Below are 70,114 nucleotides of genomic sequence, written 5' to 3'. Positions count from 1 at the left end.
TAATGAAATTTCGGGGACGGGGGGGTGAGGAAAGAAGAAGAAGAAGGGGGAAAAATGGGTTTCCACTGATGTGAATTGGGGAAGGGTTTATGTATGTATTTATTTCCACTCCAGCAATCCTTTTGCAAGTCCACCACATGCTCTTTCATGTTTTCCATGCCATCCTTGAGAGGAAAAGAAATGAAATCAAAGGGAGAAGCTGTCGTGACGGCCAATACTACCATCTTATGATCTGCCTTTTTTCCCTCTCATCCTTGATGGTCCCAGGGTCACAAATTAGGATCGGAGACCAGCGAAGGGGGGAAGTGAACTGGGTATAGCAATTTTAAAAAGGGATAAATTTCAAGTTTGCTTTGGTTGTTGTAAAGAAGATCAGAGCTCATTTCATTGTTCCTTTCCCTATTTATCCCTTCCCTTCTTTCTTCATCTCTTCCCTTCCCTTCTTCATCCCTTCCCTTGTCCCAAAGGTGCTTTTTCAAGAAGCCAACTGGACTCTCTGGAAACAAAAATCTAGTGGCCTCTTGAAAAAGCACCTTTGGGACAACCATGACCTGGATGACTGAGGATCTCCAAAGCCACTTCCCTCTCTCCTTCCCCTTCCTTTCCCCTCCTTCCTTCTCCCGCTCCTCCTCCTTCCCCTTCCCCTCCCCATCCATCCATCCATCCATCCAAGGAAGGAAGGAAGGAAGGAAGGAAGAGAGGGAGGAAAGGAAGGAAAGAAAGATGGAAGGGAGGAGGGAAGGAAGAGAAGAAGGGAAGGAAGAAAGGAGGAGAGAGGGGACGGAGGTACGGAAGGAAGGAAGGCAGTTAGTTCTAATGATTGTGCTGGAAATAGCTTTCTTCCACCCAGCAACCAACTTTGGGGTCTGAGCCCTTCTTCCCACTCCCCCCCCCTCTTCTTGTCACAGGAAGATACGATGGAGGTGGAAGAATTCCTGAAAGAGGCGGCCGTCATGAAAGAAGTCAAGCATCCAAATTTGGTGCAATTACTGGGTAAGTGACAGGAAGGGCCATGGAGCCCCTTGCCTGGCGACCGGGGTGCGAAAGAGGCACGAAGCTGCTCACCACACCATAGCAGCTCCACATGGAGGTGCCCCCTTTCCCTCTCAGGGGCTAGCAATTGATTCCTGAAAAGGGGAGGGGGGGAAAGGGAGCCCAAAAGAGGGTCTTTAATTAATTCGGGAGGCCAAAGCTTCTTCGGCGTCTACCTGGGGAGCCTCCCTTTGGGCCACCCTTCGGCTTGGGAAGCTTTGAGCTCCTGCCTTGGCTTACTCTCCACGTTGCTCGGCAGGGGTCTGCACGAGGGAGCCCCCCTTCTACATCATCACGGAGTTCATGACCTTCGGGAATCTGCTGGATTTCTTGAGGGATTGCAACCGGCAAGAGGTGAACGCGGTGGTCCTCCTCTACATGGCCACCCAGATTTCCTCCGCCATGGAGTACCTGGAGAGGAAGAATTTCATCCACAGGTAGGCAGGGCAGAGAATGCCAGCTCCGTTCCCAGACTGACCGACCAACCAACTTCCTTCCTTCCCATAGCATATTGTCTCCTTCCTTCCTTCCTTCCTTCTTTCCTTCTCATGGCATATTATTTGATCCCTCCCTCCCTTCCTTCATCTCCTCTCCCTCTCCCCTCCAACAGCAGATTGTGCTAGGGGCCACGGCAGAAAAGGCCCTTCTCCTCAGCCCTGGCAGCCAAAATTCAGCAGGCCCCTTCCTCTGGACCAACTGCGACCTGCTAAACCCGTGTGTGTGTCTCTGTGTGTGTGTGTGTGTGTGTTTGTGTGTGTGTGTAGAGATAAATGGAAATACCCCAACTGAGGGGTGCCCTCTCCTTTTTGACCCAAGACGAGCCCAATATTTGCGTGCGCACACCCCGTGCAGCAGCCTCTTGCCGTATCTCCGCACCCCCTCCTAAGCCCCCTTGCTCTCCTTCCAGAGGCAACCGGCTGAGCTGCTCGGGCCGAGAGGCACCGCGAAGGCCGGCCTTGCGTCTTGTAAGGGGTTCGTAGCCCCCAAAAGTCTCCCCTGACTCATTTGTCCCCCTCCCCCTCCGCCTCTTGCACAGCGGAGGCCTTTGTGCTTTTGTAATGAAGGCTGGTGATGGAACCACCTTCCTCATTCTTCGCAGCTCTTTTGTGTGGCCAAAGGGCGCAAGGACGTCCTCCAGGAACGGCCCCCAAATTGCCCATAATGGCAGCTTCTCCCTATGAAGTTCTCCCTTTTCTTTTTCCGTCTCTCTCTCTTTCTCTCTCTCTCTCTCTCTCTCCCTCCTTCTCTTATTCTTCCTTGGGTGCCTCTACTTCCTCCAAAGCCCCTTTGTCCATCCTTCACTCACCTTGTCATCCGCTCGGCTTTCACGGTTCTTTATTGTGCGCGCTTTATCTCTCTCTCTCTCTCTCGATTAGCCATCTTTGCCAGCCAGGGCCCGTCTGGAGGATTTTGACCTTTAAGTGAGCTGCAATTACAGTCCAGGCTTTGCATTCTTTGTCTGGGGAAATGGTCTCTGATCGGCCTAATAGCAAAGCCTGGCGGGAGACTCGGTCCACTCTTCCATCAGTGGGGAAGGAGTGGCGGGGGGGGGGGAGGTAAAAGGCTCCTTCTTGTGCCATTTTTCCTCCCGCGAGATAAATGTGGGACTCTGTTCCACAGGAGGTAGACGCTGCCCAGATGCTTCCCAGGGACTTTGGCACAGGGCATTTGTGAGTCTGATGTTCTGGGGAGCGTCCCCACAGCTCTGGAGCCTACAGAATGCAGAGAGCTGAAAGGGACCTTGGAGGTCTTCTAGTCCAACCCCTTCCTCCGGCAGGAGACCTGACACCACTCAGAATAACAAATAACAGTGTTGGAAGGGACCTTTGGAGGTTCTAGTCTAAACCCTTGCTCAAGCAGGATAAGGGACCTTACACCACTCAGAATACCAGAGATGGAAGGGACCTTTGGAGGTCTTCCTCAAGCAGGAGACCCTGTACAAACCGTTTCAGACAAATGGTTGTCCAGTCTCTTCTTGGAAGATCTCCATTGATGGAGCACCCACAACCTCTGGAGGGAAGCCGTTCCATTGATAATTGTTCTTCTATCAGGGAATTCCTCCTTAGTTCTAGGTTGCTTCTCTCCTTGATTCGTTTCCACCCATTGCTTCTTCTCCTGCAAAGGAGGACAAAGAAGAGGGAGTCAGCTTATTCTCCAAAGCACCCGAGGGCAGGAGAAGACGCAATGGGTGGAAGCCAATCAAGGAGAGAAGCAACCTAGAACTAAGGAGGAATTTCCTGACAATTAATCAGTGGAACAACTTGACACCAGAAGTTGTGAATGCTCCAACACTGGAAGTTTTTAAGAAGAGACTGGACAACCATTTGTCTGAAGTGGTGTAGGGTTTTCCTGCCTAGGCAGGGGGTTGGACTAGAGGACCTCCAAGGTCCCTTCCAATTCCCTTATTCTATATATTTTCGGAGGCAACCTTCTGAATCCATGCGGTCCTTTGAGAACTTGGAGCAGGAAGATCTGGAGATTCTAGGAGGCTTTTGGAGGGGAGAGTGGCCTTTCCTGTGTATTTTGTGTGTCTTGGGAGCTGTGGTGCTTTTCAGGCCTTCGTGGAGGAGCTCAAGTGACAGAGGCTTTAGTCTTTTCAAGAGCAGCCTGTTTCCCCTGGATGGTGCTCCTTCTGAAGAACCAGAAGCTGCTCTTGAACAATGCAGGACAGATTGAAGTGCCCTCTGGGACCTATCCCTCACGTTGAATGACAGAACGGCCGCTTGTTCTGCTGGCGCTTAAGGCAAAGAGAAGGTCTCTGAGGGGGCTTGCTCCAGTGGGAGAAAAAGCAGAAGCCCTGAATCGGTGTCCCGATTTAATGTGACACAGGCTGGAGGAATTCTCCCCCACTCCCGCCCTCCCTCTCCCTCTCTCTCATATCCTAGGGGTTTTTAGCCATTTGTCAGGAATCTATCCGTATCTGTCTGTCTTCCACCCTAATCTCCTCCTCCTCCTCCTCTTGTTCTGCTTCTGCTGCTTCTCCTCCTCATTTTCTTTGTCTTCCTCTTTCTCCTCGTCTTCCTTTTCTCTTCCTCCTCTTCTGCTTCTCCTCCTCCTCCTCTTCTTTGTCTTCCTCTTTCGCCTTGTCTTCCTCTTCTCCTCCTCCTCTTCCTCTCCTCCTCCTCCTCCTCCTCCTCCTTTTCCACCTTCTTTTCCTCCTCCTATGAACCATATCTATTTTTCTTCCTGTTTAGCCTAGCACCTCTTTAAACTGCAAATCGTATCTATCTGTGTTCTCTTCCTCTCTACATCTTTCTGCGCTTGAATCTGCCTCCTCTCGGCACATTCTTCACCTTACTTCTGCTTTCCCCTTGAAGCTTTTTTTAAGCCGTTTCCCTCACCGTCGTCTTAACAGCAATCTCCTCCTCCCCCTGCAGGGACCTGGCTGCCCGAAACTGCCTGGTGGGGGAGAACCACCTGGTGAAGGTAGCTGATTTTGGCTTAAGCAGATTGATGACTGGGGATACTTATACCGCTCATGCTGGAGCCAAGTTCCCTATCAAGTGGACCGCGCCGGAAAGCCTCGCTTACAACAAATTCTCCATCAAATCGGATGTCTGGGGTAAGAATACAGAGCAAGAGAGTAGGAAGGGGCCTTGAAGGTCATCTAGTCCTTCCTTAGGCAGGAGATCCTATATCGGGGTCAGCAACCTGCAGCTCTGGAGCCGCATGTGGCTCTTTCATCCCTCTGCTGCGGCTCCAAGTCGCTGGTCAGCATCACAATTGATAAGGCTTTTGGTTAGGACAAGGTAGAGGGAAAAGGATGCCACGCTAGGAGGAGACTCTATGGTGGGCGGGGGAACCAGACTCCCGCTCAGCTCCAGAATTGAACGGTGGGCTTCCGGTTAGGACTTTTGCGTCTCTTTTTGAGAGGTTGCCGACCTCTCTCCTATACCGTCCTGGTCCAGTGGTTGTCCGGCATCTTCTTGAAAAGCTCCAGTGAAGGAGCACCCACATCTTCTGGAGAGGAAAGCCCTCCTAAAGTTGCCGGATGAAGGATGCACAGACATTTTTAGGCTGAAGCTTTTTTCAGGTGTTTCCTAAGCTTGTTCAGCTAAGATTATTGCTCCTGGTGGTATTTAGCAGTTTCTTCCTTTTGACCCCTTGAGAAATACAATTCTGAGCCAAATTGGGGGGGGGGGGGGAGAAGGAGGAAATCACCCCAAAGCGGGGATTGGGGGTCAGAGTGGTTGAGGCTGAAGGTAGGAAATCCAGCCAAGGGACTGGATCGGTTATTCAACCAGCAAATGAGTGGATGGGAGAATGAATCTCTGTAACGAAAGATATATTAAATATTTGTAGCTCAGGATTGAACTGTGGGATCCCTGGTGCTCTCTGAACTTGGTGGCTTTCTTGCAGACGTTTCATGACCCAACTAGGTAGCATCATCAGGGCTAGAAGGGGGGTTAGACTAGAAGACCTCCAAGGTCCCTTCCAACTCTGTTATTCTACTCTATTCTAAGTTTATATATAAAGCAGCTTTCTTCTAGCAGGAAAAGGTGCTTTTTCATCTTAGGTGTCCTTCTCCTTTCCGACTCAGCACCATATTTCTTTCCCTTCCTTCGCTGCCCAAGGAGGCTCCTAATAAAGAAAGATCTCAAAAATAGCCTCATTATTCACCTCATAATGCAAGTTGAGGATTTCTGTTTTCAAGCCCAGGAGCTGCTTTCTCTTCCGTTACTGTCGCTGGGCCAAAGCAAAGAGATTTTGATCTTTCTTTATCAAATATGCCTCCGTGCCTTCGGGGAGCCGAGGGGTCCTTTCCCCCCCAACCGCTCTGTTTTAGCAAAGTCCTCTTCAGAAGCATCCTTCCCCGGCTTCTGCAGAAAACAGTCTGTGTTAAAAAATGTTGGCTTGAGTCATCCTTTTTATTAATTTTAATTTTTTTAATTTTTTTTAAATTCAGACATCCTCTTCCATTAAACAGTGTGTCGTCTGGATACCTGTCACTATCTTCCTTCTCCCCCCCCCCCCAACCCCCACTCCTTTCCAGCTCTGATGATGCTACCTAGTTGGGTCATGAAACGCCTGCAAGAAAAGCGTTGCTGGCTGATCTGGTCTGCCTGCAGACTGAGATTGCGGTGGGCCCAATTGCCACCTCTGCTGATTCTCCCTTTCCTCCCTCGCAGCTTTTGGGGTCTTGCTCTGGGAAATTGCCACCTACGGCATGTCCCCTTACCCTGGGATCGACCTCTCGCAGGTCTATGAACTTTTGGAGAAGGACTATCGCATGGAGCGTCCCGAGGGCTGCCCGGAAAAAGTCTACGAGCTCATGCGAGAGTGTGAGTTTGCGCTCGGCTGCGGCCTGGCATTCATTTTCTTTCGGGTTGGGGAAGCCACAAGGCAAACCTGAGCCTGGGGGTGGGGGGGGGGGGCATTGAGCTTTGCTTTCCTGAGCCACCACTTAAGGGAAGAGGGAGGGGGGGTGCCGATATTCAGTGCAAAATTGCATTTTATTTTATTCACTGAACGTTATCCCCATGGAACGGAGGGGGATGGGTTTCCTCTTCGCCTCCTGCCTTTTCAGAGCTCCAGGCTAGCAGACCAGGGAAACCCACAGATTCACTCTCATCCTGGATTGGAAAGATATCATAGTTCTGGAGTTGAGCCCTTTCGGCTTTTCACCCCTTGCTCCCTCGGTCCCCTTTTTAGGCTGGCAGTGGAGTGCGTCAGAGAGGCCGTCCTTTGCCGAAATCCACCAAGCATTTGAGACGATGTTTCAAGAATCCAGCATTTCAGACGGTGGGTGCCTCCTGATCTTTCTTTCTTTCTTTCTTTCTTTCTTTCTTTCTTTCTTTCTTTCTTTCTTTCTTTCTTTCTTTCTCTCTCTCTCTCTCTCTCTCTCTCTCCCTCCCTCCCTCCCTCCCTCCCTCCCTCCCTCCCTTATAAGTAAATTAATTCCTTCCTCCTTCCTTCCTTCCTTCCTTCATTCCAGATTCCTTCCACTCACCCATCCTTTTTCTAGTCTAGTCTGTTCTGTTCTGTTCTATGACATTCTAAAAGAGTTAAGAAAAAAGTTTTGTGAACTAGTTGATGCTATTCTTATGGTCAGTGACCAAAACCGAGATTAGTTTTAAGAGAGTTTGAATTTCATATATGATTTTCTGGTCTTTCATCTGATTTCCCCTTTTGCCTCTTCCTTTCCAGAGGTGGAAAAGGAGCTGGGGAAGAAAACGGTGAAATGTACGGTCAACCCATTTTTGCAAGCACCAGAGCTCCCCACGAAAACCAGATCATCTCGAAAAATGGCGGAATGGAAGGAGGTCGAGAGTTTAGAGGGGGGGCCTGCCAAAGCCCTGGCAGAAACTGGTAAGTTTAATTCTTCTTTACCATAAACTGGACACTGCCATAAGGGTGGGCAACCCATGGACGACCATGATGGCTGGGGAATTCTGGGAGTTGAAGTCCACACAGGTTAAAATAAGCCAACGTTGAGACATAATGGTTTAAGAGTATTGCCTTAGGTGCAAGCGATCGGATCCACAGCTGTAGGGTTCAAGTCAGGGGTGAAATGCTACCGGTTCAGACCCGTTCGCCTGAAGCAGTAGTATAAAAAAATGCTCCTGGTTCGGGTGAACCATTAGCTCTGATGATCAGCAGCGCGACAATCAGCTGTGCCGTGTGAAATCGCACAAAAACTCCTACCGGTTCAGCCAAACCGAGCCGAGCCTTGTCATCTCAAAATATTAGTTGCACTGTGCACAATCTGACATAGATAATTTTCCATGGAACTTAGAGGGGGTCGGTTCTGGATCTTTTGTGACTATGCCACAATTCAAGGCTAATGCTCCACTTGATACCCCCCCTCCCTGTGGGTTTCACATCTTGGGTCAAAATCTATCTGTTTTTATTTTGCAGACTCTACAGAGCACGAGCCGGCTGTGTCCCCTGTCCTGCCGCGGAAGGAACGGACTGCAGCCGATGGGAGTTTAAACGAAGACGACCGTTTGTTCCCCAAAGACAAAAAGACCAATCTTTTTAGCGCTCTGATCAAGAAGAAAAAGAAAACGGCGCCCACCCCTCCGAAGCGGAGTAGTTCCTTCCGGGAAGCGGAGGTGCATCTGGAGCATAGAGGAGGAGGGGAGGACGAGACCAAAGATAGCAACAACGGCGGTTTGCTCACACACCCTGCTGATCTAGAGGACCGTTCCAGGTTCCCCAACCCCAGCAGTGAGGCTGCCGGCGTTGCCAATGGGACTGGGAACTCCAGTCTTTTGACGCCAAATGTTTGGAAAAAATCGTGGTCCTCGGCCAATAATCGCCCAGGTCCCAACGAAGAGGATGGCGGCTCGATCTCCAGCAAGCGTTTCTTGCGTTCCTGCTCTGCCTCTTGCGTTCCCCATGGGGCCAGGGACGCCGAGTGGAAGTCGGTCACCCTCCCTCGGAACCCGCAGTCCATGGGGCACCAGTTTGACTCCTCCACGTTTGGGGGCCACAAGAGCGAAAAGCCCGCCCTGCCTCGGAAGCGAGCCAGTGAGGTAAAGGCTGACCTGGTCAGCAGGGGAATGATCACCTCGGGTCCTCGGCTGCTGAAGAAGAATGAGGAGACACTGGAAGAGAGTTCCAGAGAGGCCAAGTGTACCCTGGGCTCCAGCCCGCCCAGCCTTACCCCTAAACTCACCCGGAGGCAGCCTTTGCTTCCTTCTGCTCCTGGAGGCCCATTGGTTGAGCAGACCACGGTAGGCAAAGCTCCCCCGGGCATCTTTGCTGGCAAAGCCCTGGCCGAGGAGTCCCGTCTACGAAAGATGAAGCCAGACAAGGAAAAAGGGAAGCCGTCGAAGCTCAAACTTGCCCCACCTCCTCCGGTCTTGAACTTGGGTAAAAATAGCAAGGGGGTTCCTGGGCCAAGCCACGAAGTACCAGAAGGGTCCCTGTCCAAGAGCAAGCTGACAGTCGTGGCCGCGGAGCCCATCAACGCTGAGACCCCCAAGTCCGTGTTGTCCACCGAGGGAAGCAAAAAGCCACTGATGTCCTCCGTACCAAAGTCTCCTTCTGCCAAACCGCTCTTCGGTTCCCCTTCTCCCTCGCCCCCCATCGTCCCGTCCTCTCTGGCTGGGGACCAACCTCTCTCCACGGCCTTCATCCCCCTCATTTCCACCCGCGTGTCCCTGAGGAAGACCCGCCAACCTCCCGAGAAGATAGCGAGCGGCACCGTCACAAAGGGGACGGTCCTGGAGAGCTCCGATGCCCTGCGGACTGCCATCAACAAGAACTCAGAGCAGATGGTCAGCCACAGCGCCGTCCTGGAAGCGGGCAAGAACCTGTACACCTTCTGCGCCAGCTACGTGGACTCGATCCAACAGATGCGGAATAAGTTTGCGTTCCGAGAGGCCATCAACAAACTGGAGAACAGCCTCCGGGAGCTTCAGATCTGCCCTGCCACGGTTGGCGGAGGTCCGGCCGCCACTCCAGATTTTAGCAAATTGCTCGGCTCGGTCAAAGAAATCAGCAATATCGTCCAGAGGTAGCAGAAGTGGGGAGATCATCAGTGGCCCACGTTAGATGGAGCCGACCCAAGACATGGGTTGATTTCTGGGACAAAACAATGGGACCTCACACCTCAGAGAGACAACACACAAACTTAGCCACGTGGACTGTATCTTAGTTGTCCTCTGGGGTTGTCCAAGACCGTCAACTTTGAGCCTTCCGTTGCTTGGATGGCTCTCACCCTCAGGATACGCTCATCCATTGCTCCTCACGACCCCCTTGTAAAACAAGAACCACCTCCCCACCCTCCCCTAATCCATCTGTCTCATCTGCAATTTCCCTCAGGTTTCCTTCTTAACTCGGGGACCTCCAAATCTTGTGAAGCTTAACTGGTCTTAATGTCACGTCCTTTGGGACGCTCTAAGAAATGCTTCGCTTGCTTTCAGTGTGAGCTTTACGTTGAAAAGGGTGTGTGTGTGCTGCGGGACACCCCTTCGTCTCGGCCAAATGGATGGCAGGTTGCTTCCCTTGGCCCTCTTGGCATCTTGTCCGGTGCGGAAGAGCAGGCTCACGTATGAAGGTTCAATTAAGCTACTCTGTTGCCAAAAGCCCCCCCCCCCCCACAGGAATCTTCTCGGCTTGGCGCCTGCTAGGCGTTCAATAAGGGTCAACGGAATCCAAGGAGGTTGGACTTAGTGCGTAGGGATTCTAGGCTTCTGCCTCTTTTCACGCCACCCCCCCACTCCTTCTACACACACAGGGGTGCGTTCACACACCCCATTTTCTCTCTTAACCTTCCTGCCTCCCTCCTGTCCAGTGCAGACTTCGGTCTGAAACTAGGCAGGGCTCTTATGAGGTGCAATCAAAGCAACGGCCCTCTCCATCTGACACCACCCACCCACCCCCACTCCCCGGATAAAGGAATGACTACATAAACCATTTCGAGCCCATCCTTCACTCCCCGTTCGTTCAAGAGGTAGACCTCAGTTGCTTTGGGAAGGAGGCGAGGTGATTACGGCTCCCACCCAAAGCCAAGCTTGCTTCAATTTGGGTCGTTTGGGATTGCGCATCTCTTTTCCTTCCTTCTCTTCTTTTTCTTTCGGAAGGGAGGTTGCCCCGCGTCACTCTGCCTGAGTCCGCGCAGAGCCAGGAGGTCACCCGCTGCTTCTCTGCATGATTCACTCCGTGGGCCCGACAGGGAATCGATCCTTCTGCACTCCCTAACCTCCCCGCCTGGCGAAACCCTAAAAATGTGGGAGCAGGGAAACCTTGGGGGGGGAGGGTTGGAGGGGGAGCGTTGTCCTTCGAAACAAATTTGGGACGTTCGGTTCGCTGCCTCCCTTTTACGCTAAGCATTTCCACCCAGAAACCCTTTTTTTAAAAAAAAAATCTTCTTTCCCTCCGCCAGCGTGGATGCCGTCTTTGCTGGCAAACCCAGTTTAGCGGGCTGCCCTTGTGCGCCGTGGCCAGCCTAAACGGGGCGTTGGGGGGGGGACGACACACTGAAACTGTGATGACTTTTAAGCTTTGGAAGAATGGAGGTGAAGGGGGCGCTGCCTTCCCCCTCCCCCCCCCCCCCAATCCGGAGAAGGTCTGCTGTTTCCAGAGGGGATTTCCAGACTTTTGTGAATAACCTCTTGCTGTAAGATAAGACTTCCGTTCATATCTCAGTATTAATGCCTTTTGTAAGCCCTGCCTTCCAGCGTGCAAAGTAGCTGCCACTTTTTAATTCTTTGATTTCTATAGTACTCAACGGGAGGGGGGGTTTATTGTCTCTCCCCTCCCGACCTTCTTCACTTCTAGCTTACGTTGGTCCAATCCAGGACCTTTTAACATATCTTTTCTCCCATTTTCTTCCTCCTCTGCTACCACCATTTTTCATGTGATCTTTCGAAGGATTCCAGATGGTTATTTCTTAGTCTTTGTTTTTGTTTTTTTTAATAAATTGACGTTGGACAAAAAGAAGAGAGGAGGCCTCTGTGGTGGCAAGCTGACTCTCTCGCCTTGGGACTGGGCCACGGATGGGTAGCCGGGCGTTGGCCAAGGGCGAAGCCAAGGGACGAGGATTTAAGAAACACCCACGTGAGGCAGAGTGGACAGAGGGGAGGGAGCCCTTGACAAACACTCGTGAGATTGGGGGGGGCAAACTAAACCCAGATGAGCAAGCCATGGTTTGTTCCTGGGTCTGCAGGACCGTGATACGGCTGGGAATTTGTGCATTATGCACCCACCCTCTCGAAATCGATATCTTCCGCTCACTCGTTCTCCCCACGAGCCATTGGAAACCCAAAGCGCTGAAGCATTTCCCCTCTCCAGATCCCCCAAGAGGGATGCTCTTATTAAGACAAGCAGCAATCTTAGACGACATGACGTTACGCTTTCAATGCAGGCCCCTTGATTAAGAAATCACGGCTCTCGGACATCCTCTGCATTACTCCTGGCTCAAAGCAAGGACTCTGGTTCCATTTTCTCTCCCCTCCCAAGCCCCAAGGAGCCTCAATTAAACCAGGGCTCCATGAATCTTGCCGAAATCTTTGTTTATTGCGCTGCTCTGGCCACGGGGAAGAGACGTCAGCTGGAGATTTCAAGCTGGCCAATTAGCCGTTCCTTTTCGAACTGAGTCCAGTTTGCAAATATCTGTTGATCGTAGCTTGATAGAAAACTGACATGGCAAATATTTATGAAGGCTCTGAACACTTGGGTGGGGGGTGATGGGGAGAAAGCTGGGGAGGGGGGGGGAAAGGAGGCCCAGGAAAGTCGATAAAGTTTCCTGCAGCTTTGCCATTCCAGCTGACGTAGGGACAGAGAGGGAAACTGAGGCTGCAGTACTCCTTGTAAGGATGTTTCTGCCTTTCCACAACTGGCCCTGCGTTACGGACAGGTTTGCCCCTCAATAGCTCTGCTGCTTCTTTACGGTTTGGGTATTCCGTTAGTTCATTCACGGAACTAAAGCTACACACCTGGCAAGAAGGAAAGACTTACCTTAGGGCTTGTGTTCTCGGGGCAGGAAGCCAAGATCAGGCCTGTAACTTAACCCAATCCAAATCGGCCGATGCGTTTGCACGACGGGCTAATCGTGGTTAGTGGTAGCTGCCTTGTGCAAGTGCAGCCTTCTTGTTGAGATTATCCACCAGTTTAGTGTGCGACTTGGAAGGGGGGTTAATCCCAAAAATCAGTTTCATGGTGAGGCTTTCTTTCCCCTTGTGTCTTTTTATCCCTCTCCAACTCTTTTTTTAAAAAAAAATTAAAATAACGTTAGGGAACCGAATAGAGAGTCCGTCATGCCTGGCCTCTATGTCTACCAGGGGACTTCCAAGGAGAGGAACGATGGGGAGCCCAAATAATGCTGTTCCCCCTCCCCCCACCCCCCATGACACACAAAAGTAGCACTCAATGTGCAACCCCCACCACCCTCCCCAGGTCAATTTTGACGTTTGCACATTCAGTTCCCTGCAACATGCCTTTATTTTGAAAGTTCTTCAGCAAATCTTTCTTTTTTCAATATCCTTTTCTTGATGCACCTGTGGGTTTGCCTGCCTGTGACCCTCACTTTTGTTGTTGTTGTTTATTGATCAGATTTTTATCCCACCTTTATTACTTTAGAGGGTAATTCAAAACTATGAACATACCTAATACTCCTCCCTCGTCCCATTTTCTCCATAGTCACCTAGCTGGCTTTCATGCCTAAGACAGAACTAGAATTCACTATTTCCTGGTGATTGGGCCTTCCATGCCTTCTCTGCAAAAGTAACCTTTTCATTCATCGGTTATTAGTTGCCCAAGTTGGGGCAGCAGTTCAAATCTAGCCTCATACCCTCATAGCCACATGTTCAAAGTCAGACACAACGCACATTACCAGTGTGGGGGACAACATAAAAGCTACTCCTCGGTTTCTCTCTTGGACAAAAGCTTTAATAATAACGTTTCAGGGAAGTGTGGCTTTGTGTAATGAAATCATAGGACCTCTTGCCATCTTCAGATCTGCTGAATTTACAAAGCTGGTTCTGTAGGAGCTCCTTTGGACGAGAGGGTGTGTGACAGATGGTATCCCTTGGAGAATTTAAACCAATTTGGGGCAGCAAATGATCAAATTTCTAGTCACTCCGTTCCTCCCTCTGTTTTCTTAGTCACCAGTCCTGTTCTTCACAATTTTTGTCTTCTCGGAGGCCTTTTAATTGATTAGTTTCTGATACAGCAGAAGCTTATAAATAGCTGCAAAATTATAAAGAGAGGGACGATTCAGATTTAACATTGTACTCTGATGCTTGTTCCATGGTCTGGAGGAAGGATTAGAAGTAAAGGTTCCCTTCGCACATCTGTGATAGTTGTTCCTGACTCTAGGGGGTGATGGTGCTCATCTCCCTTTCAAAGCCGAAGATCCAGCGCTGTCCGAAGACTTCTCCGTGGTCATGTGGTCAATGCCGAAGGCTCACCAAATGCTGTTCCCTTCCCACCAAAGGTGATTCCTATTTTTTCTACTTGCACTTTTGACATGCTTTTGAACTGCTAGGTTGGCAGAAGCTCACTCCATTGCACGGCGCTAGGGGTTCGAACTGCCGAAACTTCGGCTTGACAAGCTCAGCATCTTACCCACTGAGCCACTGTGTCCCTTGGAGGAAGGATTGGGCAGCCTTTAAAAAAAAACGAGGGTTGATCAGGTTTGAATTCTGATTCGGATGACATGCTTATTCTGGGTGCTCCGTCACGGGTGGTTTTCAAAAATAGACTGGACCACATTCTGCCCAATAAAGTTAACACAAATGCAGATTTTAAAAGAATCATTTTAGGCGTGCCATCCTAAGAATTTGGAATGAGAAAGAAGGCCCTTTCCTAAGTTATCTCTCCGGTTGTCACCAAAACATGTGACCAAGGAAGATGAAGAGGGGTCTGGAGACTAAATTGTAGGATGAGTGGCTGGAAAAACTGCTTATGTCCAGCATAATGAAAGAAACCACTGGGGGGATATGATAGAATCTTCCAATATTTTAGGGGCTGCTCCAAAGAAGAGTAAAGGGTAAAATTATTCTCCAAAGGCCCTCGAAGGCAGGACAAGAAGCAACGGGTGGAAACTAATCAAGGAGAGAAGCAACTTGGAATTAAGGAGGAATTTCCTGACAGAACAATTAATCAGTGGAACAACTTGACTCCAGAAGTTGTGGGTGCCCCATCGCTGGAAGTTTTCAAAAATAGATGGGACAACTCTGGAATGGTATATAGGGTTTCCTGCTTGAGCAGTGGGTTGGACTAGAAGACCTCCGAGGTTCCCTTCCCTGATTTTATACTGTAAGAATGAAGGCGGGGAGGGAGAGAACATTGCAACTGGAGTAAAAATAGACCCCTAAGAGCTCAAGTCCATTAAAAGCTGTACTTTGACGGGCAGCTACTGGACTCCAGCAATACGGACTCTGTTAAAGCACAGCCAGCCTTAACAACAGAGACTTCACATCCAGAAGAATGCTAGAAAAGTGCATCTCACCATCACTTTTCCTTTCTCCTGTCCATTAATGCCGACGTCCCTTCAGCTGCAACTTAAACTTGACAGTCACAAGATCAAGAGTACAATTTCATTTCTTCAGCAGGGGGGCTCAAAAGGCTCCCCAGCTGGGCGATTTCACCCCGGACCATTCCTCCTTCCACACGAGTCAGAAAAATAATACGGGTTTCCCAGCGATGGTCTCGGAATTAATTCATTGGATTCGCGCAGAATGCCAAATTGTCAAGCTGATATTTCTAGGACTGACCTAAGAATCAAAAACACGACACTTCTTTGCCGCTGTGGCTTTGGACAGCGTTGCAAAGCCGTTCAATACATTTCGCCTCTGAGTGTGTATATTAGAAAAACACACACACACACACACACAACACATGTTCACCAGGGCAGAAGAATGCGGGGGGAGGGTGGGAAGAGGTTTATTTCATAGGAAGATGCTTGCTAAGCAAACCACTGCTAGAAAAGAAGAAGAAAAGCAAGCTGGCCAAAAAGAAAAATAGAAACAGAGCTGAGGTTGGGGAAAACGTGTCCAAAATATGTGAAAGAATGCAAAGTGCAAGGAGTTTGCAGGTTTTTTTCCGGGTTTTTTTCCCCCCTCGTATAAGCAAAATGTTGGAAAATGGGAAAGTGGCTGAAACTAATCAGATTTCGTTCACCATGAATAAAAGATGCTACGTCCACCAACTGGTCGCCCAAAAATCTTCCTGCGGTAGAAGATAAAAACATACAGTAGTAGGGCTGGAAGGGACCTTGGAGGTCTTCTAGCCCAACCCCCTGCTCAAGCAGAAGACCCTGTAGCATTACAGACAAGAGGCGGTCCCCTCTCTTCTTATAAGCCTCCAGTGATGGAGCACCCATAACCTTCGGTGCCAAGCCGGTTCCACTGATGAATTGATCCCCTCTTCTGGGTGACACCCCTTTAGATACGCAGCCAACTCAATTTTGGAGAGGAGAGGTTGAGAAATGGACGATGGGTTCAGGGGCACATCAAGCATTGCAAAATGGATCGTGTCAGGATCGTATCAAATGGATCCTGTCAGCTTTGGGAAGCTACCAGGAAAGCTGCCTTTGGCCCCAAACGCTTCTCGTCTTTTCCTCCCAAACCAGGGGCTAAACCTGGGTTTCTTCCTGTTGGGGTAGCCGTCCCGTTGTTTGGCGAGGGTCCCCTGACTGCTGGCCCCCTTCTCACCGTCCCCCTCCAGCAGATCCGTGATGGTGTTGGGATTCCCGCCCTCGTCCTGCCTGCCAAATCGGAACTGGATCCCCGCTCTCTCTTTCCCAAAGCTCTGAAGCTCTTTGGCGATGCTGAAAAGGGGCTTCAGATCGACGGGTGAACGCCGCCACTTTGCCCCTCCAGCCTCCTCCCCAACGCCTGGTTCGTTTGGGATCACTTGGAATTCCTCTCCAGGGGGTCCCGGGGCTCGGAAGCCATCAGCTGGGAAAGGGGTCCCGAGACTCAGCAGGAGAAGGCAGGAGAGATGGCTGAGGAGGCTCATCTGTGGGGAAAGAGACACCGTCAGGTCACTGGTCAGTCTTGGAGCCAAATGGTCCGGTCTTCCAGCCGTCAACATCTCACCCCACTTTGACTCTAGGGCTGGCATGGCCAACCTTCTCGGCACCCAGTGCCCAAACCAGAACGGGAGCACCGGAGTGCCAGAACCCCGAAGGCCAGCTGGCCGCCACGCACAGGCCTGTTTTTCAGGTGGTTTTTTTTGGGGGGGGGGGCGTTTTCACGGTGTTTTTCAGCCTAAAAATGGTCTTGAAAGAAAACCTTTGGGGGGGACATTTTTTGGGCTGATGATATTACCTAGTTGGGTAATGAAAGGTCTGTAAGAAAACCACAAAGCTCAAGGACTCCACAGTCACCCCCTCCTCCTTCATCTCCTCCTCTTTCTCCTTCATCTCCTCCCACTCCCACACCTTCCTCCCTTCTACAGCTGATGATGTTACCCAGATCTCCTGATCTGATCTGATGCGCCTTGGGGTGGGGGGGTTGACCCCTTCTCCCAAATTCTACTTCCTTTAAGCAACACTTACATTGTCCTGGAAGCATTTTTTTCAAAGCACCACTGAAAAACTTTGCTACCCTGCGTCCCACTGATGCCATATGTTTTTGCATTGGTTAGAGAAATTAGGCAGGGCATAATGGACTTTTCTACTCTTCCCCCCCCCCCTATTTTGAAAGATATTTCTTGCTCCTGACGGCTGTTTCCCCTCAGCTTTCCTTCAAGCACATCATGGTAATCAGAAAGAGCCAGAAGCTTAGTTTTTCTTTTTAAAAAAAAAAACAGGTCTCGGATGAAAAGTGAAGCTTAATGGATTATATGTGCCAATACTCAGATTCTAGAGATGTGGGAAGACAACGGAAGAAAGTTTCATGTTTTTTTCTGAAGGAAACTTTCTTTGAAAAAAAAACCCTAAGAATTACGTGACAAATGGTGAAAGCAAAGCACAGGCAGTCCTGAACTCATGGCCACAGCAGAGGTATTGTTGTGGCCCATGCCAGCGGTCAGTGGAGCTGGCTGCAGAGTCGGACAGTGAGGAGGGTTGGGGAGGAACATGGGCCAGTCCTGGAGTCTGGGGAAGGCTCTGTGTCGGAGGCAGGAAGGGGGCCAGGGCCGTCTGACAGTTATCAGCTGCCTTCAGAGTCAGACATCAGTGAGGCAGAAGAGCAGCTGGAGCCTGTTCCCAGGGTGCGCATGCGCAGAGTGGCCAGACGAAGGGAGCAGCTAAGGAACAGGGGTGGACTTGGGAGTAAGGCCACAGGTGGACTGTGAATGGCCTTTCCCAAAGGAAATAAAAGAGGAGCAAATGGGGAGGGGGCTTTTGCAGGAAACAATTCGTTCGATCGGTCATTAGATTCATTTCAGGAGTGTGAAGATCTGTCCGTGAATCTCAGAGACTCTGTGCCCAGTCTTTCCTTGCACAGCGCCTCATTTGGGAAATATTTACATGGCAGCTTTCCAAGATAGATAAGGTCTGTGGTCCTAAATATTCCTTTGAAAGGCTGTTTCAGGCTGAAAGGCTGAAAACCTTGGCTGAGGGTGAATGAGATGAATCCACTTTTGTTTAATGAAAGGGGTTTTGTTCGTTTCTGCTTTGGGCTTTTTGGGGAGGCTTAGGTCAGAACAGCCCTGTTGCTAAGCGAGGCATCTGCTAAGTGAATTTTTGCCCAGTTCTGCTTACACAGCAATCAATTAAGGAACCCAATTCTTTTTTTAAAATTCCATCCTTGTTCGTCTTCCTCAAACATCTCCGTGGCCCAGGATAAAAGAGAAGATTCAACCCATTTGTAAGATGCAAGCTCCCTCTCCTTCTCCGATCCCTCCTTCCAAAGGGCTCTCTATCTTGTGCCCGAGATGAGCCTCAACCCCCCTCCCCCCAAAAAAAACCTCGCAAAGGCGATCAAATCTTTCGAGTTCAAAAGAGGAAATTAATTTCACAGCAGGAAGCAAAGAAGAGCCACAGACACAAATATTGCTCCATCTACAATCTTTCCTGGCGTTGCGGGACAAGTTCTCCGAAAGGTCTTCTGTCAGGTTTTTGAACCATAAAATAATCTTACTGATGGGAAAGTGGAATATTCACTCTCCCTCCCTCCCTCCCTCCCTCTCTCTCTCTCTCTCTCTGACTCTGTTTCTTTGTCTGTCTCTCTCTCTCTCTGTGTCTCTCCTCCTCCCTCTCCCCACTCTCTCTCCAAACCTGCCTGGCCAAATTAAGCTGTCCAAATACAATGATCCATTTGGGAGGTTTTGTGGGTGTGGGTGGGTGTGTTGTTGTTTTTTCCTAGCTAGTTTGTTTTCTGGCTGCAAGAACCTCCGCAGAAGCTGAGCAAGCCGAGATTGAGGCCTACGTAAACCAGCTTGGAGTTTGGAACGAATAAAAATGGATCCTCTGGAATTTTAATCAAGGTTGCAATCTATAGAACGGCTCTTGGAAGGAAGACGGGGGAAATATTCTCAAGCTGCGAGAACAGAGAATGTAATTAACATCCCATGAGGAAACCTTCGGAAGCCTGGAGTTTTTGCCTTTTCTTCTTCTTCTTCATCAAAGCGGCAGCCTTCTATCCGTCGAAGGATAAAAGCAACAGCTATTCGACTTGACTTTGGATGACTTTTACGAGTCTTTTTTTCCTCTTTTCCCGTTGTCTAGACCGCAAAATAGAATTTTTTTCATGCCTGGGTTGTTTTGGGGTGCCTCGATATAGACTAGAAGAGCAAAGTTGGAAGGGACCTTGGAGGTCTTCTAGTCCAACCCCCTGCCTAGGCAGGAAACCCTACACCACTTCAGTATAGTATAATACTGTACAGTACAGTTCAGTATATTAAATGGTAAAGGTTCCCCTCACGCATATTTGCTAGTTGTTCCCGACTCTAGGGAGCGGTGCTCATCTCCGTTTCTAAGCCGAAGAGCCAGCGCGGTCTGAAGACGTGTCCATAGTCATGTGGCTGGCATGACTCAACGCCAAAGGTGCACGGAACGCTGTTCCCTTCCCACCAAAGGTGGTTCCTATTTTTCTACTTGCATTTTTTGCATGCTTTCAAACTGCTAGGTTCGGGACAAGTCACAGGAGCTCACTCCGTTACGGGGCACTAGGGATTCGAACCGCTGAACTGCCAACCTTTCTGATCAATAAGCTCAGTGTCTTAGCCACTGAACCACTGTGTCACTTATATAGTACAGTACAGTATAGTCTTTATTGTCATTGTACATCATGTATAAACCCGCCATCCTGGGCCCAACGTTTGGGAAGCCAGGCTCTGCCTGTCACAAGCCAGGACAAAGGGTGAGTGATGGAGGAGTAACACCTCCTTAAAAAACCTTGGCCCAGCTGGCCCGGCTGGGAGCACCTCGTAAGGGCCCCTTCCCAGGGTTACGGGAGAAGACAGTCAACGGGTTTGAAGGCGGAAGAGGGCTCCACGCCCCAACGGCAGATCAAGCGGCAGAACCACCGTCTAGGAGAAGGGAAACTCCCATGACAAACCTCCACTGCCTTGGGGCTGCATCCACTCCTGGAAAAAGGCTTCAGGAGTCAACTGAACAGAGCATAATCCCTATGCAAGTAATTTGGGGAATAAACGAAAGAAAGAGAAAGAAAAAAAAACCTAGTCATACGTTTCCGCGTGTGCGTGGAGTGATTATGGTTGTGTCTATGAGCCCTGACAGCTCAAGGATAGGAACTATTTTTAAGCCTATTTGTTCGGGTGGCTCTGCTTCGATGCCTTCAGACAAATGGTTATCCCGCCTCTTCTTAAAAACTTGCCCCATGGGTCTTGGATCCCTTTCAGCCATCTTCTGGTCAGCAAATTCGACGAGGAAGACGGATTCACTTAACAACCGTGTCACTAAATTGAACAACTGCAGTGGGCCACCACAACTGTAGCAAGAAAAGTCTTAAAATGGGGTAAGTTGTCTTACTTGCCATGCTTTGCAATGGAAGTTTATAGTTATATAGTCATATTGTTGTTGTCCAGTCTATAGTCATATACTCTATTGTCATAAATCAAGGACTATCTGTAGATCACTCTGGGAAGTAGAAAAAGAAAATATATCAGAGGGCCCCATTTCTAAATTGTTTCCAAGAAAGCCATCCAGAGTGGACCAGACTATCGCCAGAAATCTCAATGTTCTGTTCCTTGGGAAAGAAGCTTTTCATTAAAGAGCCAAAAGCCCTTCAGGAATGTGTTGGATAATTTTTCTATCTCCTGGAGAAATCGACCATCCTATTTTTCCAATCATAAGGTCATTACTGCCCTGGTGTGTTGTCTCCTTTATCCTTCTGCTATCTCATTGTGAAAGAAAGAGATGGAGTTACTTGGAAGAAAGTAAGACCAAGCCACTTTTACCCTGGGTGCAACATTTCATGGGTAGGGGAATGATGAGATCTTGAGGAATCAAGCTGGACTCAAGGAGATGGGCTTAGCACCTGACAGCGTCCAGTCAACATAGGCCAATCTCAAAAAGTTAACCAGGGACCCAAGAAGGTTCAGTGTTTCTTTTTTTTTTTTTGGACCTTGCATCTGCTGTAATTTAAACCCTGGGTTGTTGTTTTTTTTTTTTTTTAAAGGATAAAAGACTTGAAGAGGGAATGATTGTATCCCAAAAGATTATGCTTCTATAGACTGGAACTTGGGTTCCAGCACCATGGATAGCTCCGGAGAAATAGTTTAGATATACAGTAACAGAAACATTTTCAACAGATTTCGGTTACATCTACCCTGTTTCCCCTAAAATAAGACCCAAATGGAAAATAAACCCTAGCATGATTTTTCAGGAATCTTGTAATATAAGCCCTACCCCCAAAATAAGACCCAATGTAGCTCATCAGCCAGACAGACACAATTAGTATCACATTTTCCCCAAAATAAGACCTAACCAGAAAACAAGGCCTAATGCGTCTTTTGGTGCAAAAATTTATATAAGATCTGGTCTTATTTTCAGGAAAACATGGTATGCAAAACAGCAGAGTAATAATAGCCATAACAAAAGGTGCCAAGTAAGAGGAGGCAGTAGAGGAAACAAGTTGAGGAGCCAACTGAAGAGTCAAGCGATTGTTTGGCAAGTCGGAGCTCTGGTTAGAAAGGGAGGGGTCCTTGGTGCTCTCTGAGCTTGGCTGTTTTCTTGCAGGCGTTTCGTGACCCATCTAGGTAGCAGCATTGATGGTGTTACCTGGTTTGGGTCATGAAACATCTGCAAGAAAAGAACCAAGCTCAGAGAGCACCAAGGACCCACAGTCCTCCCCACAAACCCCCTTCCCTTCCAGGGCTGATGATGTTACCTAGCTGGGTCGTGAAATGCCTGCAGGAAGACAACCAAGCTCAGAGAGCTCCAAGGAGGCCTCCGTTCAACCCTGAGCTACAGATGTTCCCAAATAATAAGGGTTAGAAAGTGTTGGATGGGTGGATGCAACAACGGAAGGAAGCAATGGATGGATGCATGGAGAAATGGAAGGATGGAGCAAGGGAGCGAGGGATGGATAGAATGGAATGGAGTATAAGTGAAAGGTGGTTGAATTACTTACATTTTTATTTCTACGGGGTTCAGACCTCCTCTGATGGTTTTGCAGACGGGGTCTGAATATCGGCGCTTCTCTGTCTTTAAATAAGGCACCTCATTAGTCCTCACCTTTCCCTTTATTGTGCTTATTGCTGTACACATTCCAGAGCCTAAGATACCATAATGAATGGTTGGGATACGGTGAAAATGACAACCTGATGAGACCCACGTAAGCTCCACGGGAGAAGCGGAGAAAGCAAGGGAATCATCTTGATTGCTTTTGCCCTTCACTCGTATTTAATTTGTGTGCGAAGCCTCTAAAAACCCTGGTTTTTCTCCCCCCTCCTAGCCCTCTTTAAGCACACCTGAACCCTTGGTTTATGGGTAAAAACTAGGACTGCTGAAGGAAGTGAAGAGGGTTTGGGGCAAACCATGGTCCTCGCCTTGGGACAAACCAGGCTTTGGAAACATAACTGAAGAGGCAACTTCTTAATGAGTGCTTTAAAATAGAAGGGGAAGCAGGAAGCTTTTAACTAAAGAGCCAAAAGTCCCATTAAACTTCATCAAGATTTGGCCAGGCTGATGTTTATACGAGTGGCGCTAGAAAGGTACTGGTTAGTATGTCAGAATCTCAAAATACCTAGAAGGCAGGTGGGAAATGATTGATCTGTTGCGAGACTCCCTGCATGTTGTTGTTTTGGGACAGTGTGGTGCCTCTGATAGTGACAACACACCTTAGAATCACCGAGGTTCAAAAATAGTGCACTCATTGTTACCGAATGAGAGTTGCGGGTCCTTTTATTGCTGTGAATTCTTTTCTGCTTTCAATTGGGATGTTTTCAACCTCTCATTTCAATGTGTTCACGTCTTGGATTTGAAACCAAGATGGGGAAAAGTCTCTTGGCTTGAAAGGACCAAAATAATTTCATTTTAGCTCTGGGCTAACAAGGGGAGACTGGCTTGCCTTTTTTTTTTTTTTTTTTTGAGCTGAACAAACCACCTTACAAACACACCTCTGGTCTGAGCATCTTGGCTACTTCACTCACCAACCTGCAGCTTCTGAATTTCTCAGCAGAATTATTATTATTATTTTTCCAGCAGGCACTCCTTGCCATGACTCTGCATTTTCAAATTGTGGTGAACAAAACCTTAACCACTGCTTTCTAACTGCAGGTTTTTGAAGGCTACAGAGGGGTGGAGATGGGGTCCCTGGTGCTCTCTGAGTTTTGCTGTTTTCTTGAGGACATTTCATGACCCACATGGGTAACATCATCAATGTTAGGCAGGAGTGGGTTTTGTGGAGAGAAGGAAGAGGAGGACAAGCGAGGTACTCTCTGAGCTTAGTTGTTTTCTCAGACATTTCATTACCAAACTAGGTAACATTATCAGTGGTAGGCGGAAGTTGAAGTTTGCTCACGTTTATATACAGTAACTCCAAGCTAGGTTTTTTTCTTGCGGTCGTTTTAAGACCCAAGTAAGATCATCACTACCAGTGACTTCTTCCCTGTTTGCATACAATAGCTCTGAGGTTGGTTGGTTGCTTGCAGGCGTTTCATGGCCCAATGTGGTAACGTCATCAGTGCTACAGTCGGGGTGGGTCAGTTGTTGGAAGAAGAGAGGACAAATCCTAACAGCCTTGCTTGAAGCCCATTTCATTTGCAGAAATACATGTTCCCAAAGCTAAATAGAACTCAGTTTACATCTGTCTTCCACATTGATGGGGTGAAAAATGAATGAATCTCCCATTCCCTAGGAAAGTCATTATCCAAATGCATCTGATTTTTCTTTTCTTTTCAGCAGGCTAGTTAAGGGCAACAAGAATTCAGAATTGGAATCTTCCTTTACCCCATCTGAGTGGAAATGGAAGTTATTCCCTCCCTTTCTCTCTTTTTCTCTCTGTTTCTTTTCTTTTTTTCCTTTTCTGGAAGGAAATCATTGGAAGGGGGAGAAAAAAAGGGAGAGAGAGAAAGAGAGAGAGAGCCCCACCTCATTTGCAGTCGAAAATTGTTTTAAAGAGATTCCAAAGTGATACAAGCTGCAGCTGATTATACGTTTGTTCATATTTTTCAGTCTTGATTTTGTCAACTCCGGACAAATAGCACAGAGTGTTGGTTTTGAAGCGTGCAAACACCCTCAGAACAGAGGCTACAACTGTATGTGAACAAAAGGCAGCTCCAACTTTTCAGGGAGAAATTAAAGGTAAAGGTTCCCCTCGCACATAAGTGCTAGTCATAAGTGCTGACTCTAGGGGGCGGTGCTCCTCTCCATTTCAAAGCCGAAGAGCCAGCGCTGTCCAAAGACGTCTCCGTGGTCATGTGGCCGGCATGATTCAATGCTGAAGGCTCACGGAACGCTGTTCCTTCCCACCAAAGGTGGTTCTTATTTGTCTACTTGCATTTTTTATGTGCTTTCCAACTGTTAGGCTGACAGAAGCTGAGACAAGTCACGGGAGCTCACTTCATTACGTGGCGCTAGGGATTCGGACCGTTGAACTGCCGACCTTTCTGATTGACAAGCTCAGCGTCTTTAGCCACTGAGCCACCGCAGCCCTTAGGGAGAAATTAGAAACAGTCAAATTGCCAAGTTTTTGCCTGCCAGCCGTATGAATATTATTTTTCCCGACCAAGCTTGCAATCCTATCCGTGAGCCATTGCTGTAAAGACAAGCAGGGTTTTTTTTAAACAAAGGATTCTGCTGAAGGATTCCTTTGGAGCTTCAGTTATGAAAATGTGGTTGGAAGACCCCAGGGGCTCCGTAAATTCAAAGATAGGTAGTCCTTGACTTACAACCATTTTTTAGTGATACAAGTTTCAACGGCGTTGTAAAAAGTGACCATTCTTCACACTTACAACTGTTGTAGCATTCTCCAAAGTCATCAAAATGTGGCAGCTGGTTCCAAATTTCGGTGATTGGCAGCTGGTTCACATTTATGGTGGTCGCAGTGTCCCATGGCCACGTGATCCCCTCTTGCGACCTTCTGACAAGTAAAATCAGTGGGGGAGCCAGATTCATTTAACAACTGTGTTGTGAAGTTAACAAGTGCAACAATTCACTTAACAACCGTGTCAGGAAAGGTGGTAAAATGTAGCAAAAACCCGCTTCACCGTCTCGTTTAGCAGCAGAAATTTTGGGGTCAGCTGTGGGTGTTACGCTGAGGATGCCTGCAACCATTTTAACCATTTTAATTTCTAACACAGCGCATCCCGAGAGAAATAATTACAGCATCCGAATTTTCTTGGAGGAAAGAAAGAACGGACCCAAGAAAAGAAAGTGGCAAAGATCGGTAAGGATAAACCATTTTATTTTTTTCTGTTTATAACTTGGCTTTACAAAGGAAAATCCGAGATCAAAACCAAGACAATATTTACCAAAGAAAATGCATGTTCTAATTATATAAAATCAAACATTAGGCAGGTAGTTCTTGACTTTACCACCATTTGTTAGTGACAGTTTGAGGTTACAATAGCACTGGAAAAGGGACTTACTTACAATGGGTCCTCACACTTACAACCATTGCAGCATCCCGACAGACACGTGATCAGGTGCTTGGCAACCAGCACAGGACTGTCATATGTGATCTTCCCAGTGGCTTCCAACCAGCAAAGGCAATTGGGGGGTGGGTGGGAGCCAGATTTGCCTTCTGACCATGTGATTCACTTAACAACTGCAACAATTAATTTAACAACCATGGCGCCCGGTTCTAAAATCGGGCGTGCCCCACTTAAAAACCAGTGTGCTTAGCAAAATAAATTTGGGTCCCTAGCATTCTGCACCTGTCGTGAATGGTTCTACGTCAAGGACTACCTGCATGTAAGTTTATTTTGAAAAAGACACTTTAATTTCCATGTTTCCAGGATCCCCTCAAGTCAACCGCCAGCTACAAATACATCTCCTTTTGTTTCCTGGAATAGCTATTCCGGTCACCAGCATTATTCCCATCTTCTTCAACTCCAAGAGAGTCTTACAAAGTACCGTATTTTTCAGAGTATAAGACACTCTGAAGTATAAGACGCACCTAGACTTTGGGGAGGAAAACAAGAAAAAAAAATATGCCTCTTGTCTCCCAGCAGTTTGCCTCCTTGCAGCAAACAGCCTGTTTCAGTTTCAGTACAGCCTGATTAGCACAAGCAGCTGATTGCCAGTTGGATCGGGATGCAGAGGCCAAAAACGGGGCATGCAGAGGCTGAAAACGGGATGCGGAGACTGAAAATGGGGTGCGCGGAGGTGTTAATAGGCAATGGCAATCCCTGCAGTCTAAAACAGCTGATGGTTGGGAGGCCGACAATCAGCTGCTTCTGCTAATCAGGCTGCGCTGAAACTGAAGCAAGCTGTTTGCTGTTTGCTGCAAGGAGGCAAATTGCTGGGAGGCAGAGGTCAAAGGGTGTGGGCTGGCGGGTGGGCGGGGCTACATTCGTTATATAAGATACAGCCAAATGTTCACCCTCTTTTTAGGGGTTAGGGTGGAAAGTGCATCTTATACTCTGAAAAAAATAGGGTAACTCACAACTTACGCTAGATCGAAGCGGTATATGGAAAACCTCAGGAACTTGACTTTGATAAGTCCTGTATATCTTCTGCCGTGCGGCTGGGTTCTCTCGGCTGGTTCATCCAGGTGGAAAATACATGTTTCTCATCATTGGCCGGGCTTTATCTAGATCTCTAGCACCAACCCATTTCTGTATTACGTGGCGTTCAGACAACAAAACCAATTAGCATCTAATGACAAATTTACCTCCTATCTCCATCCATGCAATTTGTATGTGTGTCCCCCCCCCCCCCCCCCCGTTCACCCTGAGCATCTCCTAAACTGTGACACATTCTTGTTAGTGGTAAGACCGTTCCTCCCTCGTCTTCCTTGTTGGTGCTCACCTTGGCTGAATAATTAATGTGTGGCTCTCCATAAAAATAATTAGGGCATTTTTTAAAATGGAGTTCCCTGAGAAGATGCTCTTGAAGCAAGGCTAATTTCTCAGGAGAGCAAAGGACCTCTCTTAAAATCACATCTCGAATTGGTAGGGGAGGTACAGGATGAGACCAGGGATGGGTAACTTTTTTGTCCTCGTGTGACGAAAGTGTGCGTACGTGTTCCCACACCCATAATGCAATGCCTGTGCAACACCCCCCACACCCTGCTGCTTTTACCGCCTCACATGTGTGCGCGACCCCCTCCAGACCGTGTTTGGGGCCTAGCAGACTTCCCTGAAGCCTCCTGGAAGCAAAAACAGGCCTGAAAATCAGCTGGCCGGCGGGAGGCGTGCGCGCATGCACAATGGAACTGAGCTGGGGCGACGGCTCCCATGCCCGCAGAGGGGGCTGCGCGTGCCACCTGTGTCAGGTGTGCCACAGTTTCACCATCACTGGATTAGACCCATCAGGATGAAGTGAGGAGGGAAGCCTGTCCTTTTGAGTGTAGAGAACAGAACAGATGTACAGGAATGCCCGTCTCCCGTCAGAGAGAGGTATACGAGTCGTGTCTTCTCCAAAAAACTCGGTTGAGTACACAAAGAGAACGTTTGACACAGTCAAGTGTAAGAGGTGGGCGAGGGAATGTCTCAGCTTCTGCGTTTCTCCAGGCCAGGGGTCAGCAACCCACGGCTCTGGAGCCCCACGTGACTCCTTCATCCCTATGCTGGGGCTACCTGTCGCCGGTCGGCTCCGCAATGGATAGACCGAGGGTTAGGGATTTTGGTTAGGACAGGTAGAGGAAAAAAAGACGCCATGCTAGGAGGAGACTCTGTCGTGGGGCGGGGGGGGGGCACCGGACTTGAACGGGGGACTTCCAGTCAGGACCTCCGTGGCTCTTTTGAGTGTTTAACGTTGCCGACCCCTGCTCCAGACCAAACCACAGTCAGCTTCAGGGGGAAGTCGGGAGAGGAACAAAAGGAGGAACAGAGGGGGGGGAGAGGGGGCTTCAGCTCTACTTCTCATCTCTGACCGGCCGGATCTTCATTTCGGTGAACTTGAGCGAATATTGCCAGCCTGTCCAGGAGGACCACTCGATCCCGTCTGCGTAGGAGCTGTGGTGGCCCTTGAGGTACTGACCGTTCAGGTTGGACGTGTGGCAGTTGCGATACCACCAAGCCCCATGGTAGAAGGCAGCGCAGTTGTTCTCCGAGTGGTCATTGTCAAGGTCTTTGGTGGTGAACTTCATGCCGTTGTGTTTCAAGAGAGAATCGCCTAGAAAGGAGAAAACAGGTTAGGTTGGCAAGATGAGTCAGAATGGAGTTTCATGGAACGGTAGAAGAAGCTACTGAGGTCCTTCTCCCTCCGTGAGGATGTCTCCAACCTCATCTCGGTTGGAACATCCAGCATGGAGACCCATCAAGCCCCTGGGAGAACTGTCTCCACCATCAAATGACAATTTACGCTAGGATGCTCCTGTCAGGCCTGCAGCCATCTTTTCTTTTGGGTCTCTGGCCTGCCACACTTTCTGTTATTCCACTAGGCATTTTCTATGGTGGGAAAATGGGAGGGGGGAATGTACGGAGTGAGATGCTACGTAGCCATAACAAAAATTCTTTCTAGAAAGCCAAGGTCATCCTTTGTCTTTGAACCTCTGCGTCTGACAGGAACTGGTGGCAAAGAGCCAGAGGGCCTTGTTCCAGTAGGACTGCATCATGGCCTGGAACTGGCTGACCATCTCAGCCCGCTGAGCCTCCAGGCGCCGGTACCTGGCCTTTCACTCCTGCAGGTCTTCCCTCTGCTTGGAAAGCCTATGCTCCTAGTCCGCAGTGAGGGGCTTCTGCTGAGCCTTCTTCTTGGCCGGATCCAATTTGAACTGAGTTGTTTTGCCAACTCTTTCTCCTGGGGGCTGCTTAGCTCCAGTGGCTGCTTCCTTCTGGGGCCCTAAGGAGCCCTGGCGGGCAGGCGAGGAGGGGCTGGGAAGGGAGGGAGCAAGCAGCGGCTGGCGAGGCGCCCCTCGACATGAGTGACATCAAGTTGGCCATGCCCACCCAGTCACATGACCACCTAGCCACACCCACCCAGGCGGTCATTAGGCAGATCGTATTAGTGGTCCGCAGGATTTAAAATTATGAATTTAGTGGCCCCCGAGGTCCGAAAGGTTGTTGACCCCTGGTATAGGATGCCCTGCTTGAGCTCAGGGCTGGACTAGAAGATCTCCGGGGTCCTTTTCCAATGCTGTAATTCTGTATTCTGCAAAAGCAGGTTTGAGGAAGACTTAAGGGATCAAACAGAATTGTGAGCCCAGGAATAGTCCGGCTGGTTGGATTTCGTAAGGCAGCGGAGATAAAACACTGTGGCGTTTTTTGTTTTTGTCCTGTCAGAAAGACCAGAAATGCTCATTTCCAGATCAGCCTCACTGTCGGATGTCTTCCCATCACGTTTGCAGAGTGGATACTCCGGCTGAAGCCGCCTTTACCTTGGGGTGAAATATTGATTTCTGACATGAAGTTTAAATTCTGAATGGGTGTTTGAAGTGGAAATTTTGCTACTGTGGTAGGCCAGGCTGTTTAATAAGGCTGGGGGCGGGGGGGGGGGGTTCTCTCATACTCTGAGCAGGGAGCAGCGGTTTTTCCTCCCCCTTCCTATCTTCCGTCAGAATGATAATGCGAAAAATACACACAAAATATGCAAGGATTAAAACATATCCAGGTTGATGAGGCCCATGATTTTGGGTATTTCAATCTTAATGTATTTGATTAGGTTGGGTGTATTGCATCGTAGTCTGTCATGAATTCTTTACTACCACTGATGATGTTACCTAGCTGGGTGTAGAAACGTCTGCCAGAAAATGGCTACGCTCAAGAGAGCCCCAAGGACCGGAGAAAAAAGAAGCAAGACTCCCCGAAAGGCAGGTGTTTAGACAGGAGACCTACCTGCTGTTCCAGAATAGTCAGCAATCGTGATGGGGTAGCCGTCTTCCTCCGGGTCCACGGAGAAGAGACCAACGGCAAAAGTCCCGTAATGGGCATAGGCCGTGCCGTTGTCAAAGTCCTCCAGGTCGATGCGCAATTCATAGGTTCCTTGTGTGCTCAGAGCATGGATTCGCTTCAGACCTGGAGAAGAAAAGAGGAAGAAAGCCATCAGCTTTGCGCTTCTCCTTCCTGACCATGGGTACCCAAGGACTCCTGCCTTGAGCAGGGGGCTGGACTAGAAGACCTCCAGGGTCCCTTCCAGCCTGGACTCGATGTTTACATGATTTTGAGGATGGGATTCTTACTGCTTTAAACTGTTCTGACCCGGGCTTCCTTAGAAAGCATGAAGCAGAGTCTTTGTCCTGGCAAAACCCCTTTTATTTACACGACTGTGAGTTCCTTTCATTCCCAGTCCGCAAGGCTTAGTGAAACAGTCTTTCAGAGGGACGTTTATCCACACGGAACTTATCTCGCTTGGAGAGATAATGTGGGACTAGAACTCACTGTCTCCTGGCGATTGGCCCAAAATCATCCAGCTGTCTTTCATGCCTAAGGTGGGACTAGAACTCACCTTCTCCTTGTGCTTGGCTCAAAGTCATCTAGCCTGCTCTCCTACCTAGGGCAGGACTAGAATTCCCTGTCCAGCACTCCCCAGCGGTGGACATACCCAGCCAGTGTTCTCCCGTGAGTTTTCCAAATCCATCTTTGTAAGCTTCCCAGCCACGGAAGAAATTCAATGATCCATCCTCGCGCCTCTGAAAGACCTGGAAGGGGGGGGGGACAGAATTAACAAGAGTGGGCACAAACCCAAAAATACACACACATACAAAAAAAAAAACCTAACCCTTCCCCCCCCACAAAACTCCGCTTGCTGATGGCCGAGTCCCTGTCGCTTTGTTCCCCCCCCCCCCCCGCGTCTCTTGCTTTTTGCCATCACGCTGCCTTATTAGATTTTGAGTGCAAAATGCGCATTAATTGGAGGGTTGGAAATTGGCTAATTAGACTGGAGTGGTTCAGCATCGGGAAGTCCGCAAACACTGCCTGTCAAGACTAATAGGCGGTTGAGGTTGTGTGGAAAAGCAGCCCTTAAGCCCTTCAGCTGGGAAGGAAAGGACCGTCCAATTGACCGGTTTCTGCTTTAAGACGGGCTGTCGGGAAACCCTCCCGCCTTCCCGATGGGGTTGGTTGTGGCTAACGATTGTTCCTCTAGCAAGTGGGAAAGTGTCGTCTGGGGAAAGAGAGGGTGCCGATTAGCATCTCCGCTCCCTTTCCGTCAATTATTAGACCTTAGGGGGCTAGTCCTCGACTTGCTGAAGGGCAACACTGACTTGATGGTACATAATCAGTCTATCCCTCCATTCACCCATCACTCCGTCCCTTTCTCCATCCATCCATCCATCATCTACCCATCTGTCCATCTAAGTGGGAGCCATGCTATTTCCAGAGATGCCCACAAAGATGCTAAAGAGAAGAGGGTGACCAGCAACAAGGGGGATGTAGTGATGAGAGACCCATTGGAAGATCTGAAGGGCCAGGTTAGAGACAGGTCACCATGGAGAATATTTACCTATGGGGTTGCTGAAGGTCAACACTCATTTGATGAAGGTACATCAATCAATCCTTCTCTACCTGTAAATCAAAGTCAGCCTTCTTAACCTGGACAGCATCACAGGTGTAGCTGTCTTCTTCCCAGATTCTCAACAAAGGCTCTTCCAGCCACTAGCAGTTCAGCCGCCTGGGGGGCTTTCCAAGCTGGAGAAGATTTTTTGAACAATCCGTTTTCTGGTGAGACTCTCAAATTAGCCCAGGGAGACGTCTTCCTTTGATGAAAGGTTAATTTATTGACTGGGATAAGGAAAATGCCACTGACCGCTTGCTATTCATTAAGCTCTCATCCCCGGATTTCATCGCTCTGAACTTAGCTTGGGTTCACTTTAATTGGAAAGGAACTCGAGAAGATGACTTGAGGGCCCTCCAGAGGGTCATCTCAGGAGCTTTCCCGCTTTCTCCAAAACCATCTGCAACACAGAGGCACTTTCCTTTATTCAATCGCCAGCTGATAGCCTGGCGTTTATTGATAGGGGGAAATGTCCGGACCAAACGTAATTTCTAATGTTGGATTTCCCCCCTTACCAGAGGGAGCCGCCTTGTGGAGTACTGTGAAGCTGTTACCATGGCAACTCCACTGTGCAGCACAATAGAAGCCGTTCTAAGGCACAACAGGCTGTATCTTAACAGAACACACACCCTGAGGGGTGTTAAAGGTGTCTTACCCCCCCCCCCCACACACACACAGTATTTGTTTCCAGAGAGGAAGTCATCTGTGAACCAAGTTTGTTGCCAGCTGTGGGAAGGATGGTCGCAGAAATAGGGTTTGTCTAGTTTAATGAAAAGAAGGACCAGGGGAGACATGACAGTGGTCTTCCAATATCTCAGGGACTGCCCCAAAGAAGAGGGAGTCAAGCTATTCTCCAAAGCACCTGAGGGTATAGGACAAGAAGCAACGGGTGGAAACCAATCAAGGAGAGAAGCAACTTAGAACTAAGGAGACATTTCCTGACAGTGAGAACAATTAATCAGTTGAACAACATGCCTCCAGAAGTTGTGAATGCTCCAACACTGGAAGTTTTTAATAAGAGATTAGACAACCATGTGTCTGAAATGGTGTAGGGTTTCCTGCCTGATCAAGGGGCTGGACTAGAAGACCTCCAGGCTCCCTTGCAACTTTGTTATTCTGTCTTGTCTTGCCCTGTCCTGTCCTATTCTATTCTATTCTGTCCTGTCCCTTCCATTACTAATTAATTGGGTAATCTGGTACATTAATATCCTGAAAAAACATTAATCTCTCTTGAGTTGCACAAAGTGAATTCTCAGCTTTTTTTTTTTTTTTTAAATCTGCAATGAATTTTCTGGCAATTTCATGCTGCATAAATTATTTGTGATTAGGTTATCACACACACACACACACACACACACACACACACACACACACACCTCTGATATACTACAAGGACTTTATTGGGGGCAGACAAAATGTGGCTTTTGTCCCTGCTATTTCTCTTTGAAGTTTGCATCTTCTTGTGAAGAGAAAGCAGCAGCCTCCCAGTTTGCAGCTGAACGGCAAAAACTTTCCTCTTTTGATTTTTCCCAGCCCCCTTTTTTCCTTTTTGCATTATTTATTCCTTTTGCAGGATTATTATTATTATTATTATTATTATTATTATTATTATTATTATTATTATTATTATTATTATTTGGTTTTGGGGTTTGTTTGTTTTTTGCATCATTGGGCGCAGTAGAATTTCCTTTTATGAATGCATCAAGGAGGCCAGACTGAGGTGCCAAACAATACAAATAGAAATTAAAAAAAAATAGAGAACTGCTGGGGAACAATTAAGAAAGGTCTCATTAAAAAAAAATAGCTGGGAGAAACATGAAAGAGTGAAAAAGGAAGGAGCAACCCAGGAACGCAGTGGGGGCCGGATTGCATGCTGAAGAAGCACTGTTGTCCCTTTTGCAGCAAAGAGGTAGATGATGAAGAGAGGGTTTTTTTATTTGTCTAAAATTAGACAATATTGAGTCAGACACGAGGGGGGAGGGAAACTTAGATGTTGAGACTCTAGAAAGAGTGCAGAGAAGAACAGCAAGCATGATGAGGGGACTAGGGATTAAAACATATGATGAAAGGTTGCAAGAACTGGGCATGGCTGGTCTAGTGAAGAGAAGGACCAGGGGAGACAGGATAGCATTCTTCCAATATTTGTGGGGCTGCCACAGAGATGAAGGGGGTCAAGCTATTCTTCAAAGCACTTGAAGGCCAGACAAGGAATAATGGATAGAAATTGAACAAGGAGAGATTCAACCTAGAAATAAGAAGAGATTTTCTGACAGTGAGAGCAATCAACCCATGGAACAGAAGTTGCCTTCTGAATTCGTGGGAGCTTCATCACTGGAAGCTTTCAAGAAGAGACTGGACTGTCGTCGTCAGAAATGGTGTAGGGTCTCCTGCTTGGGTGAAGGGGGTTTGGACTAGATGACCCATAAGGTCCCTTCCGACTCTGTTCATCTTTTATCTGTTCTCATTTCCTGAAAAATTCCACACAAGGAATTGACTCCTCTCAATTGCTGAGTTTTATCCTGACTGCAGTTGGATTCTAAACCACTTGGAAAAATTGGAGCATACTTTAGAATATAGAATAATGGAGTTGGAAGGGGCCTCGGAGGTCTTCTGGTCCAACCCCCTGCTCACGTAGGAGACCTTATACAATAAATGTGGCAACTTTATGCGTTCTCAGATTACTACAGCAGGCTTGGGAGGCGTGCACCTTGTTGGAGAATGTGATTTATGACACAGGCTGAGGGGAGGGAAAAAACAGGGACAATGCTCAGCCATAATTCAAAGGAGGTCAGATCTGACTGCAATGGGGCACTGCCGAAATGGTGTTCTTAATAAATGACTGGGTTTCCTTTGAAACTTGGATCGAGGTTCATGAATTAATTGGGGCATCTTTCGGAAACCTGACAGAATGATTTTCCAGTCTCTTTTTGAAAACCTCCAGTAATGGAGCACCCACAACTTCTGGAGGCAAGTCCCAGGTTGGAGCTCTCTTTGATAAATGTCCATCCATTATTGTTTTTCTTGCCTTTTGGTTATTTTTTCCCCACTATCAGGAAATTCCTCCTTAGTTCCAGGTTGCTTCTCCCTTTGATGAGTTCATTGTTTTTGATCTTGTCATTTGGTGCTTTGGAAAATAGTTTGACCCCCTTGCCTTTGTAGGAGCTCCTGAAATATTGGAAGACTGGTATCATGTCTCCCCTTCTTTTCTCCTCCCACAGCTGGCATCAGAATATGGGCATGGCTTTATCGTTGCCAGAATGGATGGTGGGGAATTCTGGAAGTCGAAGCCCACCCATCTTAAATCTCTCAACTCTTTGCTGTTCAGGAAATGCCTTTTAATAGCCAGTAGGAGTGTGAAAATAAGTCTTATTCTCTGCTAGTGCAAGTCAGTAAATCTGCTAAAAGCTAAAGCATTGAGATTTGTGCTTGCATCTGTAAGGAACTGGTTTTATTTACCCAGTTATGCAAGAAATGTTGCCTAACATAGCTGAGGGTCAAGAAAACTGAACAGCGTTTCCTTCCAGCTTCAGAAAATGAACCAGCGTTGGTCTGTAGGTTTGTTAAACGGTTAAAAAAAAAAACCATGGCTTCGAAAGCAGGTAAAATTTAGCAGGTCTTGGTGCTGAAGGTGAAACAAAAGAGCTTAAGCAATTATCTTAGATCAAGTATTCATTTATAACTGATCTATTTGTTAAATCCCAAGAGGGAGAAAATTTAGTCCAGGTCTGAGACGCTGGCAAGGCAAAAAAAAAAAAAAGAAGCCATTCCTGGTAAAATAACCTAATTGTGGGAAGCGAAACCAAAATCAATTTTCTGTGTAGCAGATCTGTTAGCCTTTCCCTGAAGATTTCAGCTTAGAAACCCAGATCGAATGTCCCTTAAAAATAAAAAGACGATGTAGAAGATATAGAGGTGGCAAAGCTTGGACTGCGGGAACAAAGACATACAGTACTTTTTAAACAGGGTTCCTTAGAACAAGCTTTTCTCCTTCTTTGGTTGAGTTAAAAGATTTAGACGCAAGCTAAACCTTCATTTCGAGACAACAGTTTTGAAATTACCTTCTAGGTAGTTCTTGGCTTCCAACCATTTGCTTAGAGACCAGTCGAAGTTACAACCCCACTGAAGAAAAGGACTTATGACCTGTTTTCACAACTTACGACCGTTGGCAGCATCCCCGTGGTCACACGATCAAAATTCAGATGCTGACAATTAGAACAACTAATCACCTCCAGAAGTTCTGGGTGCTTCAACCCTGCAGGTTCTTAAGGAGACACAGACTGTCATTTGTCTGACATGGTATTAGGTCTCCTGCTTGAGCAAGGGGTTGGACTAGAAGACCTCTGAGGTCCCTTCCAACTCTGTCATTCTGTTAAGATGCAAAGGCAGAAAGATGAGTAACCAAGATTAAAACTGTTGTGGCCTGTGCCAGTAGCCAGTGCAGCTGGCAGCAGATTCGGAAAGTGAGGGGGTTGGGGAGGAACCTGGGCCAGTCATGGAGCCTGGGGAAGGCTCTGATGAGGGCTCTGTGTCGGAGGCAGGGAAGGGGTCAGGGCCGTATGCCAGTTATCAGATGCCTTTGGAGTCAGACATCAGTCAGGCAGAAGAACAGCTGGAGCCTGTTCTCAGTGTGCGCATGTGCAGTGTGGCCAGACGAAGGGAAGAGCTAAAGAACAGGGGTTGACTTGGGAGTAAGGCCACAGGGGGACGATGAATGGCCCCTCCCAGAGGGAATAAAAGAGGAGCAAAAGGGTAGTGGAGTTTGCAGGAGGCCATTAGTTCGCTTAATTTGTTTGTGACTCTCCGAGGCTCCTTGCCAAGTTCTGCAGAGATCGGACTGGCAGCTCTCCAAGCCAGAGAAGGTCTGTGACTGTAAATCCTCCTTCGAAAGACTTTGCTGGGGGTGAATGAGCAGAAATCACATGAAATTGATAAAAAGGGGTTTTTGTCGGGACGAGGAGTCGGCTTCAGGCTCTTGGGAAGAAGCCTCGGTCAGAACAAAAGCTAGCCACATTTGTGAAGGCAGCTGCTCCGCTTTCATGGCTAAACATGGTTAAGTGTAGTTGCAAATCCAGCCAAGTGACATCCTTGGGTTGAGCCTCTTTCCATATCGATGGGTGAATTAAGTACCCTCAAATCAGGATTGACTCTTAGCAACCAGGCAGAGGTAAAGATATCATTTCCATCTTCCAGCTAATGCAATATTGGCTGATAGGGCTAGAGCATTCAGAGCATTCTAAGGATCAGAAAATCATCATGATTATTTGAAATGCTAATTAGGCAGGGCTGCTGTGATTGTCCTTGGTGATAAGATGAGTAAAGCATTTGTGCCTTTCGTGACGAAGACGGGAAATACGCAAAGGCATTTGAAGGGCGTTGGTGGGCCTAGTGACGAATTATTTGAAGATTCTCACCATGACATCTTGATAGCATTCTGCCAAGGGAAGCAGTCATCGAGGGAAAAGCAAGCAGATCTGCAACTGACATTTGAGATGTAGGAATGGAAAGAGGGAGATGGGTTTTAGCAAAAAATATATGGGACAATGAGTTAAGTACGACCTCAAAACAAGATGGGGATGACCGTAGGAGAGCTTCAAGTTGGAGAGCTTCGGTGTCGGAGGCAGAGAGGGGTCCAGGGCCCTATGCCATTTATCAGCTGCCTTCAGAGTCAGATGTGATGGCTAAGACACTGAGCTTGCAGATCAGGAAGGTTGGCAATTCGTTGGTTCGAATCCCTAGTGCCACGTAACGGAGTGAGCTCCCATGACTTGTCCCAGCTTCTGCCAACCTAGCAGTTCGAAAGCACGTAAAAAATGCAATAGGGACAATCTTTGGTGGGAAGGGAACAGTGTTCCGTGAGCCTTCGGCATTGAGTCATGCCGGCCACATGACCACGGAGGCGTCTTCGGACAGCAGTGGCTCTTGGGCTTTGAAACGGAGATGAGCACCGCCCCCTAGAGTCAGGAACAACTGGCACATCTGTGCGAGGGGAACCTTTACCTTTATCTAAGGTAAACTTAAAAATCGAACCTATCATCTGAAGAAAACTGAGGGAAGCTGCCTCATTAGTTTCACCAACGCTGAGCCTCTGCTCTTGAAGACCCTCTTTTCCCTTTAGAAAAGCTAAATAAATTATCATCATCATTTTGTTTTCCTTGCAAACGAAGAAACCACTGGGTTCTTTTTTTAAGTTAAGCCCTACATTGGCTGGAGACCATACACTAAAAGCGAGGCAGGGCTGTTGGGATGGAAGGGGATTGAGCACAAAATGTAACCAAAATGTAATTTATTTAAACTAATTAATGCAGGGAATACAATCACTCCCTCTTTGGCCCGTTAGAAATTACAGTCCTCTGCTTAGTTTTGGGAAAGCGCCTTTGAGGCTCATACCCAGGGCTTTCGGTGACCTTGAGTCCTGTGTACTTGCCCTGAATAATTTCAAAGGGCCCTTTGCCATGCAGGCTTTGATCGCAGGCATAGAATTGATAGATTTCCTCTCTTTGCGCAGCCGCGCCTGAAAAAATGGGATAACATTATTAAGGTGGGGTGGGATGCTAGAAAGACCGTGGGTGAGAAGGGAAAGAGTTGATGCCTAGGGCATAAAATTTGGAGGAGCTGACAGGTGAATTAATGGGCATTGGGAATAAAAGTTAGAAAGGATCTTTCCAAACCTAAAACTAAAATCCCCTTGCACATCTGTGCCAGTCGTTCCTGACTCTAGGGGGTGATGGTGCTCCTCTCCCTTTCAAAGCCGAAGAGCCAGCGCTGTATAAAGACGTCTCTGTGGTCATGTGGCCAGCATGACTCGACGCCCGAAGGTGCACGGAACGCTCTTCCCTTCCCACCAAAGGTGGTCCCTGTTTTTCTACTTGCATTGTTTTACCTGCTTTTGAACTGCTAGGTTGGCAGAAGCTGGGACAAGTCACGGGAGCTCACTCTGTTACGTGGCACTAGGGATTCAAACCTCCTCACTCTCCGAATCTGCTGCCAGCTCCACTAGCCACTGGCAGGCCCCAACAACGGCCTCCTCCAGTGTAGGACAGAGCGATATTGGTTTACTCTCGACTTCAGAAAAGAAGCTGGCAGCTTGTGGCGAGCTTGCTGACTGCGGAATCTCTTTGAGTTGGAGAAATTCAGTGACCTCATCCAAGAGGATTTATAGAGCACTAGGGGGCATTTAACCCAACTCTTGATTCCTAAAAGAGTTTCAGAATTTGCTGAAAGGGATGAGATAAAGTTGTGGAAGAAACACACAGTCTGTTTATATCCACTTCTGCTTCAGGCCACAGCTCACGTTGTGGGGCAAGGATTAAAAAAGAAGAAAGCATAGAAATGTGGTGACTTTCCAAGAATTGTCCAAGTTAGACCTAAAAAGTGTGCAAAGAAGAACAATAAAGATGATAAAAGGCCTGGAGGGTAAACCTGTTGTGGCCCACTGTCGGGCAGTGGAGCTGGCAGCAGATTTGGACAGTGAGGAAGTTGGGGGGGAACCTGGGCCAGTCCTGGGGGGCTGAGGGAAGCTCAGACGAGTGCTCCACATGGGAGACAGAGAGGGAGCAAGACAGCAGTGAGGCAGAGGAACAGCTGGAGCCTGTTCCCAGTGTGCGCATGCGCAGAGCTGCCGGAAGATAAGGACAGCTGAGAAAGCAGGGTCATCTTAGGAGTAAAGCGACACCTTGGAAGTGATTGGCCCTTCCCAGAGGAAACAAAAAGAGGAGCAAATGGAGAGAGGGCTTTTGCAGGAAACAATTTGTTATTTCAGTCGTTTCAAAAGTGGAAAGTTCTGTTTGTGACTATAAGAGATTCTGTGCCAAGGATTGCCTTGCCCTGCGGTTGGAAACTAGCTATCTGGCAGCTCTCCAAGCGAGATAACGTTCGTGTGGATAAACATCCCTCTGAAAGACTGTTTGCCAAGCTTTGCGGACTGGGAATGAAAGGAATTCACAATCGTGTCAATAAAAGGTGGTTTGCCAGGACCCAGACTCCGCTTCTTGCTTATTAAGGAAGCCATACCATGAACAGTTGAGGGAACTAGTTATGTCTAGCCTAACCAAGGGAAGGACTAGGGGTGAGACGATAGCTGTCTTCCAATTCTTGGGGGGGGGGGGTGACATAGAGAAGACAGTATCCACCTATTCTCCAAAGCCCCTTTGGAGGGCAGGACAAGAAGTAATGGGTGGAAGATCATCAAAGAGAGAAACAACCTAAAACTAAGGAGAAATGTCCTGACAAGTGAGAACAATCAACCAGTGGAATGGCTTTCCTTCGGAAGTTGTGGGTGCGCCATTGCTGGAGTTTTTTAAGAAGAAACTGGACAACCACTTGACCAGGATAACACAAGGTGTCCTGCCTTGGCCAGGGTGTTGGACTAGAAGACCTCCTGAGGTCCCTTCCAGTCCTGTGATTCTATGTTCTATTCAGGAAGCAAGTGTAAAGTACGTGAGGAAGTCTTTGAGAGATGAGGAAAGGAAATGCTGCTCCAGGAACCGATAAGAGAGAGCCCAGCCCTCTGCTCTACTGTGGGTGGAGAAAGAGACTCCAAAAGGCCCCTCTCTAATTTCTCTTGCTTTAATAGAAATGGTGGGAGATTTGTACTTTCAGACATGTAAAATTCTATTAACGTAGCTCTAGAATAAAGTAGAATTAACATATCTGTCATGTTTCCTGCTTGGTCTACCTGGAAAGCCTGTCGACAGGAACAAGATTATGCTGCTCGAGTTCCTTCTCATGCCTCGACGTTTTGCATATATATATATATATATTCCTTGTTTTTTATCATCACCCCTTCCTGAGTGCTGCCTGGCCCCACTTAACCTGGTTTGCTCTATCACCCTTTTTCTATGACTCTGGATAATGCGTGAATCATCCACCAACCGAAGGGCCGAATTGGCTTTTCTGCAAGCCTACTCATTGGCCAATTTGCTGGGAAATGTCAAGCAAAGGGTGTAAATGATTTGATTTGACAATCTGCTGTGAATTTGTACTCAGGGGCTTCGGTTGCTGCGCCACGTAGCCAATGTGTTGATTGAACAAAATAACCATGGCTGTAGGGGAAATGAAATGAATGAGGGCCCATACTTCCCCTGTGGTGGCCTGCCAGCAGCCAGCAGAGCTGGCAGCAGATTCGGACAGTGAGGAGGTTGGGGAGGAACCTGGGCCAGTCCTGGGGGGCTGAGGGAAGCTCAGACGAGGGCTCTGCGTGGGAGGCAGAGAGGGAGCAAGGCAGCAGCGAGGCAGAGGAACAGCTGGAGCCTGTTCCCAGTGTGCCCGTGCGCAGAGCTGCCGGAAGACAAGGACAGTTTGCAGGAAACAGTTCGTTCCATCGGTCGTTTCAAGAGTGGAAAGTTCTGTTTGTGACTATAAGAGACTCTGTGCCAAGGGTTGCCTTGCCCTGCGGTTGGAAACTAGTTATCTGGCAGCTCTCCAAGCGAGATAACGTTCGTGTGGATAAACATTCCTCTGAAAGACTGTTTCACTAAGCCTTGCTGAGTGTGAATGAAAGGAATTCATAGTCGTGTAAATAAAAGGGGTTTGACAAGCAGGTCAAGAAGTACAGATGGATGAATGGATGGAGAGAAATGGTAGAAGTAACAGACGGAAGCTTATCAAAGAGATACACAATCTAGAAATAGGGAGAAATTTCTCGACAGAACAATTGATCAGCGGAATGGCTTCCCTCCAGAAGTTGCGGATGCCCATCAAAGGAGGGCAGGGCCTCAAAAGAAGAGATCGGGAAGACATTTGTCTGGAATCCTCAAACAGAAGGTTGGACTGGATGATCTCCAAGGACCCTCCCCACTTCATTGCTCTATGTTCTGTGTATGAATAAAGGGGGGGGGTATTTGTGGCTTGTAATGAGGGCTCCTTGGGTGCCATCTGAGTAGTCCACTTGCAGGTGTTTCATGAGCCAAACTAGAAAGCATCACCAGCAGTCGTGAAGTTATCAAGTTTGGGTAATGAAACGTCTGCAAGAAAGAAAGAAAGTTCAGAGATCCCCCAAGGACCCCACAATCTCCTCCCCCCCCCACTTCCTTCTAGCACTGATGATGTTACCCAGCTGGATAATGAAACGTCTGCAAGAAAACCACCCAGCTCAAAGAGATTATTCCCTAATTCAGACAACGCCATGTCTGAAGAACTTCAAAAACCAGAAGAATTTTAATTGAAGTTCTGTTACCCACTGGGGGAAAGGAACTTTCTGAGGTAAATTGAAATGAGAACCAATTTGAAAAGCTGCACGATGTGTTTGGTTGCCTGCATAAAGTATCGATACATCCATCATATAATAATTTATTCCCGCTTTCTTTATGAAACCGAGATGGTCCCAGGGGTGGGAAGGCGGGTGGGTGGCAGCTCAGGGGGGGGGGGGGAACACCTTTTCCCTTTTTCCGAAAGCCACACGCACGAAGGTTACGTATTCGTGCTACCCACAAATTTGTCAGAAGAGATTAATTAACAAATTAGGACGGTGCTGGGATGTTGCCGAGGAAAAAGGTCAGGTGCTTTTAAAATCGATTCCTCCCTTCGCACAACCCAATTTTCATTTAAGTGTAATTGTGTGAAGAGGAAAAGAAACACCATTAAATAGTTGGGGGGGGGGGGGCTAGAAGGGAATTTTGGTGAAGTGACGTGGCATTCATGGTATCTAGAGGCAGGTAAGGTGTGTTTGAAGGTGCCCTCTGGTCACACTTTTTTTTGTAAATAATAATAATATTGGAGGTGAAAGAACTGGAAAGCCGGTAATTTACACCTGTAGACATTTGTGACTTCTTCTCCTCTTTATTCTTTAAGTAGATTTATTTAAACAAAAGTGGTGGAAAATCCATGGGGACTCCAAAGAATAAGGACTGTACAAACTCTGCAACTGTTGCTTCCCCCCCCCCCCCCATACAGACACACCCAAAAGGAACCGTGGAAAAACACACACAATCAGGTTTCTTTCAAGTCAATTTTGGCTCGTGACAACTTCACAGTGGAAAACCAGGCAGGATTTTCTTGGCAAGATTGCCGAAAATAGTACTAGCATCTGTTATTTTCAAAACAAAGCTTGCTACTCCCATTCAAAGACTCCCCCCCCCCCTCCCCCAATATTTTCCCATTCAAGTAATTAACCAAGCTGGAGCCTCCTAGATTTATACAACATGAATAAGAAAGTGTCAGTTGTGAAAAGTAGGTTGAACTGCTGCTAATGTTTCAGCTTCGCTTTGACAAGCACAATGAGGAAAGAAGGAAGGAACAGAGGGAGGGAGAGAAAGGAAGGGAAGGGAGGAAGGAAGGAAGTAAAGGGGAAGAAAGAAAGAAAAAGAAAAAGAAAAAAATACAAAAGAAAGAGGAAAGAAGGAAAAAGAAAGGAAGGAAGGGAAGGGAGGAAGGAAAAGAAAGAGAAAAGGAGAGGGGGAGGAAGGGAGGAAAGAAGGAAAAAGAAAGGGAGGGAGGGAGGAATGAGAGGAGGGGAAGGGAAGGAAGGAGAGGAGGGGAAAGAAGGGAAGAAAGAAGGAAAAAGGAAGGAAGGAAGTTGGTTTTATGATCCTCAAATTCCCAACAAACAAGTTTAGGGTGAGATTTCTTTCCACGAAAAATAAAATAAAATAGTGACATCCAGCTGGCTCAGAATCCAGCAAGTCCAAAGGTTGATGGGATGGATGTAACCAGAGAGACATCAATTAACTTCTAACCCCTCCATCTAGCTCTAAATCCAGACAGTCCATAAGAAACTGATCCTGATTTTGTTTATTGATTTAAGGCACAGAATCATTTTCCTTGCTCAGGCTGGGAATAAAACAAGGGAGACCAACGGAGAAGATTAAGCAGCAAACTCTGGGGTCCAGACAGCTTTTAAACCTGGTGTTGCTGGTTTTTTAAATTATCAGACTTGGCAACTTTTAGATGTGTGAACCAGCTCCCAGAATTCCTCAGCCACCCTGGGAATTCTGGGAGTTGAAGTCCACACATCTTAAAAGTTACCAAGTTTGCAAACCACGGATCTGAACTGTTCTTTAGAAAGCACTTAACATTCTACGCTAAAACAAACTGAGACTCATTATGTTGATTATGGTGTATCAATTCAACTGTACCCAGCGAGCCTGTAACTGCTGGCATATCAAACAACCCCCTTTTCTGTACTGCAAATGGCCCAGGCATCCACATCTATTAATAATACAGTTGACATTATTGCAATCTTTCACATTTACACTTGTATAGATTTATTTCCCATCTGCTGTTCTCCGGAAATTAGTTTATTTTACACCCGCACAATGAAGCCAATGCTGGTTGTTTTTCTCCTCCCCACCCCATAGATAGATAGATAGATAGATAGATAGATAGATAGATAGATAGATAGATAGATAGATAGATAGATAGATAGATAGATAGATAATCAAATGTGGTCAAATGTTACCATTTCTTTTCTAACATTATGATGGACTTTGGGGTGTAGGTAAAAAAAAAATAGATTTTATTCTCCCAAGGGTGAAAGAAGGTTGGATGCCTGGCAAAAGGTAGGAAAGGGAAGGAAGGTTATGGAGGAAGGGAGGAAAGGAAAAGCAGAAGAAAAAAGAAAGAGGGAAAGAAAAAAGAACGAGGGAGGAAGGAAGGAAGGAGAGGAAAGGATGGAGGAAGGGAGGCAGGAAAAGCAGAAAAAAGAAGAAAGAAATAAAATGGGAAAGGAGGAAGGAAGGAAGGAAACAGAAAGAAAGAAAGAAATTTCCTCCTAACTGAAGAGCAGAGACATTGGCAGGAATCAAGGAAGGATAGGTTCACAGACATTTTTTAAAAATGCTTTCAATCTCCAAAGTCGGCCTCCCAAGCTCCTTCCGACCCACCCATCCCCTTCCTTGCTGCCCAAGACAACACCAAGCCCAGATTTCCTTGCCCCTCCCTCAATAAAGAAATCCCCCCCCCATCCCTGGTTCACTTCTCCTCCCTTGCATCTCAGTTTGGTGTCCACCTTGAGGGGAGGCCAAGTGGCTCCAGCCCTTACCGTCCATCCTCCACCATCGGTGGTCATGTCACAGTAAACCTGGAACCCCTCGGTGTAGTGGGTGGGGAAGATGGAGAAGACCCCATCACCCTGTTGTCCACCGGTATAGATGTCAAAGCAATCCCGAGGCTTTGAGCCTGCAGCAAGAGATGGGAGAAAAGGATAATTTTAGAGGACGAGGCAGGCAGAAAGGTTAATCAACAGCCTAATCACAGATTCCCTTGGGTTCTTAGGTGGGTCTCTCCTCTCTGTGCTAATTGTTTGTCCCCAAACTGCCTTTCTTCTCCTGGTTTCCAGACCCCGGATGAACTTTTGAAGGGTCCGTTTGTGGGACCAATTAAGCCCCCGGTTGATGGCTCAGAATGGATGGAGGGACACCGAAAGAGATTTCTCCCTCAGCTTTGCCAAACCAGAAAAAAACATGCATATTTCGGTCCTCTGGGCAAGCGATGTGCCTCCTACGGGAAGGTGGAAGGCTTCAGTTTCCCTTCTCAAAGGAGGACATCTCCACCTCAGATTTCAGGAGAAACCTTCACCGAGGCGTACGAAAAGAGTCAACCCAGACGTGATTTCAAGTGAAATGGACTCTGGAAGTGTGATGGGTCTCTTTTGAGATCGACATGTTTTGGATGTAGGAGAATAATTGTAGCTCAGGGTTGAGCTATAGGGTGCTCAGAGACCTTGGCTTTCTTGCAGACGTTTCATGACCCAACTAGGGAACATCATCAGTGCCAGAAGGGAGTGGGGTTTGTAGAGAGGAGGAAGAGGCTGAGAGTAGGAGGAGGAGAAAGAGAAGGAGAAACAGGGGGAGGAGGAAGACAACGCTTCCCATCTGAAGAATGTTGATTGTCATAAATACAGGTTGTCCTTGACTTACAACCATTCGTTTAGTGGCTGTTCAAAGTTACAATGGAACTGAAAAAAGTGATTTATGGCCATCTTCACACTTAGAACTGTGGTCACATCCCTGTGGCCATGTGATCAAAAATTACAGCATCCTGGTGTCCTGTGACCCCCTTTTGCAACCTTCTGACCAGCCATGGGAAAGCCAGATTCACTGAACAACTGGGCAACTAATTTAACCACCAGCAGTGATTCGCTTAACGACTGTGTTCAAGAAATATCATACTGGGCGAAAACTCACTTAGCAACCTTCTGGCTAGCGATGGAAATTTTGGACACAACTGTGGCCGTAAGACAAATGTCAACTCGCGAAGCATCCGTGGCCTGCTCTCGAGTTGTCATAGGCAAAGGCGATGGGAAACTGATGGAGCAGCACGGCAGCCACAAAGAGAAGCACATTCCAGGCATATCTTTCTCAAGGCTGTCTCCCAAGTTACCCACAGCAGCCGGAGGGGTGTGATCTCTACAGCCTGCGAAAGTGCTCCATTGGAGGACATGATTTATGACACACTCTGCGGGGAGAGGGAAAGCAGGTTCATAATTGCGCCCTAAATTACGTGGGGTCAGAGTTGGCTTCACTTGGGTACATACCAACATGTTGCTCCTAATAAATAAATAAAGGACCGCCTGCACCCCTGGCTCAAGAAGGAAAAGAGGGGGATTTGACCCACCATTTGGGCATCCTTTGGGCCGCGTTGTCCGGGATGGGATTCGCTGAAGGTCCGCTTTCATGCGTGGTCGGGCAAGACCGCGATCCTTCTGCAGAGTCTCCAGAATATCGCTGACGGAGCTGACCAGCCTCGCTATGTTGCTCTGGCTTTCGGAGAGCAGCTGCACGTAAGGAAGAAAGAATAAATGAAGGTTCTTTCACTTGCTCCTTCCTTCTTCTTCTTCTCCTTTTGGAAGGACCCTGTGTTTGCCCTGAGTCCTCGACTTAAGACCGCAACGGAGCCCAAAACCTCTGGGGCTGATCAAAAAACAGCTATTAAGTGACTTCCACCCTATTTTGCGACCTTCCGTGCCACCGTTGTTAAGGGAAATCCCTGCGGTTGTTAAGCAAGTAACATGGTTGTTAAGGGAATCTGGCTTCCTCCCCATCCTTGACTTTGCTAGCTGGAAGGTCACAAATATGAGTCAGTTGCCACAATCGTAAATGCGGGTCAGTCACCAAGCGTCTGAACTTGGGTCACATGCAGCAGGGGTTGTAAGTGGGAAAATCACTTTTTCATGTGCTCCTGTAACTTCGAACCGTTGTAATTCGAGGACTACTTGCAATGAATTTCTGGAAGGCGTTCCATTGACAAATTATGAGGCCATTCATTTCTTCCGCCAGAACCAAAAAAGGACTTATCTAGTCAAGTGAGGGCTGTGTGTGCTTTTTATTGCAGTGGGAAGAAAATCCAAATATAATAAGGAATTATTTTTTTCACCCCCAGTTTACCTGAAAGCTCAAACATCTCACCTGCGCTCAGGAAATTGCTAGTTATTTCTACAGGCTGCACCCCACAACTTTTTTAAAAAATCTACAAGTCCTTTCCATCAATGTCTTAGTTTGGTCAATGTATTGATCTGACCTTTGGATTGAACTTTTGATTTTTAAGGCGGGTGATTTTTAAAGTTCATCATCAAATATGAGCCATATTTCTTATTCCACAGAACCTGCCGGCTAGGAAAGGAAGATGCTCTTGACTTGACAAGCATGGATATTTATCACGATTTTTGTGAATCATGCTTGCCAAAAGTATATAGGGCCTTTGACTCTCCTCTCTTTTTGCAAAAGGTAAATTATTTTGATTTCTGCGCAGAAGGCTTTAAAAGAGCAACAGTCAGAAAACTGCTGGCGAACATTTTAGCCTTCTAACATTTGGTGTTAGTGAGTGAAAAAAATTGACATCAATCCTCAAAGCTAAACTCTAGGTAAAGGTAAAGGTTCCCCTCGCACATATGTGCTAGTCGTTCCTGACTCTAGGGGGCGGTGCTCATCCACGTTTCAAAGCCAAAGAGCCAGCACTGTCCGAAGACGTCTCTGTGGTCAAGTGGCCGGCATAACTAAACACCGAAGGCGCACGGAACACTGTTCCCTTCCCACCAAAGGTGGTTCCTATTTTTCCCTATTGCATTTTTTACGTGATTTCAAACTGCCAGGTTGGCAGAAGCTGGGACAAGTCACAGGAGCTCACTCCGTTATGTGGCGCTAGGGATTCGAACCGCCGAACTGCCGAGCTTTCTGATCGACAAGCTCAATGTCTTAGCCACTGAGCCACCGCGTCCCTCAGTTAAACTCTAAACAAACACAAAACTTCTGAATTTGCACCTTACTGAAAAAATATTTATATTTTGTCTTTCAGAGACCAATGAAAACTTTCCCAAATATATTTGAGTAATGCAAAGGAAATCTTTGGCTGAATATTCTAGATTTAACATTTGAGCCCAAATGTTGGTGTACTTACATTTGTCCCCCCCCCCCCCCAAAAAAAAAATGTAATTATTAAATTCAGATTTAAATTGTAGATGTCCAGAGACAGGTATAGTCTGAAGAATGTTGACTGTCATAAGTACAGGTAAATCCTTGGCTAATAACTATTCATTTTGTGACCGTTCAAAATAAGCGACTTGTGGCCATTTTTCACGCTTATGACCAAGCTGAGGTAGCACAGTGGTTAGAGCACAGCACTGCAGGCTACTTCAGCTGATTGAAGTATCTGCAGCTGGGCAGTTCGAATCACACCAGAGTCCAGGTTGACTCAGCCTCCCATCCTTCCGAGGTGGGTAAAGAAGGACCCGGATTGTTGGGGGGGCCAAGAGGCGGACTCTGCACACCCCTTAGAGAGGGCTGGAAAGTACCGTGAACTGGTATATAAGTCTTAAGTGCTAATCCTATTGCTCTTCCTTTTCTCCTTCCCTTTTCTTTCCTTCCTTCCTTCCTTCCATGATGCACAGTGGTTACAATGTAGTATTGCAAGCTAATTCTGCCCACTGCCAGCAGTTCGATCTTGACCGACTCAAGATTGACTCAGCCTTCCATCCTTCCAAGGTGGGTAAAATGAGGACCTAGATTGATGGGGGGCAAGGGGATGACATTGTAAACCGCTTAGAGAGGGCTGCAAAAGCACTATGAAGCAGGGTGTAAGTCTTAAGTGTTATTGCTAGTTGCGGCCTCCCCACGTTCATGCGATCAAAATTCAGACGCTTGGCAACTGACTCGTATTTATGACGGTTGCAGTATCCTGGGGTCACGCAATCCCCTCTGGCAACCTTCTGACGAAGCAGAAGGAAGCAAGATTCGTTTATTTTTCTCCATTTCTGAAGAGCTGACCAAACCCCTTTCTCCACTCCCATAGTTTGCAAATGCTGTTGTGGAGGTTCAGGGCTGCTCGTGTTTCTTTCCTCGTTCCCTCCTAGACTCCCATTTCTAAAGAAAAAGTGGCATGCAGTTAAGGAGGGGAAAAAAAAATGTTTTGGGAAACAAAGCTTGGTTATACATCAAAAGAACGAGAACCGTCTTGGCTGCCCTGTTGGGTCCTGCGCCCGCTGTTTTCAAAAAATTACCCAATTTCTAGGGCAAAGAAGACCGAGCGATTCTGGGATTCTGTAAATTGCCAGGAGTTGATGTGACTTTGCAAATTGGCATGCACGAAAAACGGGGGTTCAACATTGGCCAGAGTTACAAGCAGCCTCACAAAATAATAAAAAAAAAAAAAACAGAAAGAAACACACAGACACACACAGAGACCCATTATGTACATACTGTGGTTGTGCTCTGGGAAAAGCGAGCTTACAATTTGCAAGAAACGAAAAGCAGGCACTTTGCATTACATTGGAATAAAAGAAAAATAAATCTGCAATTCAGAATAGAGCATGGCCCTTGTAATACAAACGGCTGGGTAAAGATTAATTAGCACTTTAAACTGCATCTGGTATTATCGAATGCGGACCAGAGGAATTGCCATAAAACAGGAACCTCTTCCAAATATGTCAGCCTGGAACTGAGATTGTTTGAAGAGGGTTGGAATCTGCAATTCCAGGTTCCGATTTAAGAGTGAGGGGCTGGCGGTGGTCTTGGAGTGTTAGTTCATCATCCTCAACAACTTTAAGATGTACTGGGAGTCCTTGACTTACGGCCGCAATTGTTGTGGCCTGCTGGCGGCCAGTGAAGCTGGCAGCAGTGTCGGAGAGTGAGGAGGTTGGGGGGGGGAACCTGGGCCAGTCCTGGGGGGCTGAGGGAAGCTCAGACGAGGGCTCTGCATCGGAGGCAGAGAGGGAGCAAGGCAGCAGCGAGGCAGAGGAACAGCTGGAGCAGTAATGCTGTTCTATTCTCTTTACTACCCATCCGGTAGCGGGAGCGCATGTGCCTCTTTCCCCTTGAACCCAAAGCTTCAATCTATCTGTTCTTGACCAACCCTCTGAAGTGAACTCAAAGATTCCCTTATCAGGAACGCCAGCAACCCCGACAAAAAGTTTCTCTCTCTCACCGCAGGAGAACAAGTCCGTCCGGCAGGGAGATGAATAGTTGTCTGCCACATCTATTCATCTCCACCCCCTGCCTTTTATCCCCAGACCTTGGGTTGGGCTTCGCTAGCAGCAGTGGCTCTTCCGTCCCAAGGACCGGCCCATAGATTTCCACTGCTCTCCTCTCCTCTGCCTTCTGCACATCCGCGCATCAGGCACTGGACCCAGCTGTTCCTCCTCTTCCTCATCAGCCACGTCCAGACCTGGGGGTTGTTGACTCTCCATCTGAGGGCTGACAGCTGGCACGGGCTCTGCCTCTGTCTCTCTCTCTTTCTCTGACAGCTTTATTCCCCCTCAGAGCTCTCAGGTTGCCTTGATGCTGGCCCTGACCCCCACGCCTCCCCCTCCTCATCTGATTTGGCTGTTGGAGGGGCTGACGGCCGACAGGCCACAAAACTATCCCTTCAAGTTGAATCTCACCTTTGACGATCAAGTCCCACCTTTGACTCACCTGTATGAGCCGCCCTTGTTCATTCTGGAGGGCGCTCAGCTCCTGCCCGATGGCGCTGTGCCCCTTCTTCAGATTTTCACAGTCCGTCCGGAGCTGAGTGGCATGAGAGAGCAGCTTGGAGACCTCGTCCGAGAGGCCCACCATCAAGGCCCTCTCCTGCCCCTTGGACGACTTGGCCTCAGCCTCGTGGTCCGTCACGACTCTGAGGAGGGATGATTGCAGGCTCTCCAAGCGGACGAAGCTGTTGGCTTGGTTGGGACAGTTGGGGTCAATGAAGATGTTGATGCGGGAACTGTCGGCTTTCTCGATGGTGACCAAAGCATTGGCATCGTCCGGATTGGTGGTGATGACGGGCGGGGATTCAGTGACCGGTGTGTGGTAATGGTTCATGAAGAGGATGACAGCCGTGACGGTCACAGCTAGGAGGATCACCACAGAGAGAAGGACGGTACAGAGAATGTAGCTGCAGTTCACTCTCTAAGAAAGAGACAGAAGGTGGACAGATGATGTCATTTTGGAAGCCCACCATGATGTCCCATGGAGCAATCCAGCCCAGTCCTTCCAGACCTGGGATCTTCTGTAGGTTCTCACTTAGCCCTTGCAATGGAGAGTGGTGACAATAGAGTTGGCTCCAGAAAACGAATAATAATGGATATAGAACAAAACAGAATAAAATTCAATTCAAATATAGACTAATAAAAGGGTTGAAAGGAATCTTGGAAGTTCTCTAATGTAACCCTCTGCTCAAGCAGGAGACCCTGTAGCATTTCAGACAAATGGTTGTCCAGATTCTTCTTAAAAACCTCCAGTGATGAAGCACCTACAACTTCTGGAGGGAAGCTGTTCCACTGATGAATTGTTGTAACCGTCCGGAAATGTATCCTTAGTTCTAGGTTGCTTCCCTCTTTGATAAGCTTCCATCTATTACTACTATCATCTATCTCTCCCTTTCTCCCTCCCTCCCTCCTTCTCTCCCTCCATGTCTTTTATCCATCCACCTCCCCATTCATCATCCATCCATCCATGTATGTCTTTTATCCACCCAACCACTCATCCATCCATCCATATGTGTCTTTTTTCCATCCATCCATCCATACATCCATCCATCCATGTCTTATCAATCAAACCACCCACCCACCCACCCACTCATCCATCCATCCATCCATCTTTTATCCACTCAACCACCCACTCATCCATCCTTGTATATCTTTTATCCATCCATGTACTTCTTTTATCCATCCATCCATCCATTCCTTCTATCAATCTATCAATCTTCTATCATCTGTCTGTCTGTCTCCATCCATCCATCCATCCATGTCTTTTATCCATCCATCCATCCATCCATCCATCCATCCATCCATCCATCCATTGCTTCTATCTTCCATCCATCCATGTCTTCTATCGTCTGTCTGTCTCCATCCATCCTCCATCCATCCATTCCTCTTTCTGGGATTAAAAAACAACACCCTATGCCACTTTAATTCCGTAACATTTTGTGGAGATTTGCCAGCCAAGTATTAAAGAAGACGGATGCCTCTTTAGCTTCCAAATGCAGACAAAGTTATTAAGATGGTTGAGATCCCAATATACAGTATCTGCAAGTCAACGGAGGAAAACAGTGTGTTGGAAGATGATGGTTAATTAAATGTATGTGCCATCCAACTCCCAATGTCTAAAACAAGTCCATTAAAAAAAAAATCCCAGAAAACAGAAGCGTAGAAGAAAATAACGGATGAAAAAATAATAATATCCCCATAAATTAACTAATGCATTATGAAATTGCATTACCAAAAATAGAAAAAAAACTGTCAATCCGACAAATAAACAGAGGGGGAGGGGAAATCTCATTTTAAAAAAAATCAACATAATTAATATAAACCACCCAATTCTGCCTACATTCATTTCATCATGTAATAACAACGTATCAAACTGTGCATCTAAGTTTATTTACTCTTGTAAAATATTATGAAATTTGTGCCCAAGGAAAATGATGGCCTTTTTTTTATTATTATTAGTAGTAGTTAAAGAAATTGCTTTTTCAAAAATGGATAAGTGACATATTTCTTGGATCTGTACTTTGATATTTGGGATCATGGTACTTTTCCAATCACTCAATATAATTCTCTTGGCTATTCCCCACGAATGATATTATAAGCGATACTCAAAAATGGTGAGATTGCACAGTTTTGACCTAGGCTTCCCCCCAAAGTATGAAGCAAAGTCCTGGTCCTGACAAAACCCTTTTTATTAAACAAATGTGAATTCTTTTACATCAGCCAAGGCCTGGCAAACAGGAATATTTAGGACCACAGACCTTATCTTGCTTGGAAAGCTGCCATGTAAATATTTTTCAAATGAGATGCTGTGAAAGGAAAGACTGGGCACAGAGTCTCTGAGATTCACGGACAGATCTCCGGAAACGAATCTAACGACCGAACAAACAAACCAATTGTTTCCTGCAAAAGCCCCCTCCCCTTTCGCTCCCCCTTTATTTCCTCTGGGAGGGGTCATTCACTGTCCACCTGTGGCTTTACTCCAAAGTCGACCCCTGTTCTTTAGCTCTTCCCTTCATCTGGCAGCTCTGCGCATGGGCACACTGGGAACAGGCTCCAGCTGTTCCTCTGCCCCACTGATGTCTGACTCTGAAGGCAGCTGATAACTGGCATACGGCCTTGGCCCCCTCTCTGCCTCCGACACAGAGCCTTCATCAGAGCCTTCCCCAGACTGCAGGACTGGCCCATCTTCCTCCCCAACCCCCTCACTGTCCGAATCTGCTGCCAGCTCTGTTGGCCCTGGCGGGCCACAACATCGGGGATATAAAGGTAGTTCTCTACTTACGACCACAATTGAGCCCAATTTTATGTTGCTAAGTTTATGTACCCTGCCGTAGTACATAGACTTGTCTCCTGCAACGTCCAACCTGTCAACGACTACTTCAGTTTCAACCTCAATAACGCAACGACAAACAAAAGATACAAACTCAAGGTCAACCACTCCAAACTCGATTGCAGAAAATACGACTTCAGCCACAGAGCGGTCAACGCCTGGAATGCTCTACCTGACTCCGTTGTTACATGCTCAATCCCCCCACAGCTTCAACCTCAAACTGTCCACCGTGGACCTCGCCCCATTCCTAAAGAGGTCCGTAAAGGGGGCATAAGCGCACCAGCGTGCCTACCTGTCCTACTGTCCTCATGTTCCTTTTTATTTGTATCCATTTCATGAATCCAAATCATGTTTATACTACGCGCTTGATGAAATAAATAAAATAAAAATAAATAGATTGACAGATCTCCCTTGAGATAAATGTGGATTATCCCCAATTAATTCCCTTCTAATTCTTACTTTGGTTATTGGCTAGTGATTGTTGTTCTCTCTCTCTTTCTCTCCATTCCGAATGTTTACGGCATTGTATTCTCTTTTATTCTGCATTTAATTCCTTGCTTTATGTTTCCCCAAATTGAAAAGCACCTAGAGTTGTTTGGTGCGAGGGTGGATGTATAAATCTAATAAATGAATTAATAAACGGATAACGTAAACGAATAAATCCCTTTAGCTGCTCCTGTCCTTTTACGCACAGCTGCCTTTCCTAACAGACATGGGTTTCTGGGGTCCTTCATCCTTTTTTGAGCTTGTTTGTTTTCTTGCAGGCGTTTCATTACCCAGCTAGGTCACATTATCAGGGAGTGGGGTTTATGGGGAGGAGGAGGAAGAGGAGGAGGAGGAGGAGGAGGAGGAGGAGGAGGAGGATGGGAGGTCTTTCATGTTCTCTGAGCTTGGTTGTTATTATTATTATTTTCATGTTTTATTTACTTTATATGCCAAGCATGCAAATTTTGATTGTGTGACCATGGGGATTCCGCAACGGTCATAAGTGTGAAAAATGGTCACAATTCACTTTTTTCAGGGCCATTATAATAACTTTGAATGATCGTTGAATGAATGGTCGTAAGACAAAGACTACCTCTAATGATTTGATATCAATGTACAGTAATTGGTTAGGTCTTTTAAACCAGAGCTCCCCAAACCTTTTGGACCTCAGAGGGACCACTAAATTCGTAATTTTAAATCCCGCGGACCACTAACATGATCTGCCTAATGATTGGCTGGGTGAGTGTGAATTGGTGGGCGTGGCCAACTTGATGTCACTCATGTTGAGGGGCGCCTTGCCAGCCTCTACTCACCCCTCCCTTCCCAGCCCCTCCTCGCCTGCCCGTCCGGGCTCCTTAGGGCCCCAGAAGGAAGCAGTTGCTGGAGCTAAGCAGCCCCCAGGAGAAAGAGTTGGCAAAACAGCCCAGTTCAAATTGGATCCGGCCAAGAAGGAGGCTCAGCAGAAGCACCTCACTGAGGACTAGGAGCATGGGCTTTCCAAGCAGAGGGGAGACCTGCGGGAGTGCAAGGCCAGGTGCCGGCGCCTGGAGGCTCAGCGGGCTGAGATGGTCAGTCAGTTCCAGGCCATGATGCAGTCCTACTGGAACGAGGCCCTCTGGCTCTTCGCCACCAGCGGAGGCCGAAGGAGACCCCAAGTCGGAATTTCTGCCTCCCTCCAACCCACACAAAAAGGGGGAGACTCTCTGCAGCCACACAGCCGTTCATTGCACGTATCCGTCCCAGGGGCCGTAGTTAGAGGACCCTTCATTTAGTGCAATATAAAAAAGGCAAATAATTTTTTTACGAATCAGTAGTTGGTCACCGTGTGTTTTAAACAACAGGAGCCCTTTTGTGTGGTAGGAATATTGTGATCTGGTTTTCCAGCTTGTGCATGACACATCACAAGCATGAAGCCTCTTCTTTGAGGAAGAAGTGTTAATTGCAATGCCTTTGAAGTTTCCTAGCAATCAAAGCATCCGGATACTCTCTTCAGAACAAGAGAAGCGTTACACCACTGCAAGCTTTGTTCCCTATGCTTTTCCAAAAGGGACACAACTCATTCCATCCCCCGCTCCAATCTCAGTTTGGGATGACTTTAAAGAGACTTCATTGCCTGAGCAACAGAAGGCGATAACACTCCTTCTGTTCAGTGTTAACGATCGGAGGGAATTGGGGTGGCTGCTCGCCCCACTTCGGAGAAGTTTGCTGGCCGTCCTTCTTTGCGATAGATAATGGCCTCTTCGTTTGTGACGCGTGATGCCGAGAAGTCTCGAATGGGCTTTTGATGTTTGAAGAAACAAACATGGCCAGTACAAAGGAGACAATGGTGGGTTGTTTTACTCCCCCCTCTCTGAAGGTCAAACATCTGAATATAAAAGGCTCAGCAGCCGTGTGGGGCACCAGCCAAAAAAGCCAACGCAATCCGAGGCTGCCTTAAGAGAAGGATGGAATCAAGATCACGTGAAATGTTAGTACCGCTTTATAAGGCCTCAATAGGACCACACTTAAAATGCTGCCACTGTTTTGGCTCACCACAATATTAAAAAGACGTCGAGACGCTGGAAACAGGGCAGAGAAGAGCAACGAAGGTGATTGGGGGGATGGAAGCTAAAACATATGAAGAAGAAGAACGGTTGCAGGAATTGGGCTTGCCTAATCTAGTGAAGAGACGCGGTGGCTTAGTGGCTAAGACGCTGAGCTTGTCGATCAGGAAGGTCAGCAGTTCAGCGGTTTGAATCCCTAGCGCCACGTAACGGAGTGAGCTCCCGTTACTTGTCCCAGCTTCTGCCAACCTAGGAGTTCAAAAGCGCGTTAAAAAAATGCAAGTAGAAAAATGGGGACCACCTTTGGTGGGAAGGGAACAGCGTTCCATGAGCCGTCGGCGTTGAGTCATGCCGGCCACATGACCACAGAGACGTCTTCGGGCAGCGCTGGCTCTTCGGCTTTGAAACAGAGTTCAGCACCGCTGCCTAGAGTTGGGAATGACTAGCACATCTGTGCGAGGGGAACCTTTACCTTTAATCTAGTGAAAAGAAGGACCAGGGGAGACATGAGTACTCGGCTGTTTTGGGTTTCTCAAATCGGGACTGCCCTGTTCCTTCCCTCTGTTTTTGATTGTTCGGATCATTTTCTGTTGCATTTGCTCCGGAGAAACTGGGACATTTCCTGATTTTTAATGCAGATGTCAGGAGGCCTAGAAGAGGAGGCTGCAGCTTGCTAAGATGCAACCCAAGACCGGTTCCTCTCTGGGAAAACGAAGCAAATCCTTTCTCACCTTGTGTCAGGGTTCCAAATAGCATCCAAAAGTAAATCAGAATCCGAGGCAAAGTATTCTTCAAAGTTCCCATTTATTAAGATAGCCTTGTTGGCACATCTGGAGGAAACCCGAATCTGAAAGCTTCCCGATTTCCCCCACCCAGTTGAAAGGTCAAGATCCTGCCCCCACATACCCATAAGTCCATCCCATGGTCCAATCTCCCACTGCCATGCTGGCAGCTTCTACCCATCCAGTTCCCGTCAGACGCAGAGGTTCAAAGAGAAAGGATGACCTTGGCTTTCCAGAAAGAATTTTGTTATGGTTACCTAGCATCTAACTCCGTACAATCCCCCCCTCCCCCCCAATTTTCCCACCATAGAAAATGCCTAGTGGAATAAAGATAAAGTGTGGCAGGCCAGAGATCCAAAAGAAAAAAAAAATTGGCTGCAGGCCTGATACCTTGCTATTTCTGCAAAAAAAAAAATAAAAAAAAAATCACCTGGGCCCTTTCTCCTTTCCATTGCGGTGTCTCCATGTAAATCTTCTTCGATTGACATCTTCCTTCAAGCCTTCTCTCTATTCCACCCCCCCCCACCACCACCATTTGCATTAAGATGACTTCAGCAATAAGCTCCTTATGGAAGGAGAGGAAGGAGGGGAAGAAGCTGTCTCCCTTCCCAAGTTATGTCCTTGATATGGGAAGTGTGCCACGGAAAAGGGACAGGGCCACAGCAGCCCCAGAGTCAAGGCCCTTAAACCGAAGGGCCAAGGCTAAACTAAAGGGCTATCCCCAGAAACCCACTTTCTCCATGAGCAGGAGTGGCTCTCTTGCTGCTCTGAAAGCAGCCATTGGGCTGCACTCTCGTGGGTTTTTTTTTTTTTTTTTTTTTTTTTTTGCAATTTGTGTTCTCCTCCCGACCGAAGATGCCAAGACTGATAACCGAGACACCTCTGAAGTTAAACCAATTATCTTCTGATCGTGTCTTCCAGCAGGTGGAAGAACCAGAAGCGGGAAGGGGGGAAGACGTAGGTTGGGTTGAGCATCTAAGGCTGACATCAGCAATGCATAAGGTAAATCTTGGCTTAGCGCCAGGAACTGCGAGAAGGATCTTGGAGTCTGTGTGGATGATGGCTTAAAGGTGAGCCAGGAGTGGGGGGGCGGGGGGGCAGCAGCCTAAAAAGCCAACGCGGTCCTAGGCTGCATTAACAGAGGGATAAAATCAAGATCTGGAGCGTAGTGGCTCAGTGGAAGTTCCTGACAGAACAATTAATCAGTGGAACAAATTGTCTTCAGAATTTGTGAATGCTCCAACACTGGAGGTTTTTTAAGAAGAGGTTGGATAACCATTTGTCTGAAGTGGTGTAGGGTTTCCTGCCTAGGCAGGGGGTTGGACTAGAAGACCTCCGAGGTCCCTTCCATTACTCTTGTGTTTCGTGATTTCTGATTCTGCCACAGTAAAACTAAAGCAAAGAGAGCCCCGTGCTTGGTGCCCATGGCAGGCCGAGTCTATAAACCAAGCAATGCACGAGGGAGGGAAAAAGATCCAATTATTTATTTGTGATCAGGAGGCATTGCATCGCAGGGAAGATTAAAATTAGCCTGGGTGGGGAGGGGGCCCGGGGATCTCCAAAGCCATTCTGCTTTCGTTTGGACATAAGCGATCAGCTATTAGGGCTGATATGGCAGCCTGTTTCCCCCGCCTGCCTGCCAGCTGTCGAGGTGCAGCCTGCAGCCAAGTTACCGGTAGCTGATGACTCGCTTATGTTTCTTTTACCAGAACACAAGTGAGACTGAGATGTTTATTAGGAGATTATGGGACAGCCTGCCAAGAAGAACCGTTACATGGAAATTGCATCAAGATTAAGGTAGCGGTGGACGAAAGCTGCCTTCTCTTGCCAAGAGTGCCCGGATCTTCAGAAATTGAATGACACCGAAATTCAGAGCATTTGAGGTTTATTTGGGGAAACGGGGCTGGTTATATGTGCTGCCTAGGTGAGGAAGAGCATAAAAATTGAAATTTTAAAAGTTGGATTTTGCGGTGGGAAGGGAGAGGTTTGAGAGAAGGGTGTGGAGTGAAAAGGAGACTGGGTCCAGAATGTGGATCAAGTAGAAACATTGAGTGAAAGGGTTGAGATGGGTTGGGTTGGGTTGGGTTAATAAATGACTGAATGAGGAAGGAATGAGGAAGGCGAAGCTAGGAAGGAAGAGTGAGTGATTCAAGAGAAGGGTGTGATGGAGAGAGCTGTGTAGTGCAGGTAGTCCTCGACTTACAACAGTTCATTTAGTAACTGTTCAAAGTCACAACAGTACTGAGAAAAGCGACTTCAATATTACTGTTTTTCACACTTATGACCATGGCGCCATCCCTGTTGTCATGTGATCAAAATTCAGACTCTTGGAAAGTGACTCATATTTATGACGGTCACAGCATCCTTGGGTCACATGATCCCCTTTTGTGACCTTCTGACAAACAAAGACAATGGGGAAGGCAGATTCACCAAACAACCCTGCTACCCATTTAACAACTGCAGGTATTCACTTAACAACGGTGGCAATCGTGGTTGTATGTCAAGGACTACCTGCATTGAAGACATCCTGAAAAAAAGGGGAAGTGGGACATCTCAAGAACAAAAGACCATTCATGAAACAATGTGTGAAGCAGGTGAGAAAAAGTTCCACTAGTTAACTCTTCTCACTGTCAGGAAATTTAATCTTAATTCTAGATTGGTGAGCCCCAGCCAATTTTAGAATAGAATAGAATAACAGAGTTGGAAGGGACCTTGGAGGTCTTCTAGTCCAACCCCCTGCCTAGGCAGGACACCCTACTACACCACTTCAGACAAATGGTTATCCAACCTCTTCTTAAAGGCTTCCAGTGTTGGGGCATTCACAACTTCTGGAGGCAAACTGTTCCACTGATTAATTGTTCTAACTGTCAGGAAATTTCTCCTCAGTTCTAAGTTGCTTCTCCCCTTGATTAGTTTCCACCCATTGCTTCTTGTTCTGTCCTCAGGTGCCTTGGAGAATAGCTTGACTCCCTCTTCTTTGGGGCAGCCCTTGAGATATCGGAAGACTGCTATCATGCCTCCCCTGGTCCTTCTTTTCTATTAAACTAGAATTATACCCAGTTCCTGCAACTGTTCTTTGTATGTTTTGGCCTCCAGTCCCCTAATCATCCTGGTTGCTCTTTTCTGCACTCTTTCTAGATAGCCTCTTGACTGGGATGTTATAAAGTCTTCTGCTTTGAACAAGGGGCTGGACTAGAAGACCTCCAAAGTCCCTTCTAACCCTAGGATTCTATGTCCTACAGAGTTGTCCTGCAAGCCAGCAATTGTTGCAAATAGGACTTCTAGCTCTGACAACCTCTTTGTTGATATGTTTTTTTATGAGCAACCTAGCTGATCGCCTAAGGAAACTTCAGAAACACCTCCAGGCAACTGAAGGGGGAAGAGCAGAAAACATAATTTTGATTTCTATGGAGATTCTCAGTCCTCCAGGTCATGGCTGTCCCAAAGGTGCTTTTCCAAGAGGCAACTGGACTTTGCTCTCCTTGGAAGACCATTCGCTTCTCATGCGAGAAGCTTCTTCAGCTCTTCAGAAGCGCCTTTGGGGCAGCCTAGGTTTGACTGGCATAAGCATCAGCCCCCAGTGAAAGTATTTCCAGCTACCAAAGGAGAAAAGATGCTACCGGTATTCTCTTGGTCTGGTAGAATAGGAAGCATTTTAAATGTTTTGCAATGTGTAGATTTATCAGCCGCAAGAAATCGGAGCAACTCGGAAATAAGTACGGACAGCCCTTGGATTATAACCACAGTTGAGTTCCATGGCTAAACAAGACAGGTGTTAAGCAAATTTTGCCCCATTTTATGACCTTTCTGGCCATAGTTGTTAAGTGAGTTACTGCAGTCGTTAATAGCAATAGCACTTAGACTTATACACCGCTTGATAGTGCTTTTACAGCCTATTGCCCCCAACAATCTGGGTCCCCGTTTTACCCACCTCGGAAGGACGGAAGGCTGAGTCCACCTTGAGCCGGCCAGGATCGAACTGCCGAATTGCAGGTAGCCGGCAGGCAGCAGACATAGCCTGCAGTACTGCACTCTAACCACTGTGCAACCGAGGTTGGCGTGTTGGAAACAACGGTTGCTAAGTGAATCTGGCTTCCCCGTTGATTTTGCTTGTTGCAAAAACACCCGTACCAGTTCCAAGCATCCAGAGTTGGATCACATGACCCTGGGGATGGTCATAAGTGTGAAAACCAGTGCCATCATAATTTTGAATGGTCACTAAGCAAACTGTTGTAAAGGACTACCTACAACTACCGGGTCAACTATGAACCCTAGAATTCCAGATGTCTTGACTAAAGGCTACGTTGCAATCCAGCATTTTCAGAAGAGTTGTTCAGACCGAGGTTTCTTCCCAAGAGCCTGAAGCAAACTCCTAGTCCCGACAAAAACCTCTTTTATTAATTGACTGTGAATTCTGCTCCTTCGCATCCGGCAAAGTCTTTCGAGGGAGGATTGACAGTCACAGACCTTCTCTGGCTTGGAGAGCTGCCAGGCCCATATCTGCAGAACTTGGCCAGGAGCCTCGGAGAGCCAGGAACCAATTAAGGGAACTAATTTTGTCTCCTGCAAACTCCCCTCCCCTTTCGCTCCTCTTTTATTTCCTCTGGGAGGGGCCATTCATCGTCCACCTGTGGGCTTAACTCCCCAGTTGACCCTGTTCTTTAGCTCTTCCCTTCGTCTGGCCACTCTGCGCATGCGCACACTGGGAACAGGCTCCAGCTGTTCCTCTGATGTCTGACTCTGAAGGCAGCTGATAACTGTCAAACGGCCCTGGCCCAATCTCTGCCTCGGACACAGAGCCCTCATCAGAGTCTTCCCCAGGCTCCAGGACAGGCCCAGGTTCCTCCCCAACCTCCTCACTCTCCGAATGGCCACAACAAAGAGGGCCAAACAAACCAAGTTTCTTTTCCCCATGTTTGGGCTGCCTCACCGTTATAAGCTTCTTGGGATGAAGCGATGTAAATCTTTTAAGCAGGTTGACCTTATTAGCAAGTTCTTATCCCATTCAATATTTGAATAGCTTTCTCCCCATGCATAATCTTCTTTACTAGAAGCTAAACAAAATGTCGCTCACTTTCCAGCCCTGTCTATCCAGGAGTTTGTCTGCTTGTCCTTCGGCTTCCTGGGCTTTCAGACGTGAATCTATCCCCAAATTTGTTGAATAGACTCGCTCAGCTGAGATAAGCCAGGTTGGGTCACCTGCCTCAAAGGCTGAAGAGAGTGTCAGAGCGGCTGCCAGCCCCCTGCCCCCCCCGTGCTTTCCTTCCCATTATTGGGCCCAGAGGGTTGTTTGAAGAAAAAGCAATTTCCCCAACTCCAGAAATCCTGTTTTATTATGATCATCTTTGATCAGTTAGAGACGAAGCAATTCTAAGAATTTGGTTTGCCCCAAAAGTCAACTCCGACAAAATCAATAGCGCTTTAACTTCAGTGGAAATAAATTTGGGGTGGGTGCATCCATGTGGAATATACCTACCTCCCCCCCCCTCTCTCTCTCCTCTCCCCCCTCCCCCTCCCCCTCCCCCCCCCCTCTCTCTCTCTCATGGAGTGCTGCGAGTCACCTTTGTACATGTATAAATGATAACCCTTTGGGGAACTTCGACCTCTCGGTACAGAGCGGTCTTGGGCTCCGCTGTTAAGCAGAGCGATGGGCCAGCAATTCTGAAGGTCTGAATCAACAGCTAGTTAGCTATTGAATTACAGTATTGTAACTCCCTGTCAAGCATAGGAGGAAATTAAAAGTAGCACTGATGGGCTGTGTGACAGTCTGACGGCCCCATTTTACGTTGCCTTAATTGTTTCCAAAACATGATGCTCCTTCCTTCCTTCCTTCCTTCCTTCCTTTTCACAATGTTTCTCTTTCAATTTCCATGTTTTCTCTCTCTTAATCTTTCCTTCCTTCCTTTCTTCCTTCCCTCCTTCCCATAATGTTTCTCTTTCAAATGTCCACATTTTCTCTCTTAATCTTTCCTTCCTCCCTCCCTCCCTCCCTTCTCATAATTTTCTCTTTCAATCTTCCCTATTTTCTCTCTCTTAATTCTCCCTCCCTCCCACCTTTGCATTTCTCCCCCCCCCGCTTTGGTATCCTCGGGGGCTACAGGCTTGTTGCTTTAAAACCCTTCCGTCAGCGTGTAAAACACTTATTTTAATTTCCTCCTGTTATTTGTATGCAGTTTTTGGCCTGTGCCCTGTCTCGAGATTTTCATAATTTTTTTCTGTCTTGAAGCTGATTTGTTTTTGGGTTTTTTTTTTTGTTCCCTGCTCTTCCCTCTCCTCGTTATCTTCTCTCTCCCCCCCCCCTTCCACCCTCCCCCCTTCCTCCCTCCCTCTCTCTCTCTCGTTGGTATTTACATTTTAATTGTTTTCTTCTTTGAATAAACCAGCCTGGGAATATAATCAAAGGGTGCTATAAAAATATTTGTAAATAATATGGAAGAAACAGATTTTTTTTTTTTTTGGAAAGGAAATCACTTCCTAGCCTCACCATTTCTCACGTTCTACCTTGTCTTCCAAGGTCCCGGTCTGCCTTGAACCCACAGCTTTTGTCTCGTTTAAATTTTACAAAGACGAGGCAGCACCACCACGGATGGGCTCTGTAAAAACACGGGTAATCCTCAACCGTTTGTTTAGTGACCGCTCACAGTTGCAACGGAACTGAGAAAGCGACTGATGACGGCTTGCTTAGCGAGAGACATTTTGGGCTCTCAAGGGTGGTGGAAGGGCTCCAGTTCTCTTTGCGGCGTTCTCTGTCCAGGGTGCTGAATGAGTCTCCTTCCCCCTCGCATTGTGGACCCTGTGAGCTGAATTTTTTTATTTTAACCCCTGGAAGCTCTTCCGCTTATGACTTGGTGACATCAGAAGGAAGATGCCTCTGGTTGGCTTACTTTGTTGCAATTCTATCCCACTCACATCTCAAAATCTCCGATGGGATGATGAGGTCCTTCTTTACAACTGAGTCCTCGTCTTACGACCACAGATTGAGCCTAATATTTTTGTTGTTCTACAGTTGTTAAGTGAAACTCATCCCATTTTATTACCGTTCTGGCCACGGTTGTTAAGTGAATCACCACCGTTGTGAAGCCAGTAGCACGGTTGTTAAGTGGAACCTGTCTTCCTCATTGACTTTGCACCTCGGAAGGTCCCGAAAGCTGATCCCACTGCAACCGTCAAAAGTACATGCCAGTTGCCAAGTCCCAAATTTTGATCATATGACCACGGGGACGCTGCAATGGCTGTAAAGGTGGGAAAATGGTCATAAGTCACTTTCTCGGTGCCGTTATACCTTTGAACTGTTGCTAAACGAATGGTTTTAGGTAGATGGCTACCTGTAGGAGGATGAGAGGAGCCCTTCGTAACTAAAATGGCGTCTCCTTTCACAGGAACCAATAAACACTCGTTAAAACAGTGGGGGGAAATGTAGGATATTTTTTTCCTGCATAGCACTAATTTCAACGTTAAATCTCCAGGGAACAATCTGGGAGAGCCGAGACCCTCACACCTCCCCCTTATTCAAGGAATGCTCCAGACCCCCTCCCCAAGCCCCCTTCTCCTCCTCTTCCCCTGTGCTTTGCCAGAGGAAAAATAGCATCATTTCCAACTGCTATAGAAAAATTCCCTCCCCTTCCTCGCCCAGATGTTTAAAATTAGCACTAAATTCTAGCCGGTTTTTCTCCTTTCCCCCAATATTAGCAATAATTAGATGGAATAACTTAATAAACAGCATTTACCAGGTAACCAATTTGCAAGCTCTGTGTTTGTTTGTTTGTTGGCTTGCTTGGTGCTGCTATTGAGTAATTTCAGACTCCTGTCTTAATAGTCTTCAAGAAATCCATTTTCTCTACCAAGAATTAGACTAGCTTCCATGTTCACGAAGGGATCTACGTCGCATTGAACAATTTCACAGTTCGGTCTCGCCATTTCCAGGTAGGGCATAGAAAAATATCTGGAGAAGCATAACGTTAACCTAATATTCATCATGCTATGAGGCTATAACTGTATGCCTAGAGTATGTGGAATGAGGAACCTCATCTGTTAGCTCAACCCCTTGGAGGAAAACATACTCTAAATAGTAAAATGTCTGACGGTCTCCATCCAATCTTTCTTTCTGATCAGATTCCCTCATTTTCATTCTGGTAGAGTTCAGATCATTTTGTTACCCTGGATAAAATATTCAGTTATAGTCTCAGTAATTATAAGAACTTGGCACCAAGAAGGTTTGGAAAATCTCCACTCAATTTCTGGGCAGAGGAAGTGGATGAAGACTTCCTTCAAAGGAAGAAGATGAAGTTCTCCATCCATTTCTGAAGTTCAGCTTCTTCTCCCGCTTGGCCTGGACAGAAGCAGCAACTTCTCAATGGGAACAGTCCCTTCTCGAGATCTTCTACTAAAGAGAAACTTGAGGAAACAATCGTGCCGTGAAAAATAGGACAACCATCTCCACCACATTGTCACGCATGGAACCTCACTTCCCCTCAAAAGCATTTCCCCAGAGTTGCCCTTGGACAGGAGTGTCAACGTCTCATCCATCGTCTTGCAGGAGAACTGATGGAGGATAACCAAACCCTCAAGATGATTTCTTTGCCTGGGAGAAGGTCAGCTTCTTCAGGAAATACGAATTTAGGCCATGTGGAAATGAATAAAGCCTTCACAATCCTTGGGTTCATCTCTGATGAATTAAGGATGTCTGAGCCAAGCGGATGTCCTTCTGCAGCTTCAACTGGCTACCTAAGGGAACTTCTGGGTGAAGGCCATGTCCCACGGTGGGCCTGATCTGAACGCTTTTTCCACCTCTCCAGCTTCTTGCCTTGAAGGTAGACAACCCTCATGCTCTCCACTTTTTCCTGGTGACCAAACTTTCTAAAATCTGGGTTATGGGCTCTGTGTGTGGAGAAGAATATCCAAGGTGGCCACTTGCATTTGGAAGACGTAGGTGAAGTCTTAAATGTCTTTTTCTCTCTGCCCCCAAGGCAAGAGGTCACAACTCCTTGACACTCGAGAAAAGCAAAAGTTTCATACTCCAAACCTCTGTTCTGACCGAGGCTTCCCACAAGCATGAAGCAAACTCCTGGTCCTGACAAAAAACCCTTTTATTAATTTCCTGTGAATTCTGCTCATTCATCTCCAGCAAAGTCTTTCAAGGGAGGATTTACAGTCACAGACCTTCTCTGGCTTGGAGAGCTGCCAGGCTGATATCTGCAGAACTTGGCCAGGAGCCTCAGGAGAATCACGAACTAATGAAGCAAACTAATTGTCTCCTGCAAACTCCACTCCCCCTTCCCCTCCTCTTTTATTTCCTCTGGGAGGGGCCATTCACCGTCCATCTGTGGCCTTCCTCCCAAGTCGACCCCTGTTCTTTAGCTGTTCCCTTCATCTCGCTACTCTGCACATGCACACATTTGGACCAGGCTCCAGCTGTTCCTCTGCCTCACTGATGTTTGACTCCAAAGGCAGCTGATAAATGTCAGACGGCCTTGGCCCCCTCTCTGCCTCTGACACAGAGCCCTCATCAGAGCCTTGCCCAGACTCCAGGACTGGCCCAGCTTCCTCCCTAACCTCCTCACTCTGTGACTCTTCTGCCAGCTCCACTGGTCGCCTTCGAGCCACAACAACCTCTTTCTCCACTCTTGAGACTCTCCCCACATACATTCAAAAACCTCTGTCAAATAAGACTTCTGATTCGGTAGCACCATCAACTGTTTTGCTTCCTAGACTTACAACCATAGTTTCCATTGCAGAGCAAGGCTGTTGTTAAGTGAGTTACTCCCAGCTTTACAAAATTCCTCGCCACAGTTGCATTTGAGCAAAGCACTGCAGCTGCTAAGTTAGTGACATCATGGTTGTTATGTGAGTCTGATTCCCCCGTTGGCTTTCTTGGTCAGGAGATCACAAAAGGTCGGTCACCACATCTGGGACATCGCAACTGTCCTAAGTACATTCCAGTTGCCAAGCGTCTGGATTTTGATGACGTGACCATAGGAATGCTGTGATGGTTGTGTGAACAATGGTTGTAGGTCACTTTTTCCAGCTCTGTTGCGACTTTGAATTGGCCACGAAACAAATGGTTGTAAGTTGAGGACTGCCTGACCTGGAGCGTATCTTTGCCTTCTGGAAATTACCCCCCGTTTCTTGAATTGATTGCAGCCTAAACTCAACTCAGAGTTTGCACAACGCTGCAAACCAAGTTGCATGGCTTTATTCTACTCATGCGGGTAGATTCTCTCGTTCAAATAAATGCCAAAGCAGGCCCCCAAATGTCTATGCTGTTTTTTAAAATTTTTGAATCACACCATCTTTTTCTACAGCTGTAAAACGTTGCTTCATTAGCATTGTTAACAGTGGACAACAAAGGACGTAGAACGGAGGTTTGAAAGGTTCTTTGCCAAGTGAGCCTGGTCTTCTGGATGTCTATATTTCATTTCAGCGCCACCTGCCACGAGTTGGCACATGTTTGCATTTCTCTGGTTGGGATTTATAGTCTCAGCTTTACGAGGGAAGGCAAGCAAGATCTCGACTAAGAACTTGCCCTTTGCTGGTGGACGGCTGTGCGCGTAGGCAGTTTTGGCTGCGTGGCACAAAATCCGTGGCAGGCATGTGTTAGGCTCCCCTCGCCTCCCTCCGTGCCTGTAGGTTGCCTGACCATTAAGTTACCTGCCATTTTGCAGCCTGTGCACAGAGCCACGTCTTAGAGTGAGAATTCCTTTTCTTACAAAGGAGCAGAGAAAAAGCAGAAACATCTTTGGCAGCTGCTTGTTCGGCCAAAGGCCCTGCGCACACACGTGCCAGGGTATACCCAGAGGCAGCAAGGAACGATCCTAGCCCTTTAAGGACTGGACTGCCCCAAGAGATCTGTCTGACCTAAAAATCGAAGGTGGTTGGGCCTTGTGCAAACAATCCAGAGGGAGGCATCATTCCGCTGAAGGTGCCAGTTTGGTCTAGTGGTGAACACACCAGGCTAGAAAGCAGGAGACAGTGAGTAAAACCAGCTGGGTGACTTTATACCAATCACCACGAGATGGTGAGTTCTAGTCCTGCCTAAGGCAGGGAAGTCAGCTGGGTGACTTTGGGCCAACCAGCATGAGACGGTGAGTTCTAGTTCTGCCTTATCCATGAAAGCCAGCTGGGTGACTTTGGGCCAGTCCCCCTGTCTCAGCCAAATCCATCTCGCAGGGTTGTTGTTTGAGGGGAAAATAGAAGGAGGAAGGAGCATTGGATACGTTGGCCACCTCGAGTTATTTGTAAAAACAATAAAGGAGGTATACCAATGAATAGAAAAAATAAATAAAAAAGATAGAGGTGCTTTTCAAACAGACGTGGAGGGGGAAGACGGAGCAAACAAGGGACCTGAGCTAGGTGGCACTCCCCTTTTCCCTTCCTCTTCCTGAGCCAGGAGAAAGAAAAAACAAAATATCCGAGATGACATTCTGTCTGTAAACAAATAAACTAAATAATTCAAGGCACATTTGCCAACCGTCAGCCACACACAGGCTCCCAGCTGATCCCTTGGGGAGGGAGGGAGGGCAAAGAAGTCATCCAGAGGCTGGGCGCCAGCCAACCCAGATCCTTTCTCCCCAAAGGATGGAGAAGGAATCGGAGAGGGCCAAAGGATGGTTTCCATTTATATGGTACCCCCCCTTCTTTTTTTAAAAAAATAAATAGCTCAAGGTGGCAAACGTATCCTACACACCTTCCTTCCTCCCTCCTCCTGTCTCTTCCCCACAGCAACACCCCTGTGAATTGGGTTCGGCTGAGAGAGAGTGGGGGGGGGGCACTGTCTCAAAGCCACTCAGCCAGCTTTCGTGCCTAAGGTGGGACTAGAACTCACCGTCACCTAGAGATTGGTAGAAAGTAACCCAGCTGGCTTTCATACCTAAGGAGGGACTAGAATTCATTATCACCTAGCGATTGACCCAAAGTCACCCAGATGGCTTTCCTGGATAAGGCAATACTAGAACTCTTGCTTTCTTGGCTGGTGCCTTCTAAGCTCTTAGAGCCAACCGGCTGCCTACCCAATTTTCTCCTCTGTTTTCTGCAGCCTTCCTTTTGCAAGTGCACACCTGTTTCCACAATGCAGGGGGAGGGGGCTGTGCAACTGCCACCCCCCCCTCACAAATCCCCACCTCTTTCTCTGCTCCAGTGGAGAGCAGCAGAAGGCAGAGGATACCTCCAGGTGTCAAACGTCTGCCTAGGTTTTTTTGGGGGGGGAGGGGGGTGTTATTTTTAATTGCCCCCCTCTTCCCCGCCGCCACCCCATGGCAGGAGGCTGAAAAGTTTTGGGGTCTCCTTCCTTGCTTGAAAGGAACACCTGCGGGGGTGGGGAGCGGTGTCCCAGCCTTGTCCTTTCGAGATCTCATCTCCGGCTTCGGGTCTCCCAGGTCGAGAAGGCTCGTCCTTGCAAACCTGACCTCCCCTACCCCTCTTAACATCTCCCCCCCCAAACGGACAGCTCCACACATCCAGGTGGCCGCCTGTAAGGGACAGCTCATCCAGATGTTGAAAAACGCCTCGGGGGGGGGGTTCCACCTTTGCAGCTGGGGCGCCTTTCCTGCGCCAATTCCCGCGCCTCCCCTTGATGGCTGGGCGCCCTCCTTCTTCCTTCCTTCTCTCCTCTCCCTGCTCCTTCCCCAAATCCCTCTGTTCCACCCTCCCCGCACCCCAGGAATGCCTACCTGAGATTTCTCCTGGGGTCCGTCTTCCAGCTGCGCCGATCTCCCCACGTTTTTCCAGCGTTCGTTGACCATCTTTGGTCGGGGATGGCGAGAGAAGGCGACGCTCCAGCAAGTGGGGTCTCCCTCCCTCTGCCCGGCTCCGAGGGGGTCCCCCCAAAAGCAATACGAGGAGAATCAGGGTGCCCAAGAGTTCCTTAGTGAAGTAAGCGGCGGGGAAAGGCTGAATCCGCTTAAGCAGCTCCGAAGGCAACGTCTCCTTGGCTTAGCAGCTCTCTTGCAAGCCGGCTGCCTCCGTCTTCCTCGCTCGCCTGGAGATGGGGAGGGGGCAGCGTGGAGGGAGAGGGTCGCCCCGCTTTTTAAAAAGAAACACGCAGGCTGACACTCGCCGCCGCGACGTCCACGCCAGCCTGCAACTGTCTTTTGGGGCTTGCGCGGCGATTGCAATCCAGGGATTCGCCAAGCGGGTTGGGTTGGATTGAGTTGGGTTGGGTTGGGTTGGGCTGGCGCCACGTGTGAAATGCTTCCCTCCCCCGTCCCCCCCCCCGCGCAAAAAGGACGAGTCGTCCAGTCACCTTTAGTGCGTGTTCACGCGGACCAAGTGGAAGGAGGCAGCTTGGCGTGTGAAGGCATCTGCCGGGCTTGCTGGGGTTGACGGGTTGGGTGAAGCCAGCCGGGCTGATGGACAATCCTTGGAGAGGAGGTCCTCCTGGAAGGCTTTGGGGAGAAGGTGGCTGGGTCTCCCGGCTGGAGGGAAAGTCAGGTGGATTTTGGCTGCATGCAGGGGAGGTGTGAAAGGAGCGATGTGTGCGTGTGCGTGGCTTCATTAAGTGAACACTTCTCAGCCAACTAAATATGAGAGAGAGGGGGGGGGGAGATTTCGGAAAGGAAATAATGATTCTGTTCTTTGGCATAGCAGATCATCTTTCATCCTTCCACTGGATTCTTAGCACTATTGTCGAGTCCCTTCCTTCCT

General features: G+C 47.6%; 2 protein-coding genes and 1 long non-coding RNA gene across 6 annotated transcripts in view; 2 read left to right on the top strand and 1 right to left on the bottom strand.

Moving 5' to 3' along the window:
• ABL1 (ABL proto-oncogene 1, non-receptor tyrosine kinase) overlaps positions 1-11,424 on the top strand; it is a 64,237-nt gene extending 52,813 nt beyond the window's left edge. For all 4 annotated transcript variants that reach the window (XM_081967529.1, XM_081967528.1, XM_081967531.1 and 1 more), the window contains exons 5-11: positions 909-993; positions 1,292-1,469; positions 4,410-4,594; positions 6,162-6,314; positions 6,685-6,774; positions 7,180-7,341; positions 7,891-11,424. In XM_081967529.1, coding sequence (XP_081823655.1) covers positions 909-993; positions 1,292-1,469; positions 4,410-4,594; positions 6,162-6,314; positions 6,685-6,774; positions 7,180-7,341; positions 7,891-9,500 — 2,463 coding nt within the window. In that variant the 3' untranslated portion in view covers positions 9,501-11,424. The remainder of the gene's footprint in view (positions 1-908; positions 994-1,291; positions 1,470-4,409; positions 4,595-6,161; positions 6,315-6,684; positions 6,775-7,179; positions 7,342-7,890) is intronic.
• Positions 11,425-19,687: 8,263 nt separating this feature from the next.
• On the top strand, positions 19,688-34,781 carry LOC309399604. The gene is made up of 4 exons (XR_014176541.1): positions 19,688-20,354; positions 24,017-24,145; positions 25,144-25,229; positions 34,660-34,781. It is a non-coding gene; the product is annotated as an uncharacterized lncRNA (long non-coding RNA).
• On the bottom strand, positions 27,861-69,234 carry FIBCD1 (fibrinogen C domain containing 1). Its single transcript, XM_081967566.1, has 7 exons — positions 69,142-69,234; positions 50,281-50,757; positions 45,992-46,151; positions 44,418-44,554; positions 30,491-30,587; positions 29,785-29,964; positions 27,861-28,123 (listed from the first exon to the last, which is right to left on the bottom strand). The coding sequence occupies exons 1-7, from the start codon at positions 69,211-69,213 to the stop codon at positions 27,864-27,866; spliced, it is 1,383 nt and encodes a 460-aa protein (XP_081823692.1). The 5' UTR covers positions 69,214-69,234; the 3' UTR covers positions 27,861-27,863.
• Between the last annotated feature and the right edge of the window lie 880 nt (positions 69,235-70,114).

This window comes from Natrix helvetica, assembly GCF_964273705.1.
Source record: "Natrix helvetica genome assembly, chromosome: 15".
Taxonomy (NCBI): Eukaryota; Metazoa; Chordata; class Lepidosauria; order Squamata; family Natricidae; genus Natrix; species Natrix helvetica.
This window is presented reverse-complemented; position numbering and strand designations above follow the sequence as displayed.

What these genes read in the sequence shown, in the direction of transcription:
- FIBCD1 (XM_081967566.1), bottom strand. Translation starts at nt 69,213, where the DNA reads ATGGTCAACGAACGCTGGAAAAACGTGGGGAGATCGGCGCAGCTGGAA. An exon ending in AACAAGGGCGGCTCATACAG is followed by an intron (nt 46,152 to 50,280) that starts GTGAGTCAAAGG and finishes CCTTACGTGCAG; the next exon opens with CTGCTCTCCGAAAGCCAGAG. An exon ending in GCCCAAAGGATGCCCAAATG is followed by an intron (nt 44,555 to 45,991) that starts GTGGGTCAAATC and finishes CTCTTGCTGCAG; the next exon opens with GCTCAAAGCCTCGGGATTGC.